Below are 71,562 nucleotides of genomic sequence, written 5' to 3'. Positions count from 1 at the left end.
AACAAGTCAGAAATGGTAGCTCAGTAGGTTAAGCTGGTGGTTAACTGACTAACAGGTCTGCACAAGGTTGTGGGTTCAAGCCCCAGTATTGGCAAGTAAAAAATTTCAATTCTCTTTTTAAATGTAATAGTTTGTTTGCTTTGTGACATTAAACTGTAAATCTATTTGTTAATTAAAGAGACCTGTTCAAAAGACTGCTTTATTTATTTGTCTTTTGTGAAAAACTTGTTTGGCCTACTTTTAATATGAGTTACATGGTGTTGAAGTAAAGAAAAAAAGCCATGTTGGTTTATTAGGCTTATTGACTGCTTGAACAAGTCAGAAATCTTAGCTCAGTAGGTTAAGCTGGTGGTTAACTGACTAACAGGTCCGCACAAGGTTGTGGGTTCAAGCCCCAGTATTGACAATTAAATATTTTATTTCTCTTTTGAAATCTAATAGTTTGTTTGCTTTTGTGACATTAAACTGTAAATCAATTTGTTTATTAAAGAGACCTGTTCAAAAGATTGCTTTTTTTCTTTCGTCTTTGTTGAAAGACTTGTTTGGCCTACTTTTAATATGAGTTTCATGGTGTTGAAGTATGGAAAAGAAGCTATGTTGGTTCATTAGGCTTATTGACTGCTTGCAAAAGTCAGAAGTGGTAGCTCAGTGGGTTAAGCTGGTGGTTAACTGACTAACAGGTATCCAGAAGGTTTTGGGTTCAAGCCCCAGTATTGGCAAGTAAAAAATTTCAATTCTCTTTTTAAATGTAATAGTTTGTTTGCTTTGTGACATTAAACTGTAAATCTATTTGTTAATTAAAGAGACCTGTTCAAAAAATTGCTTTATTTATTTGTCTTTTGTGAAAAACTTGTTTGGCCTACTTTTAATATGAGTTACATGGTGTTGAAGTAAAGAAAAAAAGCCATGTTGGTTTATTAGGCTTATTGACTGCTTGAACAAGTCAGAAATGGTAGCTCAGTAGGTTAAGCTGGTGGTTAACTGACTAACAGGTCCGCACAAGGTTGTGGGTTCAAGCCCCAGTATTGGCAATTAAACATTTTATTTCTCTTTTGAAATCTAATAGTTTGTTTGCTTTTGTGACATTAAACTGTAAATCAATTTGTTTATTAAAGAGACCTGTTCAAAAGATTGCTTTTTTTCTTTCGTCTTTGTTGAAAGACTTGTTTGGCCTACTTTTAAAGAGTTTCATGGTGTTGAAGTATGGAAAAGAAGCTATGTTGGTTCATTAGGCTTATTGAATGCTTGCAAAAGTCAGAAGTGGTAGCTCAGTGGGTTAAGCTGGTGGTTAACTGACTAACAGGTCCCCACAAGGTTGTGGGTTCAAGCCCCAGTATTGGCAAGTAAAAAATTTTAATTCTCTTTTTAAAAGTAATAGTTTGTTTGCTTTTGTGACATTAAACTGTAAATCTATTTGTTAATTAAAGAGACCTGTTCAAAAGATTGCTTTATTTATTTGTCTTTTGTGAAAAACGTGTTTGGCCTACTTTTAATATGAGTTACATGATGTTAAAGTATAGAAAAAAAGCAATGTTGGTTTATTAGGCTTATTGACTGATTAAACAAGTCAGAAATGGTAGCTCAGTAGGTTAAGCTGGTGGTTAACTGCCTAACAGGTCCCCACAAGGTTGTGGGTTCAAGCCCCAGTATTGGCAAGTAAAAAAATTTAATTCTCTTTTGAAATGGAATAGTTTGTTTGCTTTTGTGACATTAAACTGTAAATCAATTTGTTCAATAAAGAGACCTGTTAAAAAGATTGATTTTTTTCTTTGTCTTTGTTGAAAGACTTGTTTGGCCTACTTTTAATATGTGTTCCATGGTGTTGAAGTATGAAAAAGAAGCCATGTTGGTTCATTAGGCTTATTGACTGCTTACAAACATCAGAAATGGTAGCTCAGTGGGTTAAGCTGGTGGTTAACTGACTAACAGGTCCACACATGGTTGTGGGTTCAAGCCGCAGTATAGCCAAGATAAAAAAAAAAATTCTCTTTTTAAATGTAATAGTTTGTTTGCTTTTGTTACATTAAACTGTAAATCTATTTGTTAATTAAAGAGACCTGTTCAAAAGATTGCTTTATTTCTTTGTCTTTGTTGAAAGACTTGTTTGGCCTACTTTTAATATGAGTTACATGGTGTTGAAGTAAAGAAAAAAAGCCATGTTGGTTTATTAGGCTTATTGACTGCTTGAACAAGTCAGAAATGGTAGCTCAGTAGGTTAAGCTGGTGGTTAACTGACTAACAGGTCTGCACAAGGTTGTGGGTTCAAGCCCCAGTATTGGCAAGTAAAAAATTTCAATTCTCTTTTTAAATGTAATAGTTTGTTTGCTTTGTGACATTAAACTGTAAATCTATTTGTTAATTAAAGAGACCTGTTCAAAAGATTGCTTTATTTATTTGTCTTTTGTGAAAAACTTGTTTGGCTTACTTTTAATATGAGTTACATGGTGTTGAAGTAAAGAAAAAAAGCCATGTTGGTTTATTAGGCTTATTGACTGCTTGAACAAGTCAGAAATCTTAGCTCAGTAGGTTAAGCTGGTGGTTAACTGACTAACAGGTCCGCACAAGGTTGTGGGTTCAAGCCCCAGTATTGGCAATTAAACATTTTATTTCTCTTTTGAAATCTAATAGTTTGTTTGCTTTTGTGACATTAAACTGTAAATCTATTTGTTAATTAAAGAGACCTGTTCAAAAGATTGCTTTATTTCTTTGTCTTTGTTGAAAGACTTGTTTGGCCTACTTTTAATATGAGTTCCATGGTGTTGAAGTAAAGAAAAAAAGCCATGTTGGTTTATTAGGCTTATTGACTGCTTGAACAAGTCAGAAATGGTAGCTCAGTAGGTTAAGCTGGTGGTTAACTGACTAACAGGTCTGCACAAGGTTGTGGGTTCAAGCCCCAGTATTGGCAAGTAAAAAATTTCAATTCTCTTTTTAAATGTAATAGTTTGTTTGCTTTGTGACATTAAACTGTAAATCTATTTGTTAATTAAAGAGACCTGTTCAAAAAATTGCTTTATTTCTTTGTCTTTGTTGAAAGACTTGTTTGGCCTACTTTTAATATGAGTTACATGGTGTTGAAGTAAAGAAAAAAAGCCATGTTGGTTTATTAGGCTTATTGACTGCTTGAACAAGTCAGAAATGGTAGCTCAGTAGGTTAAGCTGGTGGTTAACTGACTAACAGGTCTGCACAAGGTTGTGGGTTCAAGCCCCAGTATTGGCAAGTAAAAAATTTCAATTCTCTTTTTAAATGTAATAGTTTGTTTGCTTTGTGACATTAAACTGTAAATCTATTTGTTAATTAAAGAGACCTGTTCAAAAGACTGCTTTATTTATTTGTCTTTTGTGAAAAACTTGTTTGGCCTACTTTTAATATGAGTTACATGGTGTTGAAGTAAAGAAAAAAAGCCATGTTGGTTTATTAGGCTTATTGACTGCTTGAACAAGTCAGAAATCTTAGCTCAGTAGGTTAAGCTGGTGGTTAACTGACTAACAGGTCCGCACAAGGTTGTGGGTTCAAGCCCCAGTATTGGCAATTAAACATTTTATTTCTCTTTTGAAATCTAATAGTTTGTTTGCTTTTGTGACATTAAACTGTAAATCAATTTGTTTATTAAAGAGACCTGTTCAAAAGATTGCTTTTTTTCTTTCGTCTTTGTTGAAAGACTTGTTTGGCCTACTTTTAATATGAGTTTCATGGTGTTGAAGTATGGAAAAGAAGCTATGTTGGTTCATTAGGCTTATTGACTGCTTGCAAAAGTCAGAAGTGGTAGCTCAGTGGGTTAAGCTGGTGGTTAACTGACTAACAGGTATCCAGAAGGTTTTGGGTTCAAGCCCCAGTATTGGCAAGTAAAAAATTTCAATTCTCTTTTTAAATGTAATAGTTTGTTTGCTTTGTGACATTAAACTGTAAATCTATTTGTTAATTAAAGAGACCTGTTCAAAAAATTGCTTTATTTATTTGTCTTTTGTGAAAAACTTGTTTGGCCTACTTTTAATATGAGTTACATGGTGTTGAAGTAAAGAAAAAAAGCCATGTTGGTTTATTAGGCTTATTGACTGCTTGAACAAGTCAGAAATGGTAGCTCAGTAGGTTAAGCTGGTGGTTAACTGACTAACAGGTCCGCACAAGGTTGTGGGTTCAAGCCCCAGTATTGGCAATTAAACATTTTATTTCTCTTTTGAAATCTAATAGTTTGTTTGCTTTTGTGACATTAAACTGTAAATCAATTTGTTTATTAAAGAGACCTGTTCAAAAGATTGCTTTTTTTCTTTCGTCTTTGTTGAAAGACTTGTTTGGCCTACTTTTAAAGAGTTTCATGGTGTTGAAGTATGGAAAAGAAGCTATGTTGGTTCATTAGGCTTATTGAATGCTTGCAAAAGTCAGAAGTGGTAGCTCAGTGGGTTAAGCTGGTGGTTAACTGACTAACAGGTCCCCACAAGGTTGTGGGTTCAAGCCCCAGTATTGGCAAGTAAAAAATTTTAATTCTCTTTTTAAAAGTAATAGTTTGTTTGCTTTTGTGACATTAAACTGTAAATCTATTTGTTAATTTAAGAGACCTGTTCAAAAGATTGCTTTATTTATTTGTCTTTTGTGAAAAACGTGTTTGGCCTACTTTTAATATGAGTTACATGATGTTAAAGTATAGAAAAAAAGCAATGTTGGTTTATTAGGCTTATTGACTGATTAAACAAGTCAGAAATGGTAGCTCAGTAGGTTAAGCTGGTGGTTAACTGCCTAACAGGTCCCCACAAGGTTGTGGGTTCAAGCCCCAGTATTGGCAAGTAAAAAAATTTAATTCTCTTTTGAAATGGAATAGTTTGTTTGCTTTTGTGACATTAAACTGTAAATCAATTTGTTCAATAAAGAGACCTGTTAAAAAGATTGATTTTTTTCTTTGTCTTTGTTGAAAGACTTGTTTGGCCTACTTTTAATATGTGTTCCATGGTGTTGAAGTATGAAAAAGAAGCCATGTTGGTTCATTAGGCTTATTGACTGCTTACAAACATCAGAAATGGTAGCTCAGTGGGTTAAGCTGGTGGTTAACTGACTAACAGGTCCACACAAGGTTGTGGGTTCAAGCCGCAGTATAGCCAAGATAAAAAAAAAAATTCTCTTTTTAAATGTAATAGTTTGTTTGCTTTTGTTACATTAAACTGTAAATCTATTTGTTAATTAAAGAGACCTGTTCAAAAGATTGCTTTATTTCTTTGTCTTTGTTGAAAGACTTGTTTGGCCTACTTTTAATATGAGTTACATGGTGTTGAAGTAAAGAAAAAAAGCCATGTTGGTTTATTAGGCTTATTGACTGCTTGAACAAGTCAGAAATGGTAGCTCAGTAGGTTAAGCTGGTGGTTAACTGACTAACAGGTCTGCACAAGGTTGTGGGTTCAAGCCCCAGTATTGGCAAGTAAAAAATTTCAATTCTCTTTTTAAATGTAATAGTTTGTTTGCTTTGTGACATTAAACTGTAAATCTATTTGTTAATTAAAGAGACCTGTTCAAAAGATTGCTTTATTTATTTGTCTTTTGTGAAAAACTTGTTTGGCTTACTTTTAATATGAGTTACATGGTGTTGAAGTAAAGAAAAAAAGCCATGTTGGTTTATTAGGCTTATTGACTGCTTGAACAAGTCAGAAATCTTAGCTCAGTAGGTTAAGCTGGTGGTTAACTGACTAACAGGTCCGCACAAGGTTGTGGGTTCAAGCCCCAGTATTGGCAATTAAACATTTTATTTCTCTTTTGAAATCTAATAGTTTGTTTGCTTTTGTGACATTAAACTGTAAATCTATTTGTTAATTAAAGAGACCTGTTCAAAAGATTGCTTTATTTCTTTGTCTTTGTTGAAAGACTTGTTTGGCCTACTTTTAATATGAGTTCCATGGTGTTGAAGTAAAGAAAAAAAGCCATGTTGGTTTATTAGGCTTATTGACTGCTTGAACAAGTCAGAAATGGTAGCTCAGTAGGTTAAGCTGGTGGTTAACTGACTAACAGGTCTGCACAAGGTTGTGGGTTCAAGCCCCAGTATTGGCAAGTAAAAAATTTCAATTCTCTTTTTAAATGTAATAGTTTGTTTGCTTTGTGACATTAAACTGTAAATCTATTTGTTAATTAAAGAGACCTGTTCAAAAAATTGCTTTATTTCTTTGTCTTTGTTGAAAGACTTGTTTGGCCTACTTTTAATATGAGTTACATGGTGTTGAAGTAAAGAAAAAAAGCCATGTTGGTTTATTAGGCTTATTGACTGCTTGAACAAGTCAGAAATGGTAGCTCAGTAGGTTAAGCTGGTGGTTAACTGACTAACAGGTCTGCACAAGGTTGTGGGTTCAAGCCCCAGTATTGGCAAGTAAAAAATTTCAATTCTCTTTTTAAATGTAATAGTTTGTTTGCTTTGTGACATTAAACTGTAAATCTATTTGTTAATTAAAGAGACCTGTTCAAAAGACTGCTTTATTTATTTGTCTTTTGTGAAAAACTTGTTTGGCCTACTTTTAATATGAGTTACATGGTGTTGAAGTAAAGAAAAAAAGCCATGTTGGTTTATTAGGCTTATTGACTGCTTGAACAAGTCAGAAATCTTAGCTCAGTAGGTTAAGCTGGTGGTTAACTGACTAACAGGTCCGCACAAGGTTGTGGGTTCAAGCCCCAGTATTGGCAATTAAACATTTTATTTCTCTTTTGAAATCTAATAGTTTGTTTGCTTTTGTGACATTAAACTGTAAATCAATTTGTTTATTAAAGAGACCTGTTCAAAAGATTGCTTTTTTTCTTTCGTCTTTGTTGAAAGACTTGTTTGGCCTACTTTTAATATGAGTTTCATGGTGTTGAAGTATGGAAAAGAAGCTATGTTGGTTCATTAGGCTTATTGACTGCTTGCAAAAGTCAGAAGTGGTAGCTCAGTGGGTTAAGCTGGTGGTTAACTGACTAACAGGTATCCAGAAGGTTTTGGGTTCAAGCCCCAGTATTGGCAAGTAAAAAATTTCAATTCTCTTTTTAAATGTAATAGTTTGTTTGCTTTGTGACATTAAACTGTAAATCTATTTGTTAATTAAAGAGACCTGTTCAAAAAATTGCTTTATTTATTTGTCTTTTGTGAAAAACTTGTTTGGCCTACTTTTAATATGAGTTACATGGTGTTGAAGTAAAGAAAAAAAGCCATGTTGGTTTATTAGGCTTATTGACTGCTTGAACAAGTCAGAAATGGTAGCTCAGTAGGTTAAGCTGGTGGTTAACTGACTAACAGGTCCGCACAAGGTTGTGGGTTCAAGCCCCAGTATTGGCAATTAAACATTTTATTTCTCTTTTGAAATCTAATAGTTTGTTTGCTTTTGTGACATTAAACTGTAAATCAATTTGTTTATTAAAGAGACCTGTTCAAAAGATTGCTTTTTTTCTTTCGTCTTTGTTGAAAGACTTGTTTGGCCTACTTTTAAAGAGTTTCATGGTGTTGAAGTATGGAAAATAAGCTATGTTGGTTCATTAGGCTTATTGAATGCTTGCAAAAGTCAGAAGTGGTAGCTCAGTGGGTTAAGCTGGTGGTTAACTGACTAACAGGTCCCCACAAGGTTGTGGGTTCAAGCCCCAGTATTGGCAAGTAAAAAATTTTAATTCTCTTTTTAAAAGTAATAGTTTGTTTGCTTTTGTGACATTAAACTGTAAATCTATTTGTTAATTAAAGAGACCTGTTCAAAAGATTGCTTTATTTATTTGTCTTTTGTGAAAAACGTGTTTGGCCTACTTTTAATATGAGTTACATGATGTTAAAGTATAGAAAAAAAGCAATGTTGGTTTATTAGGCTTATTGACTGATTAAACAAGTCAGAAATGGTAGCTCAGTAGGTTAAGCTGGTGGTTAACTGCCTAACAGGTCCCCACAAGGTTGTGGGTTCAAGCCCCAGTATTGGCAAGTAAAAAAATTTAATTCTCTTTTGAAATGGAATAGTTTGTTTGCTTTTGTGACATTAAACTGTAAATCAATTTGTTCAATAAAGAGACCTGTTAAAAAAATTGATTTTTTTCTTTGTCTTTGTTGAAAGACTTGTTTGGCCTACTTTTAATATGTGTTCCATGGTGTTGAAGTATGAAAAAGAAGCCATGTTGGTTCATTAGGCTTATTGACTGCTTACAAACATCAGAAATGGTAGCTCAGTGGGTTAAGCTGGTGGTTAACTGACTAACAGGTCCACACAAGGTTGTGGGTTCAAGCCGCAGTATAGCCAAGATAAAAAAAAAAAATTCTCTTTTTAAATGTAATAGTTTGTTTGCTTTTGTTACATTAAACTGTAAATCTATTTGTTAATTAAAGAGACCTGTTCAAAAGATTGCTTTATTTATTTGTCTTTGTTGAAAGACTTGTTTGGCCTACTTTTAATATGAGTTACATGGTGTTGAAGTAAAGAAAAAAAGCCATGTTGGTTTATTAGGCTTATTGACTGCATGAACAAGTCAGAAATGGTAGCTCAGTAGGTTAAGCTGGTGGTTAACTGACTAACAGGTCTGCACAAGGTTGTGGGTTCAAGCCCCAGTATTGGCAAGTAAAAAATTTCAATTCTCTTTTTAAATGTAATAGTTTGTTTGCTTTGTGACATTAAACTGTAAATCTATTTGTTAATTAAAGAGACCTGTTCAAAAGATTGCTTTATTTATTTGTCTTTTGTGAAAAACTTGTTTGGCTTACTTTTAATATGAGTTACATGGTGTTGAAGTAAAGAAAAAAAGCCATGTTGGTTTATTAGGCTTATTGACTGCTTGAACAAGTCAGAAATCTTAGCTCAGTAGGTTAAGCTGGTGGTTAACTGACTAACAGGTCCGCACAAGGTTGTGGGTTCAAGCCCCAGTATTGGCAATTAAACATTTTATTTCTCTTTTGAAATCTAATAGTTTGTTTGCTTTTGTGACATTAAACTGTAAATCAATTTGTTAATTAAAGAGACCTGTTCAAAAGATTGCTTTATTTCTTTGTCTTTGTTGAAAGACTTGTTTGGCCTACTTTTAATATGAGTTACATGGTGTTGAAGTAAAGAAAAAAAGCCATGTTGGTTTATTAGGCTTATTGACTGCTTGAACAAGTCAGAAATGGTAGCTCAGTAGGTTAAGCTGGTGGTTAACTGACTAACAGGTCTGCACAAGGTTGTGGGTTCAAGCCCCAGTATTGGCAAGTAAAAAATTTCAATTCTCTTTTTAAATGTAATAGTTTGTTTGCTTTGTGACATTAAACTGTAAATCTATTTGTTAATTAAAGAGACCTGTTCAAAAGATTGCTTTATTTATTTGTCTTTTGTGAAAAACTTGTTTGGCCTACTTTTAATATGAGTTACATGGTGTTGAAGTAAAGAAAAAAAGCCATGTTGGTTTATTAGGCTTATTGACTGCTTGAACAAGTCAGAAATCTTAGCTCAGTAGGTTAAGCTGGTGGTTAACTGACTAACAGGTCCGCACAAGGTTGTGGGTTCAAGCCCCAGTATTGGCAATTAAACATGTTATTTCTCTTTTGAAATCTAATAGTTTGTTTGCTTTTGTGACATTAAACTGTAAATCAATTTGTTTATTAAAGAGACCTGTTCAAAAGATTGCTTTTTTTCTTTCGTCTTTGTTGAAAGACTTGTTTGGCCTACTTTTAATATGAGTTTCATGGTGTTGAAGTATGGAAAAGAAGCTATGTTGGTTCATTAGGCTTATTGACTGCTTGCAAAAGTCAGAAGTGGTAGCTCAGTGGGTTAAGCTGGTGGTTAACTGACTAACAGGTATCCAGAAGGTTTTGGGTTCAAGCCCCAGTATTGGCAAGTAAAAAATTTCAATTCTCTTTTTAAATGTAATAGTTTGTTTGCTTTGTGACATTAAACTGTAAATCTATTTGTTAATTAAAGAGACCTGTTCAAAAAATTGCTTTATTTATTTGTCTTTTGTGAAAAACTTGTTTGGCCTACTTTTAATATGAGTTACATGGTGTTGAAGTAAAGAAAAAAAGCCATGTTGGTTTATTAGGCTTATTGACTGCTTGAACAAGTCAGAAATGTTAGCTCAGTAGGTTAAGCTGGTGGTTAACTGACTAACAGGTCCGCACAAGGTTGTGGGTTCAAGCCCCAGTATTGGCAATTAAACATTTTATTTCTCTTTTGAAATCTAATAGTTTGTTTGCTTTTGTGACATTAAACTGTAAATCAATTTGTTTATTAAAGAGACCTTTTCAAAAGATTGCTTTTTTTCTTTCGTCTTTGTTGAAAGACTTGTTTGGCCTACTTTTAAAGAGTTTCATGGTGTTGAAGTATGGAAAAGAAGCTATGTTGGTTCATTAGGCTTATTGAATGCTTGCAAAAGTCAGAAGTGGTAGCTCAGTGGGTTAAGCTGGTGGTTAACTGACTAACAGGTCCCCACAAGGTTGTGGGTTCAAGCCCCAGTATTGGCAAGTAAAAAATTTTAATTCTCTTTTTAAATGTAATAGTTTGTTTGCTTTTGTGACATTAAACTGTAAATCTATTTGTTAATTTAAGAGACCTGTTCAAAAGATTGCTTTATTTATTTGTCTTTTGTAAAAAACGTGTTTGGCCTACTTTTAATATGAGTTACATGATGTTAAAGTATAGAAAAAAAGCAATGTTGGTTTATTAGGCTTATTGACTGATTAAACAAGTCAGAAATGGTAGCTCAGTAGGTTAAGCTGGTGGTTAACTGCCTAACAGGTCCCCACAAGGTTGTGGGTTCAAGCCCCAGTATTGGCAAGTAAAAAATTTTAATTCTCTTTTGAAATGGAATAGTTTGTTTGCCTTTGTGACATTAAACTGTAAATCAATTTGTTCAATAAAGAGACCTGTTAAAAAGATTGATTTTTTTCTTTGTCTTTGTTGAAAGACTTGTTTGGCCTACTTTTAATATGTGTTCCATGGTGTTGAAGTATGAAAAAGAAGCCATGTTGGTTCAATAGGCTTATTGACTGCTTTCAAAGGTCAGAAATGGTAGCTCAGTGGGTTAAGCTGGTGGTTAACTGACTAACAGGTCAACACAAGGTTGTGGGTTCAAGCCACAGTATAGCCAAGATAAAAAAAAAAATTCTCTTTTTAAATGTAATAGTTTGTTTGCTTTTGTTACATTAAACTGTAAATCTATTTGTTAATTAAAGAGACCTGTTCAAAAGATTGCTTTTTTTCTTTCGTCTTTGTTGAAAGACTTGTTTGGCCTACTTTTAATATGAGTTACATGGTGTTGAAGTAAAGAAAAAAAGCCATGTTGGTTTATTAGGCTTATTGACTGCTTGAACAAGTCAGAAATGGTAGCTCAGTAGGTTAAGCTGGTGGTTAACTGACTAACAGGTCTGCACAAGGTTGTGGGTTCAAGCCCCAGTATTGGCAAGTAAAAAATTTCAATTCTCTTTTTAAATGTAATAGTTTGTTTGCTTTGTGACATTAAACTGTAAATCTATTTGTTAATTAAAGAGACCTGTTCAAAAAATTGCTTTATTTCTTTGTCTTTGTTGAAAGACTTGTTTGGCCTACTTTTAATATGAGTTACATGGTGTTGAAGTAAAGAAAAAAAGCCATGTTGGTTTATTAGGCTTATTGACTGCTTGAACAAGTCAGAAATGGTAGCTCAGTAGGTTAAGCTGGTGGTTAACTGACTAACAGGTCTGCACAAGGTTGTGGGTTCAAGCCCCAGTATTGGCAAGTAAAAAATTTCAATTCTCTTTTTAAATGTAATAGTTTGTTTGCTTTGTGACATTAAACTGTAAATCTATTTGTTAATTAAAGAGACCTGTTCAAAAGACTGCTTTATTTATTTGTCTTTTGTGAAAAACTTGTTTGGCCTACTTTTAATATGAGTTACATGGTGTTGAAGTAAAGAAAAAAAGCCATGTTGGTTTATTAGGCTTATTGACTGCTTGAACAAGTCAGAAATCTTAGCTCAGTAGGTTAAGCTGGTGGTTAACTGACTAACAGGTCCGCACAAGGTTGTGGGTTCAAGCCCCAGTATTGGCAATTAAACATTTTATTTCTCTTTTGAAATCTAATAGTTTGTTTGCTTTTGTGACATTAAACTGTAAATCAATTTGTTAATTAAAGAGACCTGTTCAAAAGATTGCTTTATTTCTTTGTCTTTGTTGAAAGACTTGTTTTGCCTACTTTTAATATGAGTTACATGGTGTTGAAGTAAAGAAAAAAAGCCATGTTGGTTTATTAGGCTTATTGACTGCTTGAACAAGTCAGAAATGGTAGCTCAGTAGGTTAAGCTGGTGGTTAACTGACTAACAGGTCTGCACAAGGTTGTGGGTTCAAGCCCCAGTATTGGCAAGTAAAAAATTTCAATTCTCTTTTTAAATGTAATAGTTTGTTTGCTTTGTGACATTAAACTGTAAATCTATTTGTTAATTAAAGAGACCTGTTCAAAAGATTGCTTTATTTATTTGTCTTTTGTGAAAAACTTGTTTGGCCTACTTTTAATATGAGTTACATGGTGTTGAAGTAAAGAAAAAAAGCCATGTTGGTTTATTAGGCTTATTGACTGCTTGAACAAGTCAGAAATCTTAGCTCAGTAGGTTAAGCTGGTGGTTAACTGACTAACAGGTCCGCACAAGGTTGTGGGTTCAAGCCCCAGTATTGGCAATTAAACATTTTATTTCTCTTTTGAAATCTAATAGTTTGTTTGCTTTTGTGACATTAAACTGTAAATCAATTTGTTTATTAAAGAGACCTGTTCAAAAGATTGCTTTTTTTCTTTCGTCTTTGTTGAAAGACTTGTTTGGCCTACTTTTAATATGAGTTTCATGGTGTTGAAGTATGGAAAAGAAGCTATGTTGGTTCATTAGGCTTATTGACTGCTTGCAAAAGTCAGAAGTGGTAGCTCAGTGGGTTAAGCTGGTGGTTAACTGACTAACAGGTCCCCACAAGGTTGTGGGTTCAAGCCCCAGTATTGGCAAGTAAAAAATTTTAATTCTCTTTTTAAATGTAATAGTTTGTTTGCTTTTGTGACATTAAACTGTAAATCTATTTGTTAATTTAAGAGACCTGTTCAAAAGATTGCTTTATTTATTTGTCTTTTGTGAAAAACGTGTTTGGCCTACTTTTAATATGAGTTACATGATGTTAAAGTATAGAAAAAAAGCAATGTTGGTTTATTAGGCTTATTGACTGATTAAACAAGTCAGAAATGGTAGCTCAGTAGGTTAAGCTGGTGGTTAACTGCCTAACAGGTCCCCACAAGGTTGTGGGTTCAAGCCCCAGTATTGGCAAGTAAAAAATTTTAATTCTCTTTTGAAATGGAATAGTTTGTTTGCTTTTGTGACATTAAACTGTAAATCAATTTGTTCAATAAAGAGACCTGTTAAAAAGATTGATTTTTTTCTTTGTCTTTGTTGAAAGACTTGTTTGGCCTACTTTTAATATGTGTTCCATGGTGTTGAAGTATGAAAAAGAAGCCATGTTGGTTCATTAGGCTTATTGACTGCTTACAAACGTCAGAAATGGTAGCTCAGTGGGTTAAGCTGGTGGTTAACTGACTAACAGGTCAACACAAGGTTGTGGGTTCAAGCCACAGTATAGCCAAGATAAAAAAAAAAATTCTCTTTTTAAATGTAATAGTTTGTTTGCTTTTGTTACATTAAACTGTAAATCTATTTGTTAATTAAAGAGACCTGTTCAAAAGATTGCTTTATTTCTTTGTCTTTGTTGAAAGACTTGTTTGGCCTACTTTTAATATGAGTTACATGGTGTTGAAGTAAAGAAAAAAAGCCATGTTGGTTTATTAGGCTTATTGACTGCTTGAACAAGTCAGAAATGGTAGCTCAGTAGGTTAAGCTGGTGGTTAACTGACTAACAGGTCTGCACAAGGTTGTGGGTTCAAGCCCCAGTATTGGCAAGTAAAAAATTTCAATTCTCTTTTTAAATGTAATAGTTTGTTTGCTTTGTGACATTAAACTGTAAATCTATTTGTTAATTAAAGAGACCTGTTCAAAAGATTGCTTTATTTATTTGTCTTTTGTGAAAAACTTGTTTGGCCTACTTTTAATATGAGTTACATGGTGTTGAAGTAAAGAAAAAAAGCCATGTTGGTTTATTAGGCTTATTGACTGCTTGAACAAGTCAGAAATCTTAGCTCAGTAGGTTAAGCTGGTGGTTAACTGACTAACAGGTCCGCACAAGGTTGTGGGTTCAAGCCCCAGTATTGGCAATTAAACATTTTATTTCTCTTTTGAAATCTAATAGTTTGTTTGCTTTTGTGACATTAAACTGTAAATCAATTTGTTTATTAAAGAGACCTGTTCAAAAGATTGCTTTTTTTCTTTCGTCTTTGTTGAAAGACTTGTTTGGCCTACTTTTAATATGAGTTTCATGGTGTTGAAGTATGGAAAAGAAGCTATGTTGGTTCATTAGGCTTATTGACTGCTTGCAAAAGTCAGAAGTGGTAGCTCAGTGGGTTAATCTGGTGGTTAACTGACTAACAGGTATCCAGAAGGTTTTGGGTTCAAGCCCCAGTATTGGCAAGTAAAAAATTTTAATTCTCTTTTTAAAAGTAATAGTTTGTTTGCTTTTGTGACATTAAACTGTAAATCTATTTGTTAATTAAAGAGACCTGTTCAAAAGATTGCTTTATTTATTTGTCTTTTGTGAAAAACGTGTTTGGCCTACTTTTAATATGAGTTACATGATGTTAAAGTATAGAAAAAAAGCAATGTTGGTTTATTAGGCTTATTGACTGATTAAACAAGTCAGAAATGGTAGCTCAGTAGGTTAAGCTGGTGGTTAACTGCCTAACAGGTCCCCACAAGGTTGTGGGTTCAAGCCCCAGTATTGGCAAGTAAAAAAATTTAATTCTCTTTTGAAATGGAATAGTTTGTTTGCTTTTGTGACATTAAACTGTAAATCAATTTGTTCAATAAAGAGACCTGTTAAAAAGATTGATTTTTTTCTTTGTCTTTGTTGAAAGACTTGTTTGGCCTACTTTTAATATGTGTTCCATGGTGTTGAAGTATGAAAAAGAAGCCATGTTGGTTCATTAGGCTTATTGACTGCTTACAAACGTCAGAAATGGTAGCTCAGTGGGTTAAGCTGGTGGTTAACTGACTAACAGGTCCACACAAGGTTGTGGGTTCAAGCCGCAGTATAGCCAAGATAAAAAAAAATAATTCTCTTTTTAAATGTAATAGTTTGTTTGCTTTTGTTACATTAAACTGTAAATCTATTTGTTAATTAAAGAGACCTGTTCAAAAGATTGCTTTATTTCTTTGTCTTTGTTGAAAGACTTGTTTGGCCTACTTTTAATATGAGTTACATGGTGTTGAAGTAAAGAAAAAAAGCCATGTTGGTTTATTAGGCTTATTGACTGCTTGAACAAGTCAGAAATGGTAGCTCAGTAGGTTAAGCTGGTGGTTAACTGACTAACAGGTCTGCACAAGGTTGTGGGTTCAAGCCCCAGTATTGGCAAGTAAGAAATTTCAATTCTCTTTTTAAATGTAATAGTTTGTTTGCTTTGTGACATTAAACTGTAAATCTATTTGTTAATTAAAGAGACCTGTTCAAAAAATTGCTTTATTTCTTTGTCTTTGTTGAAAGACTTGTTTGGCCTACTTTTAATATGAGTTACATGGTGTTGAAGTAAAGAAAAAAAGCCATGTTGGTTTATTAGGCTTATTGACTGCTTGAACAAGTCAGAAATGGTAGCTCAGTAGGTTAAGCTGGTGGTTAACTGACTAACAGGTCCGCACAAGGTTGTGGGTTCAAGCCCCAGTATCGGCAATTAAACATTTTATTTCTCTTTTGAAATCTAATAGTTTGTTTGCTTTTGTGACATTAAACTGTAAATCAATTTGTTTATTAAAGAGACCTGTTCAAAAGATTGCTTTTTTTCTTTCGTCTTTGTTGAAAGACTTGTTTGGCCTACTTTTAAAGAGTTTCATGGTGTTGAAGTATGGAAAAGAAGCTATGTTGGTTCATTAGGCTTATTGAATGCTTGCAAAAGTCAGAAGTGGTAGCTCAGTGGGTTAAGCTGGTGGTTAACTGACTAACAGGTCCCCACAAGGTTGTGGGTTCAAGCCCCAGTATTGGCAAGTAAAAAATTTTAATTCTCTTTTTAAAAGTAATAGTTTGTTTGCTTTTGTGACATTAAACTGTAAATCTATTTGTTAATTAAAGAGACCTGTTCAAAAGATTGCTTTATTTATTTGTCTTTTGTGAAAAACGTGTTTGGCCTACTTTTAATATGAGTTACATGATGTTAAAGTATAGAAAAAAAGCAATGTTGGTTTATTAGGCTTATTGACTGATTAAACACGTCAGAAATGGTAGCTCAGTAGGTTAAGCTGGTGGTTAACTGCCTAACAGGTCCCCACAAGGATGTGGGTTCAAGCCCCAGTATTGGCAAGTAAAAAAATTTAATTCTCTTTTGAAATGGAATAGTTTGTTTGCTTTTGTGACATTAAACTGTAAATCAATTTGTTCAATAAAGAGACCTGTTAAAAAGATTGATTTTTTTCTTTGTCTTTGTTGAAAGACTTGTTTGGCCTACTTTTAATATGTGTTCCATGGTGTTGAAGTATGAAAAAGAAGCCATGTTGGTTCATTAGGCTTATTGACTGCTTACAAACGTCAGAAATGGTAGCTCAGTGGGTTAAGCTGGTGGTTAACTGACTAACAGGTCCACACAAGGTTGTGGGTTCAAGCCGCAGTATAGCCAAGATAAAAAAAAAAAATTCTCTTTTTAAATGTAATAGTTTGTTTGCTTTTGTTACATTAAACTGTAAATCTATTTGTTAATTAAAGAGACCTGTTCAAAAGATTGCTTTATTTCTTTGTCTTTGTTGAAAGACTTGTTTGGCCTACTTTTAATATGAGTTACATGGTGTTGAAGTAAAGAAAAAAAGCCATGTTGGTTTATTAGGCTTATTGACTGCTTGAACAAGTCAGAAATGGTAGCTCAGTAGGTTAAGCTGGTGGTTAACTGACTAACAGGTCTGCACAAGGTTGTGGGTTCAAGCCCCAGTATTGGCAAGTAAAAAATTTCAATTCTCTTTTTGAATGTAATAGTTTGTTTGCTTTGTGACATTAAACTGTAAATCTATTTGTTAATTAAAGAGACCTGTTCAAAAGATTGCTTTATTTATTTGTCTTTTGTGAAAAACTTGTTTGGCTTACTTTTAATATGAGTTACATGGTGTTGAAGTAAAGAAAAAAAGCCATGTTGGTTTATTAGGCTTATTGACTGCTTGAACAAGTCAGAAATCTTAGCTCAGTAGGTTAAGCTGGTGGTTAACTGACTAACAGGTCCGCACAAGGTTGTGGGTTCAAGCCCCAGTATTGGCAATTAAACATTTTATTTCTCTTTTGAAATCTAATAGTTTGTTTGCTTTTGTGACATTAAACTGTAAATCAATTTGTTAATTAAAGAGACCTGTTCAAAAGATTGCTTTATTTCTTTGTCTTTGTTGAAAGACTTGTTTGGCCTACTTTTAATATGAGTTACATGATGTTAAAGTATAGAAAAAAAGCAATGTTGGTTTATTAGGCTTATTGACTGCTTGAACAAGTCAGAAATGGTAGCTCAGTAGGTTAAGCTGGTGGTTAACTGACTAACAGGTCTGCACAAGGTTGTGGGTTCAAGCCCCAGTATTGGCAAGTAAAAAATTTCAATTCTCTTTTTAAATGTAATAGTTTGTTTGCTTTGTGACATTAAACTGTAAATCTATTTGTTAATTAAAGAGACCTGTTCAAAAGATTGCTTTATTTATTTGTCTTTTGTGAAAAACTTGTTTGGCCTACTTTTAATATGAGTTACATGGTGTTGAAGTAAAGAAAAAAAGCCATGTTGGTTTATTAGGCTTATTGACTGCTTGAACAAGTCAGAAATCTTAGCTCAGTAGGTTAAGCTGGTGGTTAACTGACTAACAGGTCCGCACAAGGTTGTGGGTTCAAGCCCCAGTATTGGCAATTAAACATTTTATTTCTCTTTTGAAATCTAATAGTTTGTTTGCTTTTGTGACATTAAACTGTAAATCAATTTGTTTATTAAAGAGACCTGTTCAAAAGATTGCTTTTTTTCTTTCGTCTTTGTTGAAAGACTTGTTTGGCCTACTTTTAATATGAGTTTCATGGTGTTGAAGTATGGAAAAGAAGCTATGTTGGTTCATTAGGCTTATTGACTGCTTGCAAAAGTCAGAAGTGGTAGCTCAGTGGGTTAAGCTGGTGGTTAACTGACTAACAGGTATCCAGAAGGTTTTGGGTTCAAGCCCCAGTATTGGCAAGTAAAAAATTTCAATTCTCTTTTTAAATGTAATAGTTTGTTTGCTTTGTGACATTAAACTGTAAATCTATTTGTTAATTAAAGAGACCTGTTCAAAAAATTGCTTTATTTATTTGTCTTTTGTGAAAAACTTGTTTGGCCTACTTTTAATATGAGTTACATGGTGTTGAAGTAAAGAAAAAAAGCCATGTTGGTTTATTAGGCTTATTGACTGCTTGAACAAGTCAGAAATGTTAGCTCAGTAGGTTAAGCTGGTGGTTAACTGACTAACAGGTCCGCACAAGGTTGTGGGTTCAAGCCCCAGTATTGGCAATTAAACATTTTATTTCTCTTTTGAAATCTAATAGTTTGTTTGCTTTTGTGACATTAAACTGTAAATCAATTTGTTTATTAAAGAGACCTGTTCAAAAGATTGCTTTTTTTCTTTCGTCTTTGTTGAAAGACTTGTTTGGCCTACTTTTAAAGAGTTTCATGGTGTTGAAGTATGGAAAAGAAGCTATGTTGGTTCATTAGGCTTATTGAATGCTTGCAAAAGTCAGAAGTGGTAGCTCAGTGGGTTAAGCTGGTGGTTAACTGACTAACAGGTCCCCACAAGGTTGTGGGTTCAAGCCCCAGTATTGGCAAGTAAAAAATTTTAATTCTCTTTTTAAATGTAATAGTTTGTTTGCTTTTGTGACATTAAACTGTAAATCTATTTGTTAATTTAAGAGACCTGTTCAAAAGATTGCTTTATTTATTTGTCTTTTGTAAAAAACGTGTTTGGCCTACTTTTAATATGAGTTACATGATGTTAAAGTATAGAAAAAAAGCAATGTTGGTTTATTAGGCTTATTGACTGATTAAACAAGTCAGAAATGGTAGCTCAGTAGGTTAAGCTGGTGGTTAACTGCCTAACAGGTCCCCACAAGGTTGTGGGTTCAAGCCCCAGTATTGGCAAGTAAAAAATTTTAATTCTCTTTTGAAATGGAATAGTTTGTTTGCTTTTGTGACATTAAACTGTAAATCAATTTGTTCAATAAAGAGACCTGTTAAAAAGATTGATTTTTTTCTTTGTCTTTGTTGAAAGACTTGTTTGGCCTACTTTTAATATGTGTTCCATGGTGTTGAAGTATGAAAAAGAAGCCATGTTGGTTCATTAGGCTTATTGACTGCTTACAAACGTCAGAAATGGTAGCTCAGTGGGTTAAGCTGGTGGTTAACTGACTAACAGGTCAACACAAGGTTGTGGGTTCAAGCCACAGTATAGCCAAGATAAAAAAAAAAATTCTCTTTTTAAATGTAATAGTTTGTTTGCTTTTGTTACATTAAACTGTAAATCTATTTGTTAATTAAAGAGACCTGTTCAAAAGATTGCTTTTTTTCTTTCGTCTTTGTTGAAAGACTTGTTTGGCCTACTTTTAATATGAGTTACATGGTGTTGAAGTAAAGAAAAAAAGCCATGTTGGTTTATTAGGCTTATTGACTGCTTGAACAAGTCAGAAATGGTAGCTCAGTAGGTTAAGCTGGTGGTTAACTGACAAACAGGTCTGCACAAGGTTGTGGGTTCAAGCCCCAGTATTGGCAAGTAAAAAATGTCAATTCTCTTTTTAAATGTAATAGTTTGTTTGCTTTGTGACATTAAACTGTAAATATATTTGTTAATTAAAGAGACCTGTTCAAAAGATTGCTTTATTTATTTGTCTTTTGTGAAAAACTTGTTTGGCTTACTTTTAATATGAGTTACATGGTGTTGAAGTAAAGAAAAAAAGCCATGTTGGTTTATTAGGCTTATTGACTGCTTGAACAAGTCAGAAATGTTAGCTCAGTAGGTTAAGCTGGTGGTTAACTGACTAACAGGTCCGCACAAGGTTGTGGGTTCAAGCCCCAGTATTGGCAATTAAACATTTTATTTCTCTTTTGAAATCTAATAGTTTGTTTGCTTTTGTGACATTAAACTGTAAATCAATTTGTTTATTAAAGAGACCTGTTCAAAAGATTGCTTTTTTTCTTTCGTCTTTGTTGAAAGACTTGTTTGGCCTACTTTTAAAGAGTTTCATGGTGTTGAAGTATGGAAAAGAAGCTATGTTGGTTCATTAGGCTTATTGAATGCTTGCAAAAGTCAGAAGTGGTAGCTCAGTGGGTTAAGCTGGTGGTTAACTGACTAACAGGTCCCCACAAGGTTGTGGGTTCAAGCCCCAGTATTGGCAAGTAAAAAATTTTAATTCTCTTTTTAAATGTAATAGTTTGTTTGCTTTTGTGACATTAAACTGTAAATCTATTTGTTAATTTAAGAGACCTGTTCAAAAGATTGCTTTATTTATTTGTCTTTTGTGAAAAACGTGTTTGGCCTACTTTTAATATGAGTTACATGATGTTAAAGTATAGAAAAAAAGCAATGTTGGTTTATTAGGCTTATTGACTGATTAAACAAGTCAGAAATGGTAGCTCAGTAGGTTAAGCTGGTGGTTAACTGCCTAACAGGTCCCCACAAGGTTGTGGGTTCAAGCCCCAGTATTGGCAAGTAAAAAATTTTAATTCTCTTTTGAAATGGAATAGTTTGTTTGCTTTTGTGACATTAAACTGTAAATCAATTTGTTCAATAAAGAGACCTGTTAAAAAGATTGATTTTTTTCTTTGTCTTTGTTGAAAGACTTGTTTGGCCTACTTTTAATATGTGTTCCATGGTGTTGAAGTATGAAAAAGAAGCCATGTTGGTTCATTAGGCTTATTGACTGCTTACAAACGTCAGAAATGGTAGCTCAGTGGGTTAAGCTGGTGGTTAACTGACTAACAGGTCAACACAAGGTTGTGGGTTCAAGCCACAGTATAGCCAAGATAAAAAAAAAAATTCTCTTTTTAAATGTAATAGTTTGTTTGCTTTTGTTACATTAAACTGTAAATCTATTTGTTAATTAAAGAGACCTGTTCAAAAGATTGCTTTATTTCTTTGTCTTTGTTGAAAGACTTGTTTGGCCTACTTTTAATATGAGTTACATGGTGTTGAAGTAAAGAAAAAAAGCCATGTTGGTTTATTAGGCTTATTGACTGCTTGAACAAGTCAGAAATGGTAGCTCAGTAGGTTAAGCTGGTGGTTAACTGACTAACAGGTCTGCACAAGGTTGTGGGTTCAAGCCCCAGTATTGGCAAGTAAAAAATTTCAATTCTCTTTTTAAATGTAATAGTTTGTTTGCTTTGTGACATTAAACTGTAAATCTATTTGTTAATTAAAGAGACCTGTTCAAAAGATTGCTTTATTTATTTGTCTTTTGTGAAAAACTTGTTTGGCCTACTTTTAATATGAGTTACATGGTGTTGAAGTAAAGAAAAAAAGCCATGTTGGTTTATTAGGCTTATTGACTGCTTGAACAAGTCAGAAATCTTAGCTCAGTAGGTTAAGCTGGTGGTTAACTGACTAACAGGTCCGCACAAGGTTGTGGGTTCAAGCCCCAGTATTGGCAATTAAACATTTTATTTCTCTTTTGAAATCTAATAGTTTGTTTGCTTTTGTGACATTAAACTGTAAATCAATTTGTTTATTAAAGAGACCTGTTCAAAAGATTGCTTTTTTTCTTTCGTCTTTGTTGAAAGACTTGTTTGGCCTACTTTTAATATGAGTTTCATGGTGTTGAAGTATGGAAAAGAAGCTATGTTGGTTCATTAGGCTTATTGACTGCTTGCAAAAGTCAGAAGTGGTAGCTCAGTGGGTTAATCTGGTGGTTAACTGACTAACAGGTATCCAGAAGGTTTTGGGTTCAAGCCCCAGTATTGGCAAGTAAAAAATTTTAATTCTCTTTTTAAAAGTAATAGTTTGTTTGCTTTTGTGACATTAAACTGTAAATCTATTTGTTAATTAAAGAGACCTGTTCAAAAGATTGCTTTATTTATTTGTCTTTTGTGAAAAACGTGTTTGGCCTACTTTTAATATGAGTTACATGATGTTAAAGTATAGAAAAAAAGCAATGTTGGTTTATTAGGCTTATTGACTGATTAAACAAGTCAGAAATGGTAGCTCAGTAGGTTAAGCTGGTGGTTAACTGCCTAACAGGTCCCCACAAGGTTGTGGGTTCAAGCCCCAGTATTGGCAAGTAAAAAAATTTAATTCTCTTTTGAAATGGAATAGTTTGTTTGCTTTTGTGACATTAAACTGTAAATCAATTTGTTCAATAAAGAGACCTGTTAAAAAGATTGATTTTTTTCTTTGTCTTTGTTGAAAGACTTGTTTGGCCTACTTTTAATATGTGTTCCATGGTGTTGAAGTATGAAAAAGAAGCCATGTTGGTTCATTAGGCTTATTGACTGCTTACAAACGTCAGAAATGGTAGCTCAGTGGGTTAAGCTGGTGGTTAACTGACTAACAGGTCCACACAAGGTTGTGGGTTCAAGCCGCAGTATAGCCAAGATAAAAAAAAATAATTCTCTTTTTAAATGTAATAGTTTGTTTGCTTTTGTTACATTAAACTGTAAATCTATTTGTTAATTAAAGAGACCTGTTCAAAAGATTGCTTTATTTCTTTGTCTTTGTTGAAAGACTTGTTTGGCCTACTTTTAATATGAGTTACATGGTGTTGAAGTAAAGAAAAAAAGCCATGTTGGTTTATTAGGCTTATTGACTGCTTGAACAAGTCAGAAATGGTAGCTCAGTAGGTTAAGCTGGTGGTTAACTGACTAACAGGTCTGCACAAGGTTGTGGGTTCAAGCCCAAGTATTGGCAAGTAAAAAATTTCAATTCTCTTTTTAAATGTAATAGTTTGTTTGCTTTGTGACATTAAACTGTAAATCTATTTGTTAATTAAAGAGACCTGTTCAAAAGATTGCTTTATTTATTTGTCTTTTGTGAAAAACTTGTTTGGCTTACTTTTAATATGAGTTACATGGTGTTGAAGTAAAGAAAAAAAGCCATGTTGGTTTATTAGGCTTATTGACTGCTTGAACAAGTCAGAAATCTTAGCTCAGTAGGTTAAGCTGGTGGTTAACTGACTAACAGGTCCGCACAAGGTTGTGGGTTCAAGCCCCAGTATTGGCAATTAAACATTTTATTTCTCTTTTGAAATCTAATAGTTTGTTTGCTTTTGTGACATTAAACTGTAAATCAATTTGTTAATTAAAGAGACCTGTTCAAAAGATTGCTTTATTTCTTTGTCTTTGTTGAAAGACTTGTTTGGCCTACTTTTAATATGAGTTACATGGTGTTGAAGTAAAGAAAAAAAGCCATGTTGGTTTATTAGGCTTATTGACTGCTTGAACAAGTCAGAAATGGTAGCTCAGTAGGTTAAGCTGGTGGTTACCTGACTAACATGTCTGCACAAGGTTGTGGGTTCAAGCCCCAGTATTGGCAAGTAAAAAATTTCAATTCTCTTTTTAAATGTAATAGTTTGTTTGCTTTGTGACATTAAACTGTAAATCTATTTGTTAATTAAAGAGACCTGTTCAAAAGATTGCTTTATTTATTTGTCTTTTGTGAAAAACTTGTTTGGCCTACTTTTAATATGAGTTACATGGTGTTGAAGTAAAGAAAAAAAGCCATGTTGGTTTATTAGGCTTATTGACTGCTTGAACAAGTCAGAAATCTTAGCTCAGTAGGTTAAGCTGGTGGTTAACTGACTAACAGGTCCGCACAAGGTTGTGGGTTCAAGCCCCAGTATTGGCAATTAAACATTTTATTTCTCTTTTGAAATCTAATAGTTTGTTTGCTTTTGTGACATTAAACTGTAAATCAATTTGTTTATTAAAGAGACCTGTTCAAAAGATTGCTTTTTTTCTTTCGTCTTTGTTGAAAGACTTGTTTGGCCTACTTTTAATATGAGTTTCATGGTGTTGAAGTATGGAAAAGAAGCTATGTTGGTTCATTAGGCTTATTGACTGCTTGCAAAAGTCAGAAGTGGTAGCTCAGTGGGTTAATCTGGTGGTTAACTGACTAACAGGTATCCAGAAGGTTTTGGGTTCAAGCCCCAGTATTGGCAAGTAAAAAATTTCAATTCTCTTTTTAAATGTAATAGTTTGTTTGCTTTGTGACATTAAACTGTAAATCTATTTGTTAATTAAAGAGACCTGTTCAAAAAATTGCTTTATTTATTTGTCTTTTGTGAAAAACTTGTTTGGCCTACTTTTAATATGAGTTACATGGTGTTGAAGTAAAGAAAAAAAGCCATGTTGGTTTATTAGGCTTATTGACTGCTTGAACAAGTCAGAAATGTTAGCTCAGTAGGTTAAGCTGGTGGTTAACTGACTAACAGGTCCGCACAAGGTTGTGGGTTCAAGCCCCAGTATTGGCAATTAAACATTTTATTTCTCTTTTGAAATCTAATAGTTTGTTTGCTTTTGTGACATTAAACTGTAAATCAATTTGTTTATTAAAGAGACCTGTTCAAAAGATTGCTTTTTTTCTTTCGTCTTTGTTGAAAGACTTGTTTGGCCTACTTTTAAAGAGTTTCATGGTGTTGAAGTATGGAAAAGAAGCTATGTTGGTTCATTAGGCTTATTGAATGCTTGCAAAAGTCAGAAGTGGTAGCTCAGTGGGTTAAGCTGGTGGTTAACTGACTAACAGGTCCCCACAAGGTTGTGGGTTCAAGCCCCAGTATTGGCAAGTAAAAAATTTTAATTCTCTTTTTAAAAGTAATAGTTTGTTTGCTTTTGTGACATTAAACTGTAAATCTATTTGTTAATTAAAGAGACCTGTTCAAAAGATTGCTTTATTTATTTGTCTTTTGTGAAAAACGTGTTTGGCCTACTTTTAATATGAGTTACATGATGTTAAAGTATAGAAAAAAAGCAATGTTGGTTTATTAGGCTTATTGACTGATCAAACAAGTCAGAAATGGTAGCTCAGTAGGTTAAGCTGGTGGTTAACTGCCTAACAGGTCCCCACAAGGTTGTGGGTTCAAGCCCCAGTATTGGCAAGTAAAAAAATTTAATTCTCTTTTGAAATGGAATAGTTTGTTTGCTTTTGTGACATTAAACTGTAAATCAATTTGTTCAATAAAGAGACCTGTTAAAAAGATTGATTTTTTTCTTTGTCTTTGTTGAAAGACTTGTTTGGCCTACTTTTAATATGTGTTCCATGGTGTTGAAGTATGAAAAAGAAGCCATGTTGGTTCATTAGGCTTATTGACTGCTTACAAACGTCACAAATGGTAGCTCAGTGGGTTAAGCTGGTGGTTAACTGACTAACAGGTCCACACAAGGTTGTGGGTTCAAGCCGCAGTATAGCCAAGATAAAAAAAAAAAATTCTCTTTTTAAATGTAATAGTTTGTTTGCTTTTGTTACATTAAACTGTAAATCTATTTGTTAATTAAAGAGACCTGTTCAAAAGATTGCTTTATTTCTTTGTCTTTGTTGAAAGACTTGTTTGGCCTACTTTTAATATGAGTTACATGGTGTTGAAGTAAAGAAAAAAAGCCATGTTGGTTTATTAGGCTTATTGACTGCTTGAACAAGTCAGAAATGGTAGCTCAGTAGGTTAAGCTGGTGGTTAACTGACTAACAGGTCTGCACAAGGTTGTGGGTTCAAGCCCCAGTATTGGCAAGTAAAAAATTTCAATTCTCTTTTTAAATGTAATAGTTTGTTTGCTTTGTGACATTAAACTGTAAATCTATTTGTTAATTAAAGAGACCTGTTCAAAAGATTGCTTTATTTATTTGTCTTTTGTGAAAAACTTGTTTGGCTTACTTTTAATATGAGTTACATGGTGTTGAAGTAAAGAAAAAAAGCCATGTTGGTTTATTAGGCTTATTGACTGCTTGAACAAGTCAGAAATCTTAGCTCAGTAGGTTAAGCTGGTGGTTAACTGACTAACAGGTCCGCACAAGGTTGTGGGTTCAAGCCCCAGTATTGGCAATTAAACATTTTATTTCTCTTTTGAAATCTAATAGTTTGTTTGCTTTTGTGACATTAAACTGTAAATCAATTTGTTAATTAAAGAGACCTGTTCAAAAGATTGCTTTATTTCTTTGTCTTTGTTGAATGACTTGTTTGGCCTACTTTTAATATGAGTTACATGGTGTTGAAGTAAAGAAAAAAAGCCATGTTGGTTTATTAGGCTTATTGACTGCTTGAACAAGTCAGAAATGGTAACTCAGTAGGTTAAGCTGGTGGTTAACTGACTAACATGTCTGCACAAGGTTGTGGGTTCAAGCCCCAGTATTGGCAAGTAAAAATTTCAATTCTCTTTTTAAATGTAATAGTTTGTTTGCTTTGTGACATTAAACTGTAAATCTATTTGTTAATTAAAGAGACCTGTTCAAAAGATTGCTTTATTTATTTGTCTTTTGTGAAAAACTTGTTTGGCCTACTTTTAATATGAGTTACATGGTGTTGAAGTAAAGAAAAAAAGCCATGTTGGTTTATTAGGCTTATTGACTGCTTGAACAAGTCAGAAATCTTAGCTCAGTAGGTTAAGCTGGTGGTTAACTGACTAACAGGTCCGCACAAGGTTGTGGGTTCAAGCCCCAGTATTGGCAATTAAACATTTTATTTCTCTTTTGAAATCTAATAGTTTGTTTGCTTTTGTGACATTAAACTGTAAATCAATTTGTTTATTAAAGAGACCTGTTCAAAAGATTGCTTTTTTTCTTTCGTCTTTGTTGAAAGACTTGTTTGGCCTACTTTTAATATGAGTTTCATGGTGTTGAAGTATGGAAAAGAAGCTATGTTGGTTCATTAGGCTTATTGACTGCTTGCAAAAGTCAGAAGTGGTAGCTCAGTGGGTTAATCTGGTGGTTAACTGACTAACAGGTATCCAGAAGGTTTTGGGTTCAAGCCCCAGTATTGGCAAGTAAAAAATTTCAATTCTCTTTTTAAATGTAATAGTTTGTTTGCTTTGTGACATTAAACTGTAAATCTATTTGTTAATTAAAGAGACCTGTTCAAAAAATTGCTTTATTTATTTGTCTTTTGTGAAAAACTTGTTTGGCCTACTTTCAATATGAGTTACATGGTGTTGAAGTAAAGAAAAAAAGCCATGTTGGTTTATTAGGCTTATTGACTGCTTGAACAAGTCAGAAATGGTAGCTCAGTAGGTTAAGCTGGTGGTTAACTGACTAACAGGTCCGCACAAGGTTGTGGGTTCAAGCCCCAGTATTGGCAATTAAACATTTTATTTCTCTTTTGAAATCTAATAGTTTGTTTGCTTTTGTGACATTAAACTGTAAATCAATTTGTTAATTAAAGAGACCTGTTCAAAAGATTGCTTTATTTCTTTGTCTTTGTTGAAAGACTTGTTTGGCCTACTTTTAATATGAGTTACATGATGTTAAAGTATAGAAAAAAAGCAATGTTGGTTTATTAGGCTTATTGACTGCTTGAACAAGTCAGAAATGGTAGCTCAGTAGGTTAAGCTGGTGGTTAACTGACTAACAGGTCTGCACAAGGTTGTGGGTTCAAGCCCCAGTATTGGCAAGTAAAAAATTTCAATTCTCTTTTTAAATGTAATAGTTTGTTTGCTTTGTGACATTAAACTGTAAATCTATTTGTTAATTAAAGAGACCTGTTCAAAAGATTGCTTTATTTATTTGTCTTTTGTGAAAAACTTGTTTGGCCTACTTTTAATATGAGTTACATGGTGTTGAAGTAAAGAAAAAAAGCCATGTTGGTTTATTAGGCTTATTGACTGCTTGAACAAGTCAGAAATCTTAGCTCAGTAGGTTAAGCTGGTGGTTAACTGACTAACAGGTCCGCACAAGGTTGTGGGTTCAAGCCCCAGTATTGGCAATTAAACATTTTATTTCTCTTTTGAAATCTAATAGTTTGTTTGCTTTTGTGACATTAAACTGTAAATCAATTTGTTTATTAAAGAGACCTGTTCAAAAGATTGCTTTTTTTCTTTCGTCTTTGTTGAAAGACTTGTTTGGCCTACTTTTAATATGAGTTTCATGGTGTTGAAGTATGGAAAAGAAGCTATGTTGGTTCATTAGGCTTATTGACTGCTTGCAAAAGTCAGAAGTGGTAGCTCAGTGGGTTAAGCTGGTGGTTAACTGACTAACAGGTATCCAGAAGGTTTTGGGTTCAAGCCCCAGTATTGGCAAGTAAAAAATTTCAATTCTCTTTTTAAATGTAATAGTTTGTTTGCTTTGTGACATTAAACTGTAAATCTATTTGTTAATTAAAGAGACCTGTTCAAAAAATTGCTTTATTTATTTGTCTTTTGTGAAAAACTTGTTTGGCCTACTTTTAATATGAGTTACATGGTGTTGAAGTAAAGAAAAAAAGCCATGTTGGTTTATTAGGCTTATTGACTGCTTGAACAAGTCAGAAATGTTAGCTCAGTAGGTTAAGCTGGTGGTTAACTGACTAACAGGTCCGCACAAGGTTGTGGGTTCAAGCCCCAGTATTGGCAATTAAACATTTTATTTCTCTTTTGAAATCTAATAGTTTGTTTGCTTTTGTGACATTAAACTGTAAATCAATTTGTTTATTAAAGAGACCTGTTCAAAAGATTGCTTTTTTTCTTTCGTCTTTGTTGAAAGACTTGTTTGGCCTACTTTTAAAGAGTTTCATGGTGTTGAAGTATGGAAAAGAAGCTATGTTGGTTCATTAGGCTTATTGAATGCTTGCAAAAGTCAGAAGTGGTAGCTCAGTGGGTTAAGCTGGTGGTTAACTGACTAACAGGTCCCCACAAGGTTGTGGGTTCAAGCCCCAGTATTGGCAAGTAAAAAATTTTAATTCTCTTTTTAAATGTAATAGTTTGTTTGCTTTTGTGACATTAAACTGTAAATCTATTTGTTAATTTAAGAGACCTGTTCAAAAGATTGCTTTATTTATTTGTCTTTTGTAAAAAACGTGTTTGGCCTACTTTTAATATGAGTTACATGATGTTAAAGTATAGAAAAAAAGCAATGTTGGTTTATTAGGCTTATTGACTGATTAAACAAGTCAGAAATGGTAGCTCAGTAGGTTAAGCTGGTGGTTAACTGCCTAACAGGTCCCCACAAGGTTGTGGGTTCAAGCCCCAGTATTGGCAAGTAAAAAATTTTAATTCTCTTTTGAAATGGAATAGTTTGTTTGCTTTTGTGACATTAAACTGTAAATCAATTTGTTCAATAAAGAGACCTGTTAAAAAGATTGATTTTTTTCTTTGTCTTTGTTGAAAGACTTGTTTGGCCTACTTTTAATATGTGTTCCATGGTGTTGAAGTATGAAAAAGAAGCCATGTTGGTTCATTAGGCTTATTGACTGCTTACAAACGTCAGAAATGGTAGCTCAGTGGGTTAAGCTGGTGGTTAACTGACTAACAGGTCAACACAAGGTTGTGGGTTCAAGCCACAGTATAGCCAAGATAAAAAAAAAAATTCTCTTTTTAAATGTAATAGTTTGTTTGCTTTTGTTACATTAAACTGTAAATCTATTTGTTAATTAAAGAGACCTGTTCAAAAGATTGCTTTTTTTCTTTCGTCTTTGTTGAAAGACTTGTTTGGCCTACTTTTAATATGAGTTACATGGTGTTGAAGTAAAGAAAAAAAGCCATGTTGGTTTATTAGGCTTATTGACTGCTTGAACAAGTCAGAAATGGTAGCTCAGTAGGTTAAGCTGGTGGTTAACTGACAAACAGGTCTGCACAAGGTTGTGGGTTCAAGCCCCAGTATTGGCAAGTAAAAAATGTCAATTCTCTTTTTAAATGTAATAGTTTGTTTGCTTTGTGACATTAAACTGTAAATATATTTGTTAATTAAAGAGACCTGTTCAAAAGATTGCTTTATTTATTTGTCTTTTGTGAAAAACTTGTTTGGCTTACTTTTAATATGAGTTACATGGTGTTGAAGTAAAGAAAAAAAGCCATGTTGGTTTATTAGGCTTATTGACTGCTTGAACAAGTCAGAAATGTTAGCTCAGTAGGTTAAGCTGGTGGTTAACTGACTAACAGGTCCGCACAAGGTTGTGGGTTCAAGCCCCAGTATTGGCAATTAAACATTTTATTTCTCTTTTGAAATCTAATAGTTTGTTTGCTTTTGTGACATTAAACTGTAAATCAATTTGTTTATTAAAGAGACCTGTTCAAAAGATTGCTTTTTTTCTTTCGTCTTTGTTGAAAGACTTGTTTGGCCTACTTTTAAAGAGTTTCATGGTGTTGAAGTATGGAAAAGAAGCTATGTTGGTTCATTAGGCTTATTGAATGCTTGCAAAAGTCAGAAGTGGTAGCTCAGTGGGTTAAGCTGGTGGTTAACTGACTAACAGGTCCCCACAAGGTTGTGGGTTCAAGCCCCAGTATTGGCAAGTAAAAAATTTTAATTCTCTTTTTAAATGTAATAGTTTGTTTGCTTTTGTGACATTAAACTGTAAATCTATTTGTTAATTTAAGAGACCTGTTCAAAAGATTGCTTTATTTATTTGTCTTTTGTGAAAAACGTGTTTGGCCTACTTTTAATATGAGTTACATGATGTTAAAGTATAGAAAAAAAGCAATGTTGGTTTATTAGGCTTATTGACTGATTAAACAAGTCAGAAATGGTAGCTCAGTAGGTTAAGCTGGTGGTTAACTGCCTAACAGGTCCCCACAAGGTTGTGGGTTCAAGCCCCAGTATTGGCAAGTAAAAAATTTTAATTCTCTTTTGAAATGGAATAGTTTGTTTGCTTTTGTGACATTAAACTGTAAATCAATTTGTTCAATAAAGAGACCTGTTAAAAAGATTGATTTTTTTCTTTGTCTTTGTTGAAAGACTTGTTTGGCCTACTTTTAATATGTGTTCCATGGTGTTGAAGTATGAAAAAGAAGCCATGTTGGTTCATTAGGCTTATTGACTGCTTACAAACGTCAGAAATGGTAGCTCAGTGGGTTAAGCTGGTGGTTAACTGACTAACAGGTCAACACAAGGTTGTGGGTTCAAGCCACAGTATAGCCAAGATAAAAAAAAAAATTCTCTTTTTAAATGTAATAGTTTGTTTGCTTTTGTTACATTAAACTGTAAATCTATTTGTTAATTAAAGAGACCTGTTCAAAAGATTGCTTTATTTCTTTGTCTTTGTTGAAAGACTTGTTTGGCCTACTTTTAATATGAGTTACATGGTGTTGAAGTAAAGAAAAAAAGCCATGTTGGTTTATTAGGCTTATTGACTGCTTGAACAAGTCAGAAATGGTAGCTCAGTAGGTTAAGCTGGTGGTTAACTGACTAACAGGTCTGCACAAGGTTGTGGGTTCAAGCCCCAGTATTGGCAAGTAAAAAATTTCAATTCTCTTTTTAAATGTAATAGTTTGTTTGCTTTGTGACATTAAACTGTAAATCTATTTGTTAATTAAAGAGACCTGTTCAAAAGATTGCTTTATTTATTTGTCTTTTGTGAAAAACTTGTTTGGCCTACTTTTAATATGAGTTACATGGTGTTGAAGTAAAGAAAAAAAGCCATGTTGGTTTATTAGGCTTATTGACTGCTTGAACAAGTCAGAAATCTTAGCTCAGTAGGTTAAGCTGGTGGTTAACTGACTAACAGGTCCGCACAAGGTTGTGGGTTCAAGCCCCAGTATTGGCAATTAAACATTTTATTTCTCTTTTGAAATCTAATAGTTTGTTTGCTTTTGTGACATTAAACTGTAAATCAATTTGTTTATTAAAGAGACCTGTTCAAAAGATTGCTTTTTTTCTTTCGTCTTTGTTGAAAGACTTGTTTGGCCTACTTTTAATATGAGTTTCATGGTGTTGAAGTATGGAAAAGAAGCTATGTTGGTTCATTAGGCTTATTGACTGCTTGCAAAAGTCAGAAGTGGTAGCTCAGTGGGTTAATCTGGTGGTTAACTGACTAACAGGTATCCAGAAGGTTTTGGGTTCAAGCCCCAGTATTGGCAAGTAAAAAATTTTAATTCTCTTTTTAAAAGTAATAGTTTGTTTGCTTTTGTGACATTAAACTGTAAATCTATTTGTTAATTAAAGAGACCTGTTCAAAAGATTGCTTTATTTATTTGTCTTTTGTGAAAAACGTGTTTGGCCTACTTTTAATATGAGTTACATGATGTTAAAGTATAGAAAAAAAGCAATGTTGGTTTATTAGGCTTATTGACTGCTTGAACAAGTCAGAAATGGTAGCTCAGTAGGTTAAGCTGGTGGTTAACTGCCTAACAGGTCCCCACAAGGTTGTGGGTTCAAGCCCCAGTATTGGCAAGTAAAAAAATTTAATTCTCTTTTGAAATGGAATAGTTTGTTTGCTTTTGTGACATTAAACTGTAAATCAATTTGTTCAATAAAGAGACCTGTTAAAAAGATTGATTTTTTTCTTTGTCTTTGTTGAAAGACTTGTTTGGCCTACTTTTAATATGTGTTCCATGGTGTTGAAGTATGAAAAAGAAGCCATGTTGGTTCATTAGGCTTATTGACTGCTTACAAACGTCAGAAATGGTAGCTCAGTGGGTTAAGCTGGTGGTTAACTGACTAACAGGTCCACACAAGGTTGTGGGTTCAAGCCGCAGTATAGCCAAGATAAAAAAAAATAATTCTCTTTTTAAATGTAATAGTTTGTTTGCTTTTGTTACATTAAACTGTAAATCTATTTGTTAATTAAAGAGACCTGTTCAAAAGATTGCTTTATTTCTTTGTCTTTGTTGAAAGACTTGTTTGGCCTACTTTTAATATGAGTTACATGGTGTTGAAGTAAAGAAAAAAAGCCATGTTGGTTTATTAGGCTTATTGACTGCTTGAACAAGTCAGAAATGGTAGCTCAGTAGGTTAAGCTGGTGGTTAACTGACTAACAGGTCTGCACAAGGTTGTGGGTTCAAGCCCAAGTATTGGCAAGTAAAAAATTTCAATTCTCTTTTTAAATGTAATAGTTTGTTTGCTTTGTGACATTAAACTGTAAATCTATTTGTTAATTAAAGAGACCTGTTCAAAAGATTGCTTTATTTATTTGTCTTTTGTGAAAAACTTGTTTGGCTTACTTTTAATATGAGTTACATGGTGTTGAAGTAAAGAAAAAAAGCCATGTTGGTTTATTAGGCTTATTGACTGCTTGAACAAGTCAGAAATCTTAGCTCAGTAGGTTAAGCTGGTGGTTAACTGACTAACAGGTCCGCACAAGGTTGTGGGTTCAAGCCCCAGTATTGGCAATTAAACATTTTATTTCTCTTTTGAAATCTAATAGTTTGTTTGCTTTTGTGACATTAAACTGTAAATCAATTTGTTAATTAAAGAGACCTGTTCAAAAGATTGCTTTATTTCTTTGTCTTTGTTGAAAGACTTGTTTGGCCTACTTTTAATATGAGTTACATGGTGTTGAAGTAAAGAAAAAAAGCCATGTTGGTTTATTAGGCTTATTGACTGCTTGAACAAGTCAGAAATGGTAGCTCAGTAGGTTAAGCTGGTGGTTACCTGACTAACATGTCTGCACAAGGTTGTGGGTTCAAGCCCCAGTATTGGCAAGTAAAAAACTTCAATTCTCTTTTTAAATGTAATAGTTTGTTTGCTTTGTGACATTAAACTGTAAATCTATTTGTTAATTAAAGAGACCTGTTCAAAAGATTGCTTTATTTATTTGTCTTTTGTGAAAAACTTGTTTGGCCTACTTTTAATATGAGTTACATGGTGTTGAAGTAAAGAAAAAAAGCCATGTTGGTTTATTAGGCTTATTGACTGCTTGAACAAGTCAGAAATCTTAGCTCAGTAGGTTAAGCTGGTGGTTAACTGACTAACAGGTCCGCACAAGGTTGTGGGTTCAAGCCCCAGTATTGGCAATTAAACATTTTATTTCTCTTTTGAAATCTAATAGTTTGTTTGCTTTTGTGACATTAAACTGTAAATCAATTTGTTTATTAAAGAGACCTGTTCAAAAGATTGCTTTTTTTCTTTCGTCTTTGTTGAAAGACTTGTTTGGCCTACTTTTAATATGAGTTTCATGGTGTTGAAGTATGGAAAAGAAGCTATGTTGGTTCATTAGGCTTATTGACTGCTTGCAAAAGTCAGAAGTGGTAGCTCAGTGGGTTAATCTGGTGGTTAACTGACTAACAGGTATCCAGAAGGTTTTGGGTTCAAGCCCCAGTATTGGCAAGTAAAAAATTTCAATTCTCTTTTTAAATGTAATAGTTTGTTTGCTTTGTGACATTAAACTGTAAATCTATTTGTTAATTAAAGAGACCTGTTCAAAAAATTGCTTTATTTATTTGTCTTTTGTGAAAAACTTGTTTGGCCTACTTTTAATATGAGTTACATGGTGTTGAAGTAAAGAAAAAAAGCCATGTTGGTTTATTAGGCTTATTGACTGCTTGAACAAGTCAGAAATGTTAGCTCAGTAGGTTAAGCTGGTGGTTAACTGACTAACAGGTCCGCACAAGGTTGTGGGTTCAAGCCCCAGTATTGGCAATTAAACATTTTATTTCTCTTTTGAAATCTAATAGTTTGTTTGCTTTTGTGACATTAAACTGTAAATCAATTTGTTTATTAAAGAGACCTGTTCAAAAGATTGCTTTTTTTCTTTCGTCTTTGTTGAAAGACTTGTTTGGCCTACTTTTAAAGAGTTTCATGGTGTTGAAGTATGGAAAAGAAGCTATGTTGGTTCATTAGGCTTATTGAATGCTTGCAAAAGTCAGAAGTGGTAGCTCAGTGGGTTAAGCTGGTGGTTAACTGACTAACAGGTCCCCACAAGGTTGTGGGTTCAAGCCCCAGTATTGGCAAGTAAAAAATTTTAATTCTCTTTTTAAAAGTAATAGTTTGTTTGCTTTTGTGACATTAAACTGTAAATCTATTTGTTAATTAAAGAGACCTGTTCAAAAGATTGCTTTATTTATTTGTCTTTTGTGAAAAACGTGTTTGGCCTACTTTTAATATGAGTTACATGATGTTAAAGTATAGAAAAAAAGCAATGTTGGTTTATTAGGCTTATTGACTGATCAAACAAGTCAGAAATGGTAGCTCAGTAGGTTAAGCTGGTGGTTAACTGCCTAACAGGTCCCCACAAGGTTGTGGGTTCAAGCCCCAGTATTGGCAAGTAAAAAAATTTAATTCTCTTTTGAAATGGAATAGTTTGTTTGCTTTTGTGACATTAAACTGTAAATCAATTTGTTCAATAAAGAGACCTGTTAAAAAGATTGATTTTTTTCTTTGTCTTTGTTGAAAGACTTGTTTGGCCTACTTTTAATATGTGTTCCATGGTGTTGAAGTATGAAAAAGAAGCCATGTTGGTTCATTAGGCTTATTGACTGCTTACAAACGTCACAAATGGTAGCTCAGTGGGTTAAGCTGGTGGTTAACTGACTAACAGGTCCACACAAGGTTGTGGGTTCAAGCCGCAGTATAGCCAAGATAAAAAAAAAAAATTCTCTTTTTAAATGTAATAGTTTGTTTGCTTTTGTTACATTAAACTGTAAATCTATTTGTTAATTAAAGAGACCTGTTCAAAAGATTGCTTTATTTCTTTGTCTTTGTTGAAAGACTTGTTTGGCCTACTTTTAATATGAGTTACATGGTGTTGAAGTAAAGAAAAAAAGCCATGTTGGTTTATTAGGCTTATTGACTGCTTGAACAAGTCAGAAATGGTAGCTCAGTAGGTTAAGCTGGTGGTTAACTGACTAACAGGTCTGCACAAGGTTGTGGGTTCAAGCCCCAGTATTGGCAAGTAAAAAATTTCAATTCTCTTTTTAAATGTAATAGTTTGTTTGCTTTGTGACATTAAACTGTAAATCTATTTGTTAATTAAAGAGACCTGTTCAAAAGATTGCTTTATTTATTTGTCTTTTGTGAAAAACTTGTTTGGCTTACTTTTAATATGAGTTACATGGTGTTGAAGTAAAGAAAAAAAGCCATGTTGGTTTATTAGGCTTATTGACTGCTTGAACAAGTCAGAAATCTTAGCTCAGTAGGTTAAGCTGGTGGTTAACTGACTAACAGGTCCGCACAAGGTTGTGGGTTCAAGCCCCAGTATTGGCAATTAAACATTTTATTTCTCTTTTGAAATCTAATAGTTTGTTTGCTTTTGTGACATTAAACTGTAAATCAATTTGTTAATTAAAGAGACCTGTTCAAAAGATTGCTTTATTTCTTTGTCTTTGTTGAATGACTTGTTTGGCCTACTTTTAATATGAGTTACATGGTGTTGAAGTAAAGAAAAAAAGCCATGTTGGTTTATTAGGCTTATTGACTGCTTGAACAAGTCAGAAATGGTAACTCAGTAGGTTAAGCTGGTGGTTAACTGACTAACATGTCTGCACAAGGTTGTGGGTTCAAGCCCCAGTATTGGCAAGTAAAAATTTCAATTCTCTTTTTAAATGTAATAGTTTGTTTGCTTTGTGACATTAAACTGTAAATCTATTTGTTAATTAAAGAGACCTGTTCAAAAGATTGCTTTATTTATTTGTCTTTTGTGAAAAACCTGTTTGGCCTACTTTTAATATGAGTTACATGGTGTTGAAGTAAAGAAAAAAAGCCATGTTGGTTTATTAGGCTTATTGACTGCTTGAACAAGTCAGAAATCTTAGCTCAGTAGGTTAAGCTGGTGGTTAACTGACTAACAGGTCCGCACAAGGTTGTGGGTTCAAGCCCCAGTATTGGCAATTAAACATTTTATTTCTCTTTTGAAATCTAATAGTTTGTTTGCTTTTGTGACATTAAACTGTAAATCAATTTGTTTATTAAAGAGACCTGTTCAAAAGATTGCTTTTTTTCTTTCGTCTTTGTTGAAAGACTTGTTTGGCCTACTTTTAATATGAGTTTCATGGTGTTGAAGTATGGAAAAGAAGCTATGTTGGTTCATTAGGCTTATTGACTGCTTGCAAAAGTCAGAAGTGGTAGCTCAGTGGGTTAATCTGGTGGTTAACTGACTAACAGGTATCCAGAAGGTTTTGGGTTCAAGCCCCAGTATTGGCAAGTAAAAAATTTTAATTCTCTTTTTAAAAGTAATAGTTTGTTTGCTTTTGTGACATTAAACTGTAAATCTATTTGTTAATTAAAGAGACCTGTTCAAAAGATTGCTTTATTTATTTGTCTTTTGTGAAAAACCTGTTTGGCCTACTTTTAATATGAGTTACATGGTGTTGAAGTAAAGAAAAAAAGCCATGTTGGTTTATTAGGCTTATTGACTGCTTGAACAAGTCAGAAATCTTAGCTCAGTAGGTTAAGCTGGTGGTTAACTGACTAACAGGTCCGCACAAGGTTGTGGGTTCAAGCCCCAGTATTGGCAATTAAACATTTTATTTCTCTTTTGAAATCTAATAGTTTGTTTGCTTTTGTGACATTAAACTGTAAATCAATTTGTTTATTAAAGAGACCTGTTCAAAAGATTGCTTTTTTTCTTTCGTCTTTGTTGAAAGACTTGTTTGGCCTACTTTTAATATGAGTTTCATGGTGTTGAAGTATGGAAAAGAAGCTATGTTGGTTCATTAGGCTTATTGACTGCTTGCAAAAGTCAGAAGTGGTAGCTCAGTGGGTTAATCTGGTGGTTAACTGACTAACAGGTATCCAGAAGGTTTTGGGTTCAAGCCCCAGTATTGGCAAGTAAAAAATTTTAATTCTCTTTTTAAAAGTAATAGTTTGTTTGCTTTTGTGACATTAAACTGTAAATCTATTTGTTAATTAAAGAGACCTGTTCAAAAGATTGCTTTATTTCTTTGTCTTTGTTGAAAGACTTGTTTGGCCTACTTTTAATATGAGTTACATGGTGTTGAAGTAAAGAAAAAAAGCCATGTTGGTTTATTAGGCTTATTGACTGCTTGAACAAGTCAGAAATGGTAGCTCAGTAGGTTAAGCTGGTGGTTAACTGACTAACAGGTCTGCACAAGGTTGTGGGTTCAAGCCCAAGTATTGGCAAGTAAAAAATTTCAATTCTCTTTTTAAATGTAATAGTTTGTTTGCTTTGTGACATTAAACTGTAAATCTATTTGTTAATTAAAGAGACCTGTTCAAAAGATTGCTTTATTTATTTGTCTTTTGTGAAAAACTTGTTTGGCTTACTTTTAATATGAGTTACATGGTGTTGAAGTAAAGAAAAAAAGCCATGTTGGTTTATTAGGCTTATTGACTGCTTGAACAAGTCAGAAATCTTAGCTCAGTAGGTTAAGCTGGTGGTTAACTGACTAACAGGTCCGCACAAGGTTGTGGGTTCAAGCCCCAGTATTGGCAATTAAACATTTTATTTCTCTTTTGAAATCTAATAGTTTGTTTGCTTTTGTGACATTAAACTGTAAATCAATTTGTTAATTAAAGAGACCTGTTCAAAAGATTGCTTTATTTCTTTGTCTTTGTTGAAAGACTTGTTTGGCCTACTTTTAATATGAGTTACATGGTGTTGAAGTAAAGAAAAAAAGCCATGTTGGTTTATTAGGCTTATTGACTGCTTGAACAAGTCAGAAATGGTAGCTCAGTAGGTTAAGCTGGTGGTTACCTGACTAACATGTCTGCACAAGGTTGTGGGTTCAAGCCCCAGTATTGGCAAGTAAAAAACTTCAATTCTCTTTTTAAATGTAATAGTTTGTTTGCTTTGTGACATTAAACTGTAAATCTATTTGTTAATTAAAGAGACCTGTTCAAAAGATTGCTTTATTTATTTGTCTTTTGTGAAAAACTTGTTTGGCCTACTTTTAATATGAGTTACATGGTGTTGAAGTAAAGAAAAAAAGCCATGTTGGTTTATTAGGCTTATTGACTGCTTGAACAAGTCAGAAATCTTAGCTCAGTAGGTTAAGCTGGTGGTTAACTGACTAACAGGTCCGCACAAGGTTGTGGGTTCAAGCCCCAGTATTGGCAATTAAACATTTTATTTCTCTTTTGAAATCTAATAGTTTGTTTGCTTTTGTGACATTAAACTGTAAATCAATTTGTTTATTAAAGAGACCTGTTCAAAAGATTGCTTTTTTTCTTTCGTCTTTGTTGAAAGACTTGTTTGGCCTACTTTTAATATGAGTTTCATGGTGTTGAAGTATGGAAAAGAAGCTATGTTGGTTCATTAGGCTTATTGACTGCTTGCAAAAGTCAGAAGTGGTAGCTCAGTGGGTTAATCTGGTGGTTAACTGACTAACAGGTATCCAGAAGGTTTTGGGTTCAAGCCCCAGTATTGGCAAGTAAAAAATTTCAATTCTCTTTTTAAATGTAATAGTTTGTTTGCTTTGTGACATTAAACTGTAAATCTATTTGTTAATTAAAGAGACCTGTTCAAAAAATTGCTTTATTTATTTGTCTTTTGTGAAAAACTTGTTTGGCCTACTTTTAATATGAGTTACATGGTGTTGAAGTAAAGAAAAAAAGCCATGTTGGTTTATTAGGCTTATTGACTGCTTGAACAAGTCAGAAATGTTAGCTCAGTAGGTTAAGCTGGTGGTTAACTGACTAACAGGTCCGCACAAGGTTGTGGGTTCAAGCCGCAGTATAGCCAAGATAAAAAAAAATAATTCTCTTTTTAAATGTAATAGTTTGTTTCGTCTTTGTTGAAAGACTTGTTTGGCCTACTTTTAATATGAGTTTCATGGTGTTGAAGTATGGAAAAGAAGCTATGTTGGTTCATTAGGCTTATTGACTGCTTGCAAAAGTCAGAAGTGGTAGCTCAGTGGGTTAATCTGGTGGTTAACTGACTAACAGGTATCCAGAAGGTTTTGGGTTCAAGCCCCAGTATTGGCAAGTAAAAAATTTTAATTCTCTTTTTAAAAGTAATAGTTTGTTTGCTTTTGTGACATTAAACTGTAAATCTATTTGTTAATTAAAGAGACCTGTTCAAAAGATTGCTTTATTTATTTGTCTTTTGTGAAAAACGTGTTTGGCCTACTTTTAATATGAGTTACATGATGTCAAAGTATAGAAAAAAAGCAATGTTGGTTTATTAGGCTTATTGACTGATTAAACAAGTCAGAAATGGTAGCTCAGTAGGTTAAGCTGGTGGTTAACTGCCTAACAGGTCCCCACAAGGTTGTGGGTTCAAGCCCCAGTATTGGCAAGTAAAAAAATTTAATTCTCTTTTGAAATGGAATAGTTTGTTTGCTTTTGTGACATTAAACTGTAAATCAATTTGTTCAATAAAGAGACCTGTTAAAAAGATTGATTTTTTTCTTTGTCTTTGTTGAAAGACTTGTTTGGCCTACTTTTAATATGTGTTCCATGGTGTTGAAGTATGAAAAAGAAGCCATGTTGGTTCATTAGGCTTATTGACTGCTTTCAAACGTCAGAAATGGTAGCTCAGTGGGTTAAGCTGGTGGTTAACTGACTAACAGGTCCACACAAGGTTGTGGGTTCAAGCCGCAGTATAGCCAAGATAAAAAAAAAAAAATTCTCTTTTTAAATGTAATAGTTTGTTTGCTTTTGTTACATTAAACTGTAAATCTATTTGTTAATTAAAGAGACCTGTTCAAAAGATTGCTTTATTTCTTTGTCTTTGTTGAAAGACTTGTTTGGCCTACTTTTAATATGAGTTACATGGTGTTGAAGTAAAGAAAAAAAGCCATGTTGGTTTATTAGGCTTATTGACTGCTTGAACAAGTCAGAAATGGTAGCTCAGTAGGTTAAGCTGGTGGTTAACTGACTAACAGGTCTGCACAAGGTTGTGGGTTCAAGCCCCAGTATTGGCAAGTAAAAAATTTCAATTCTCTTTTTAAATGTAATAGTTTGTTTGCTTTGTGACATTAAACTGTAAATCTATTTGTTAATTAAAGAGACCTGTTCAAAAGATTGCTTTATTTATTTGTCTTTTGTGAAAAACTTGTTTGGCTTACTTTTAATATGAGTTACATGGTGTTGAAGTAAAGAAAAAAAGCCATGTTGGTTTATTAGGCTTATTGACTGCTTGAACAAGTCAGAAATCTTAGCTCAGTAGGTTAAGCTGGTGGTTAACTGACTAACAGGTCCGCACAAGGTTGTGGGTTCAAGCCCCAGTATTGGCAATTAAACATTTTATTTCTCTTTTGAAATCTAATAGTTTGTTTGCTTTTGTGACATTAAACTGTAAATCAATTTGTTAATTAAAGAGACCTGTTCAAAAGATTGCTTTATTTCTTTGTCTTTGTTGAAAGACTTGTTTGGCCTACTTTTAATATGAGTTACATGGTGTTGAAGTAAAGAAAAAAAGCCATGTTGGTTTATTAGGCTTATTGACTGCTTGAACAAGTCAGAAATGGTAGCTCAGTAGGTTAAGCTGGTGGTTAACTGACTAACAGGTCTGCACAAGGTTGTGGGTTCAAGCCCCAGTATTGGCAAGTAAAAAATTTCAATTCTCTTTTTAAATGTAATAGTTTGTTTGCTTTGTGACATTAAACTGTAAATCTATTTGTTAATTAAAGAGACCTGTTCAAAAGATTGCTTTATTTATTTGTCTTTTGTGAAAAACTTGTTTGGCCTACTTTTAATATGAGTTACATGGTGTTGAAGTAAAGAAAAAAAGCCATGTTGGTTTATTAGGCTTATTGACTGCTTGAACAAGTCAGAAATCTTAGCTCAGTAGGTTAAGCTGGTGGTTAACTGACTAACAGGTCCGCACAAGGTTGTGGGTTCAAGCCCCAGTATTGGCAATTAAACATTTTATTTCTCTTTTGAAATCTAATAGTTTGTTTGCTTTTGTGACATTAAACTGTAAATCAATTTGTTTATTAAAGAGACCTGTTCAAAAGATTGCTTTTTTTCTTTCGTCTTTGTTGAAAGACTTGTTTGGCCTACTTTTAATATGAGTTTCATGGTGTTGAAGTATGGAAAAGAAGCTATGTTGGTTCATTAGGCTTATTGACTGCTTGCAAAAGTCAGAAGTGGTAGCTCAGTGGGTTAAGCTGGTGGTTAACTGACTAACAGGTATCCAGAAGGTTTTGGGTTCAAGCCCCAGTATTGGCAAGTAAAAAATTTCAATTCTCTTTTTAAATGTAATAGTTTGTTTGCTTTGTGACATTAAACTGTAAATCTATTTGTTAATTAAAGAGACCTGTTCAAAAAATTGCTTTATTTATTTGTCTTTTGTGAAAAACTTGTTTGGCCTACTTTTAATATGAGTTACATGGTGTTGAAGTAAAGAAAAAAAGCCATGTTGGTTTATTAGGCTTATTGACTGCTTGAACAAGTCAGAAATGTTAGCTCAGTAGGTTAAGCTGGTGGTTAACTGACTAACAGGTCCGCACAAGGTTGTGGGTTCAAGCCCCAGTATTGGCAATTAAACATTTTATTTCTCTTTTGAAATCTAATAGTTTGTTTGCTTTTGTGACATTAAACTGTAAATCAATTTGTTTATTAAAGAGACCTGTTCAAAAGATTGCTTTTTTTCTTTCGTCTTTGTTGAAAGACTTGTTTGGCCTACTTTTAAAGAGTTTCATGGTGTTGAAGTATGGAAAAGAAGCTATGTTGGTTCATTAGGCTTATTGAATGCTTGCAAAAGTCAGAAGTGGTAGCTCAGTGGGTTAAGCTGGTGGTTAACTGACTAACAGGTCCCCACAAGGTTGTGGGTTCAAGCCCCAGTATTGGCAAGTAAAAAATTTTAATTCTCTTTTTAAAAGTAATAGTTTGTTTGCTTTTGTGACATTAAACTGTAAATCTATTTGTTAATTAAAGAGACCTGTTCAAAAGATTGCTTTATTTATTTGTCTTTTGTGAAAAACGTGTTTGGCCTACTTTTAATATGAGTTACATGATGTTAAAGTATAGAAAAAAAGCAATGTTGGTTTATTAGGCTTATTGACTGATTAAACAAGTCAGAAATGGTAGCTCAGTAGGTTAAGCTGGTGGTTAACTGCCTAACAGGTCCCCACAAGGTTGTGGGTTCAAGCCCCAGTATTGGCAAGTAAAAAATTTTAATTCTCTTTTGAAATGGAATAGTTTGTTTGCTTTTGTGACATTAAACTGTAAATCAATTTGTTCAATAAAGAGACCTGTTAAAAAGATTGATTTTTTTCTTTGTCTTTGTTGAAAGACTTGTTTGGCCTACTTTTAATATGTGTTCCATGGTGTTGAAGTATGAAAAAGAAGCCATGTTGGTTCATTAGGCTTATTGACTGCTTACAAACGTCAGAAATGGTAGCTCAGTGGGTTAAGCTGGTGGTTAACTGACTAACAGGTCAACACAAGGTTGTGGGTTCAAGCCACAGTATAGCCAAGATAAAAAAAAAAATTCTCTTTTTAAATGTAATAGTTTGTTTGCTTTTGTTACATTAAACTGTAAATCTATTTGTTAATTAAAGAGACCTGTTCAAAAGATTGCTTTATTTCTTTGTCTTTGTTGAAAGACTTGTTTGGCCTACTTTTAATATGAGTTACATGGTGTTGAAGTAAAGAAAAAAAGCCATGTTGGTTTATTAGGCTTATTGACTGCTTGAACAAGTCAGAAATGGTAGCTCAGTAGGTTAAGCTGGTGGTTAACTGACTAACAGGTCTGCACAAGGTTGTGGGTTCAAGCCCCAGTAATGGCAAGTAAAAAATTTCAATTCTCTTTTTAAATGTAATAGTTTGTTTGCTTTGTGACATTAAACTGTAAATCTATTTGTTAATTAAAGAGACCTGTTCAAAAGACTGCTTTATTTATTTGTCTTTTGTGAAAAACTTGTTTGGCCTACTTTTAATATGAGTTACATGGTGTTGAAGTAAAGAAAAAAAGCCATGTTGGTTTATTAGGCTTATTGACTGCTTGAACAAGTCAGAAATCTTAGCTCAGTAGGTTAAGCTGGTGGTTAACTGACTAACAGGTCCGCACAAGGTTGTGGGTTCAAGCCCCAGTATTGGCAATTAAACATTTTATTTCTCTTTTGAAATCTAATAGTTTGTTTGCTTTTGTGACATTAAACTGTAAATCAATTTGTTTATTAAAGAGACCTGTTCAAAAGATTGCTTTTTTTCTTTCGTCTTTGTTGAAAGACTTGTTTGGCCTACTTTTAATATGAGTTTCATGGTGTTGAAGTATGGAAAAGAAGCTATGTTGGTTCATTAGGCTTATTGACTGCTTGCAAAAGTCAGAAGTGGTAGCTCAGTGGGTTAAGCTGGTGGTTAACTGACTAACAGGTATCCAGAAGGTTTTGGGTTCAAGCCCCAGTATTGGCAAGTAAAAAATTTCAATTCTCTTTTTAAATGTAATAGTTTGTTTGCTTTGTGACATTAAACTGTAAATCTATTTGTTAATTAAAGAGACCTGTTCAAAAAATTGCTTTATTTATTTGTCTTTTGTGAAAAACTTGTTTGGCCTACTTTTAATATGAGTTACATGGTGTTGAAGTAAAGAAAAAAAGCCATGTTGGTTTATTAGGCTTATTGACTGCTTGAACAAGTCAGAAATCTTAGCTCAGTAGGTTAAGCTGGTGGTTAACTGACTAACAGGTCCGCACAAGGTTGTGGGTTCAAGCCCCAGTATTGGCAATTAACCATTTTATTTCTCTTTTGAAATCTAATAGTTTGTTTGCTTTTGTGACATTAAACTGTAAATCAATTTGTTTATAAAAGAGACCTGTTCAAAAGATTGCTTTTTTTCTTTCGTCTTTGTTGAAAGACTTGTTTGGCCTACTTTTAATATGAGTTTCATGGTGTTGAAGTATGGAAAAGAAGCTATGTTGGTTCATTAGGCTTATTGACTGCTTGCAAAAGTCAGAAGTGGTAGCTCAGTGGGTTAAGCTGGTGGTTAACTGACTAACAGGTATCCAGAAGGTTTTGGGTTCAAGCCCCAGTATTGGCAAGTAAAAAATTTCAATTCTCTTTTTAAATGTAATAGTTTGTTTGCTTTGTGACATTAAACTGTAAATCTATTTGTTAATTAAAGAGACCTGTTCAAAAGATTGCTTTATTTCTTTGTCTTTGTTGAAAGACTTGTTTGGCCTACTTTTAATATGAGTTACATGGTGTTGAAGTAAAGAAAAAAAGCCATGTTGGTTTATTAGGCTTATTGACTGCTTGAACAAGTCAGAAATGGTAGCTCAGTAGGTTAAGCTGGTGGTTAACTGACTAACAGGTCCGCACAAGGTTGTGGGTTCAAGCCCCAGTATTGGCAATTAAACATTTTATTTCTCTTTTGAAATCTAATAGTTTGTTTGCTTTTGTGACATTAAACTGTAAATCAATTTGTTTATTAAAGAGACCTGTTCAAAAGATTGCTTTTTTTCTTTCGTCTTTGTTGAAAGACTTGTTTGGCCTACTTTTAAAGAGTTTCATGGTGTTGAAGTATGGAAAAGAAGCTATGTTGGTTCATTAGGCTTATTGAATGCTTGCAAAAGTCAGAAGTGGTAGCTCAGTGGGTTAAGCTGGTGGTTAACTGACTAACAGGTCCCCACAAGGTTGTGGGTTCAAGCCCCAGTATTGGCAAGTAAAAAATTTTAATTCTCTTTTTAAAAGTAATAGTTTGTTTGCTTTTGTGACATTAAACTGTAAATCTATTTGTTAATTAAAGAGACCTGTTCAAAAGATTGCTTTATTTATTTGTCTTTTGTGAAAAACGTGTTTGGCCTACTTTTAATATGAGTTACATGATGTTAAAGTATAGAAAAAAAGCAATGTTGGTTTATTAGGCTTATTGACTGATTAAACAAGTCAGAAATGGTAGCTCAGTAGGTTAAGCTGGTGGTTAACTGCCTAACAGGTCCCCACAAGGTTGTGGGTTCAAGCCCCAGTATTGGCAAGTAAAAAAATTTAATTCTCTTTTGAAATGGAATAGTTTGTTTGCTTTTGTGACATTAAACTGTAAATCAATTTGTTCAATAAAGAGACCTGTTAAAAAGATTGATTTTTTTCTTTGTCTTTGTTGAAAGACTTGTTTGGCCTACTTTTAATATGTGTTCCATGGTGTTGAAAAATGAAAAAGAAGCCATGTTGGTTCATTAGGCTTATTGACTGCTTACAAACGTCAGAAATGGTAGCTCAGTGGGTTAAGCTGGTGGTTAACTGACTAACAGGTCCACACAAGGTTGTGGGTTCAAGCCGCAGTATAGCCAAGATAAAAAAAAAAAATTCTCTTTTTAAATGTAATAGTTTGTTTGCTTTTGTTACATTAAACTGTAAATCTATTTGTTAATTAAAGAGACCTGTTCAAAAGATTGCTTTATTTCTTTGTCTTTGTTGAAAGACTTGTTTGGCCTACTTTTAATATGAGTTACATGGTGTTGAAGTAAAGAAAAAAAGCCATGTTGGTTTATTAGGCTTATTGACTGCTTGAACAAGTCAGAAATGGTAGCTCAGTAGGTTAAGCTGGTGGTTAACTGACTAACAGGTCTGCACAAGGTTGTGGGTTCAAGCCCCAGTATTGGCAAGTAAAAAATTTCAATTCTCTTTTTAAATGTAATAGTTTGTTTGCTTTGTGACATTAAACTGTAAATCTATTTGTTTATTAAAGAGACCTGTTCAAAAGATTGCTTTATTTATTTGTCTTTTGTGAAAAACTTGTTTGGCTTACTTTTAATATGAGTTACATGGTGTTGAAGTAAAGAAAAAAAGCCATGTTGGTTTATTAGGCTTATTGACTGCTTGAACAAGTCAGAAATCTTAGCTCAGTAGGTTAAGCTGGTGGTTAACTGACTAACAGGTCCGCACAAGGTTGTGGGTTCAAGCCCCAGTATTGGCAATTAAACATTTTATTTCTCTTTTGAAATCTAATAGTTTGTTTGCTTTTGTGACATTAAACTGTAAATCAATTTGTTTATTAAAGAGACCTGTTCAAAAGATTGCTTTTTTTCTTTCGTCTTTGTTGAAAGACTTGTTTGGCCTACTTTTAAAGAGTTTCATGGTGTTGAAGTATGGAAAAGAAGCTATGTTGGTTCATTAGGCTTATTGAATGCTTGCAAAAGTCAGAAGTGGTAGCTCAGTGGGTTAAGCTGGTGGTTAACTGACTAACAGGTCCCCACAAGGTTGTGGGTTCAAGCCCCAGTATTGGCAAGTAAAAAATTTTAATTCTCTTTTTAAAAGTAATAGTTTGTTTGCTTTTGTGACATTAAACTGTAAATCTATTTGTTAATTAAAGAGACCTGTTCAAAAGATTGCTTTATTTATTTGTCTTTTGTGAAAAACGTGTTTGGCCTACTTTTAATATGAGTTACATGATGTTAAAGTATAGAAAAAAAGCAATGTTGGTTTATTAGGCTTATTGACTGATTAAACAAGTCAGAAATGGTAGCTCAGTAGGTTAAGCTGGTGGTTAACTGCCTAACAGGTCCCCACAAGTTTGTGGGTTCAAGCCCCAGTATTGGCAAGTAAAAAAATTTAATTCTCTTTTGAAATGGAATAGTTTGTTTGCTTTTGTGACATTAAACTGTAAATCAATTTGTTCAATAAAGAGACCTGTTAAAAAGATTGATTTTTTTCTTTGTCTTTGTTGAAAGACTTGTTTGGCCTACTTTTAATATGTGTTCCATGGTGTTGAAGTATGAAAAAGAAGCCATGTTGGTTCATTAGGCTTATTGACTGCTTTCAAACGTCAGAAATGGTAGCTCAGTGGGTTAAGCTGGTGGTTAACTGACTAACAGGTCCACACAAGGTTGTGGGTTCAAGCCGCAGTATAGCCAAGATAAAAAAAAAAAAATTCTCTTTTTAAATGTAATAGTTTGTTTGCTTTTGTTACATTAAACTGTAAATCTATTTGTTAATTAAAGAGACCTGTTCAAAAGATTGCTTTATTTCTTTGTCTTTGTTGAAAGACTTGTTTGGCCTACTTTTAATATGAGTTACATGGTGTTGAAGTAAAGAAAAAAAGCCATGTTGGTTTATTAGGCTTATTGACTGCTTGAACAAGTCAGAAATGGTAGCTCAGTAGGTTAAGCTGGTGGTTAACTGACTAACAGGTCTGCACAAGGTTGTGGGTTCAAGCCCCAGTATTGGCAAGTAAAAAATTTCAATTCTCTTTTTAAATGTAATAGTTTGTTTGCTTTGTGACATTAAACTGTAAATCTATTTGTTAATTAAAGAGACCTGTTCAAAAGATTGCTTTATTTATTTGTCTTTTGTGAAAAACTTGTTTGGCTTACTTTTAATATGAGTTACATGGTGTTGAAGTAAAGAAAAAAAGCCATGTTGGTTTATTAGGCTTATTGACTGCTTGAACAAGTCAGAAATCTTAGCTCAGTAGGTTAAGCTGGTGGTTAACTGACTAACAGGTCCGCACAAGGTTGTGGGTTCAAGCCCCAGTATTGGCAATTAAACATTTTATTTCTCTTTTGAAATCTAATAGTTTGTTTGCTTTTGTGACATTAAACTGTAAATCAATTTGTTAATTAAAGAGACCTGTTCAAAAGATTGCTTTATTTCTTTGTCTTTGTTGAAAGACTTGTTTGGCCTACTTTTAATATGAGTTACATGGTGTTGAAGTAAAGAAAAAAAGCCATGTTGGTTTATTAGGCTTATTGACTGCTTGAACAAGTCAGAAATGGTAGCTCAGTAGGTTAAGCTGGTGGTTAACTGACTAACATGTCTGCACAAGGTTGTGGGTTCAAGCCCCAGTATTGGCAAGTAAAAAATTTCAATTCTCTTTTTAAATGTAATAGTTTGTTTGCTTTGTGACATTAAACTGTAAATCTATTTGTTAATTAAAGAGACCTGTTCAAAAGATTGCTTTATTTATTTGTCTTTTGTGAAAAACTTGTTTGGCCTACTTTTAATATGAGTTACATGGTGTTGAAGTAAAGAAAAAAAGCCATGTTGGTTTATTAGGCTTATTGACTGCTTGAACAAGTCAGAAATCTTAGCTCAGTAGGTTAAGCTGGTGGTTAACTGACTAACAGGTCCGCACAAGGTTGTGGGTTCAAGCCCCAGTATTGGCAATTAAACATTTTATTTCTCTTTTGAAATCTAATAGTTTGTTTGCTTTTGTGACATTAAACTGTAAATCAATTTGTTTATTAAAGAGACCTGTTCAAAAGATTGCTTTTTTTCTTTCGTCTTTGTTGAAAGACTTGTTTGGCCTACTTTTAATATGAGTTTCATGGTGTTGAAGTATGGAAAAGAAGCTATGTTGGTTCATTAGGCTTATTGACTGCTTGCAAAAGTCAGAAGTGGTAGCTCAGTGGGTTAATCTGGTGGTTAACTGACTAACAGGTATCCAGAAGGTTTTGGGTTCAAGCCCCAGTATTGGCAAGTAAAAAATTTCAATTCTCTTTTTAAATGTAATAGTTTGTTTGCTTTGTGACATTAAACTGTAAATCTATTTGTTAATTAAAGAGACCTGTTCAAAAAATTGCTTTATTTATTTGTCTTTTGTGAAAAACTTGTTTGGCCTACTTTTAATATGAGTTACATGGTGTTGAAGTAAAGAAAAAAAGCCATGTTGGTTTATTAGGCTTATTGACTGCTTGAACAAGTCAGAAATGTTAGCTCAGTAGGTTAAGCTGGTGGTTAACTGACTAACAGGTCCGCACAAGGTTATGGGTTCAAGCCCCAGTATTGGCAATTAAACATTTTATTTCTCTTTTGAAATCTAATAGTTTGTTTGCTTTTGTGACATTAAACTGTAAATCAATTTGTTTATTAAAGAGACCTGTTCAAAAGATTGCTTTTTTTCTTTCGTCTTTGTTGAAAGACTTGTTTGGCCTACTTTTAAAGAGTTTCATGGTGTTGAAGTATGGAAAAGAAGCTATGTTGGTTCATTAGGCTTATTGAATGCTTGCAAAAGTCAGAAGTGGTAGCTCAGTGGGTTAAGCTGGTGGTTAACTGACTAACAGGTCCCCACAAGGTTGTGGGTTCAAGCCCCAGTATTGGCAAGTAAAAAATTTTAATTCTCTTTTTAAAAGTAATAGTTTGTTTGCTTTTGTGACATTAAACTGTAAATCTATTTGTTAATTAAAGAGACCTGTTCAAAAGATTGCTTTATTTATTTGTCTTTTGTGAAAAACGTGTTTGGCCTACTTTTAATATGAGTTACATGATGTTAAAGTATAGAAAAAAAGCAATGTTGGTTTATTAGGCTTATTGACTGATTAAACAAGTCAGAAATGGTAGCTCAGTAGGTTAAGCTGGTGGTTAACTGCCTAACAGGTCCCCACAAGGTTGTGGGTTCAAGCCCCAGTATTGGCAAGTAAAAAATTTTAATTCTCTTTTGAAATGGAATAGTTTGTTTGCTTTTGTGACATTAAACTGTAAATCAATTTGTTCAATAAAGAGACCTGTTAAAAAGATTGATTTTTTTCTTTGTCTTTGTTGAAAGACTTGTTTGGCCTACTTTTAATATGTGTTCCATGGTGTTGAAGTATGAAAAAGAAGCCATGTTGGTTCATTAGGCTTATTGACTGCTTACAAACGTCAGAAATGGTAGCTCAGTGGGTTAAGCTGGTGGTTAACTGACTAACAGGTCAACACAAGGTTGTGGGTTCAAGCCACAGTATAGCCAAGATAAAAAAAAAAATTCTCTTTTTAAATGTAATAGTTTGTTTGCTTTTGTTACATTAAACTGTAAATCTATTTGTTAATTAAAGAGACCTGTTCAAAAGATTGCTTTATTTCTTTGTCTTTGTTGAAAGACTTGTTTGGCCTACTTTTAATATGAGTTACATGGTGTTGAAGTAAAGAAAAAAAGCCATGTTGGTTTATTAGGCTTATTGACTGCTTGAACAAGTCAGAAATGGTAGCTCAGTAGGTTAAGCTGGTGGTTAACTGACTAACAGGTCTGCACAAGGTTGTGGGTTCAAGCCCCAGTATTGGCAAGTAAAAAATTTCAATTCTCTTTTTAAATGTAATAGTTTGTTTGCTTTGTGACATTAAACTGTAAATCTATTTGTTAATTAAAGAGACCTGTTCAAAAAATTGCTTTATTTCTTTGTCTTTGTTGAAAGACTTGTTTGGCCTACTTTTAATATGAGTTACATGGTGTTGAAGTAAAGAAAAAAAGCCATGTTGGTTTATTAGGCTTATTGACTGCTTGAACAAGTCAGAAATGGTAGCTCAGTAGGTTAAGCTGGTGGTTAACTGACTAACAGGTCTGCACAAGGTTGTGGGTTCAAGCCCCAGTATTGGCAAGTAAAAAATTTCAATTCTCTTTTTAAATGTAATAGTTTGTTTGCTTTGTGACATTAAACTGTAAATCTATTTGTTAATTAAAGAGACCTGTTCAAAAGACTGCTTTATTTATTTGTCTTTTGTGAAAAACTTGTTTGGCCTACTTTTAATATGAGTTACATGGTGTTGAAGTAAAGAAAAAAAGCCATGTTGGTTTATTAGGCTTATTGACTGCTTGAACAAGTCAGAAATCTTAGCTCAGTAGGTTAAGCTGGTGGTTAACTGACTAACAGGTCTGCACAAGGTTGTGGGTTCAAGCCCCAGTATTGGCAATTAAACATTTTATTTCTCTTTTGAAATCTAATAGTTTGTTTGCTTTTGTGACATTAAATTGTAAATCAATTTGTTTATTAAAGAGACCTGTTCAAAAGATTGCTTTTTTTCTTTCGTCTTTGTTGAAAGACTTGTTTGGCCTACTTTTAAAGAGTTTCATGGTGTTGAAGTATGGAAAAGAAGCTATGTTGGTTCATTAGGCTTATTGAATGCTTGCAAAAGTCAGAAGTGGTAGCTCAGTGGGTTAAGCTGGTGGTTAACTGACTAACAGGTCCCCACAAGGTTTTGGGTTCAAGCCCCAGTATTGGCAAGTAAAAAATTTTAATTCTCTTTTTAAAAGTAATAGTTTGTTTGCTTTTGTGACATTAAACTGTAAATCTATTTGTTAATTAAAGAGACCTGTTCAAAAGATTGCTTTATTTATTTGTCTTTTGTGAAAAACGTGTTTGGCCTACTTTTAATATGAGTTACATGATGTTAAAGTATAGAAAAAAAGCAATGTTGGTTTATTAGGCTTATTGACTGATTAAACAAGTCAGAAATGGTAGCTCAGTAGGTTAAGCTGGTGGTTAACTGCCTAACAGGTCCCCACAAGGTTGTGGGTTCAAGCCCCAGTATTGGCAAGTAAAAAAATTTAATTCTCTTTTGAAATGGAATAGTTTGTTTGCTTTTGTGACATTAAACTGTAAATCAATTTGTTCAATAAAGAGACCTGTTAAAAAGATTGATTTTTTTCTTTGTCTTTGTTGAAAGACTTGTTTGGCCTACTTTTAATATGTGTTCCATGGTGTTGAAGTATGAAAAAGAAGCCATGTTGGTTCATTAGGCTTATTGACTGCTTACAAACGTCAGAAATGGTAGCTCAGTGGGTTAAGCTGGTGGTTAACTGACTAACAGGTCCACACAAGGTTGTGGGTTCAAGCCGCAGTATAGCCAAGATAAAAAAAAAAAATTCTCTTTTTAAATGTAATAGTTTGTTTGCTTTTGTTACATTAAACTGTAAATCTATTTGTTAATTAAAGAGACCTGTTCAAAAGATTGCTTTATTTCTTTGTCTTTGTTGAAAGACTTGTTTGGCCTACTTTTAATATGAGTTACATGGTGTTGAAGTAAAGAAAAAAAGCCATGTTGGTTTATTAGGCTTATTGACTGCTTGAACAAGTCAGAAATGGTAGCTCAGTAGGTTAAGCTGGTGGTTAACTGACTAACAGGTCTGCACAAGGTTGTGGGTTCAAGCCCCAGTATTGGCAAGTAAAAAATTTCAATTCTCTTTTTAAATGTAATAGTTTGTTTGCTTTGTGACATTAAACTGTAAATCTATTTGTTAATTAAAGAGACCTGTTCAAAAGATTGCTTTATTTATTTGTCTTTTGTGAAAAACTTGTTTGGCTTACTTTTAATATGAGTTACATGGTGTTGAAGTAAAGAAAAAAAGCCATGTTGGTTTATTAGGCTTATTGACTGCTTGAACAAGTCAGAAATCTTAGCTCAGTAGGTTAAGCTGGTGGTTAACTGACTAACAGGTCCGCACAAGGTTGTGGGTTCAAGCCCCAGTATTGGCAATTAAACATTTTATTTCTCTTTTGAAATCTAATAGTTTGTTTGCTTTTGTGACATTAAACTGTAAATCAATTTGTTTATTAAAGAGACCTGTTCAAAAGATTGCTTTTTTTCTTTCGTCTTTGTTGAAAGACTTGTTTGGCCTACTTTTAAAGAGTTTCATGGTGTTGAAGTATGGAAAAGAAGCTATGTTGGTTCATTAGGCTTATTGAATGCTTGCAAAAGTCAGAAGTGGTAGCTCAGTGGGTTAAGCTGGTGGTTAACTGACTAACAGGTCCCCACAAGGTTGTGGGTTCAAGCCCCAGTATTGGCAAGTAAAAAATTTTAATTCTCTTTTTAAAAGTAATAGTTTGTTTGCTTTTGTGACATTAAACTGTAAATCTATTTGTTAATTAAAGAGACCTGTTCAAAAGATTGCTTTATTTATTTGTCTTTTGTGAAAAACGTGTTTGGCCTACTTTTAATATGAGTTACATGATGTTAAAGTATAGAAAAAAAGCAATGTTGGTTTATTAGGCTTATTGACTGATTAAACAAGTCAGAAATGGTAGCTCAGTAGGTTAAGCTGGTGGTTAACTGCCTAACAGGTCCCCACAAGGTTGTGGGTTCAAGCCCCAGTATTGGCAAGTAAAAAAATTTAATTCTCTTTTGAAATGGAATAGTTTGTTTGCTTTTGTGACATTAAACTGTAAATCAATTTGTTCAATAAAGAGACCTGTTAAAAAGATTGATTTTTTTCTTTGTCTTTGTTGAAAGACTTGTTTGGCCTACTTTTAATATGTGTTCCATGGTGTTGAAGTATGAAAAAGAAGCCATGTTGGTTCATTAGGCTTATTGACTGCTTTCAAACGTCAGAAATGGTAGCTCAGTGGGTTAAGCTGGTGGTTAACTGACTAACAGGTCCACACAAGGTTGTGGGTTCAAGCCGCAGTATAGCCAAGATAAAAAAAAAAAAATTCTCTTTTTAAATGTAATAGTTTGTTTGCTTTTGTTACATTAAACTGTAAATCTATTTGTTAATTAAAGAGACCTGTTCAAAAGATTGCTTTATTTCTTTGTCTTTGTTGAAAGACTTGTTTGGCCTACTTTTAATATGAGTTACATGGTGTTGAAGTAAAGAAAAAAAGCCATGTTGGTTTATTAGGCTTATTGACTGCTTGAATAAGTCAGAAATGGTAGCTCAGTAGGTTAAGCTGGTGGTTAACTGACTAACAGGTCTGCACAAGGTTGTGGGTTCAAGCCCCAGTATTGGCAAGTAAAAAATTTCAATTCTCTTTTTAAATGTAATAGTTTGTTTGCTTTGTGACATTAAACTGTAAATCTATTTGTTAATTAAAGAGACCTGTTCAAAAGATTGCTTTATTTATTTGTCTTTTGTGAAAAACTTGTTTGGCTTACTTTTAATATGAGTTACATGGTGTTGAAGTAAAGAAAAAAAGCCATGTTGGTTTATTAGGCTTATTGACTGCTTGAACAAGTCAGAAATCTTAGCTCAGTAGGTTAAGCTGGTGGTTAACTGACTAACAGGTCCGCACAAGGTTGTGGGTTCAAGCCCCAGTATTGGCAATTAAACATTTTATTTCTCTTTTGAAATCTAATAGTTTGTTTGCTTTTGTGACATTAAACTGTAAATCAATTTGTTAATTAAAGAGACCTGTTCAAAAGATTGCTTTATTTCTTTGTCTTTGTTGAAAGACTTGTTTGGCCTACTTTTAATATGAGTTACATGGTGTTGAAGTAAAGAAAAAAAGCCATGTTGGTTTATTAGGCTTATTGACTGCTTGAACAAGTCAGAAATGGTAGCTCAGTAGGTTAAGCTGGTGGTTAACTGACTAACAGGTCTGCACAAGGTTGTGGGTTCAAGCCCCAGTATTGGCAAGTAAAAAATTTCAATTCTCTTTTTAAATGTAATAGTTTGTTTGCTTTGTGACATTAAACTGTAAATCTATTTGTTAATTAAAGAGACCTGTTCAAAAGATTGCTTTATTTATTTGTCTTTTGTGAAAAACTTGTTTGGCCTACTTTTAATATGAGTTACATGGTGTTGAAGTAAAGAAAAAAAGCCATGTTGGTTTATTAGGCTTATTGACTGCTTGAACAAGTCAGAAATCTTAGCTCAGTAGGTTAAGCTGGTGGTTAACTGACTAACAGGTCCGCACAAGGTTGTGGGTTCAAGCCCCAGTATTGGCAATTAAACATTTTATTTCTCTTTTGAAATCTAATAGTTTGTTTGCTTTTGTGACATTAAACTGTAAATCAATTTGTTTATTAAAGAGACCTGTTCAAAAGATTGCTTTTTTTCTTTCGTCTTTGTTGAAAGACTTGTTTGGCCTACTTTTAATATGAGTTTCATGGTGTTGAAGTATGGAAAAGAAGCTATGTTGGTTCATTAGGCTTATTGACTGCTTGCAAAAGTCAGAAGTGGTAGCTCAGTGGGTTAAGCTGGTGGTTAACTGACTAACAGGTATCCAGAAGGTTTTGGGTTCAAGCCCCAGTATTGGCAAGTAAAAAATTTCAATTCTCTTTTTAAATGTAATAGTTTGTTTGCTTTGTGACATTAAACTGTAAATCTATTTGTTAATTAAAGAGACCTGTTCAAAAAATTGCTTTATTTATTTGTCTTTTGTGAAAAACTTGTTTGGCCTACTTTTAATATGAGTTACATGGTGTTGAAGTAAAGAAAAAAAGCCATGTTGGTTTATTAGGCTTATTGACTGCTTGAACAAGTCAGAAATGTTAGCTCAGTAGGTTAAGCTGGTGGTTAACTGACTAACAGGTCCGCACAAGGTTGTGGGTTCAAGCCCCAGTATTGGCAATTAAACATTTTATTTCTCTTTTGAAATCTAATAGTTTGTTTGCTTTTGTGACATTAAACTGTAAATCAATTTGTTTATTAAAGAGACCTGTTCAAAAGATTGCTTTTTTTCTTTCGTCTTTGTTGAAAGACTTGTTTGGCCTACTTTTAAAGAGTTTCATGGTGTTGAAGTATGGAAAAGAAGCTATGTTGGTTCATTAGGCTTATTGAATGCTTGCAAAAGTCAGAAGTGGTAGCTCAGTGGGTTAAGCTGGTGGTTAACTGACTAACAGGTCCCCACAAGGTTGTGGGTTCAAGCCCCAGTATTGGCAAGTAAAAAATTTTAATTCTCTTTTTAAAAGTAATAGTTTGTTTGCTTTTGTGACATTAAACTGTAAATCTATTTGTTAATTAAAGAGACCTGTTCAAAAGATTGCTTTATTTATTTGTCTTTTGTGAAAAACGTGTTTGGCCTACTTTTAATATGAGTTACATGATGTTAAAGTATAGAAAAAAAGCAATGTTGGTTTATTAGGCTTATTGACTGATTAAACAAGTCAGAAATGGTAGCTCAGTAGGTTAAGCTGGTGGTTAACTGCCTAACAGGTCCCCACAAGGTTGTGGGTTCAAGCCCCAGTATTGGCAAGTAAAAAATTTTAATTCTCTTTTGAAATGGAATAGTTTGTTTGCTTTTGTGACATTAAACTGTAAATCAATTTGTTCAATAAAGAGACCTGTTAAAAAGATTGATTTTTTTCTTTGTCTTTGTTGAAAGACTTGTTTGGCCTACTTTTAATATGTGTTCCATGGTGTTGAAGTATGAAAAAGAAGCCATGTTGGTTCATTAGGCTTATTGACTGCTTACAAACGTCAGAAATGGTAGCTCAGTGGGTTAAGCTGGTGGTTAACTGACTAACAGGTCAACACAAGGTTGTGGGTTCAAGCCACAGTATAGCCAAGATAAAAAAAAAAATTCTCTTTTTAAATGTAATAGTTTGTTTGCTTTTGTTACATTAAACTGTAAATCTATTTGTTAATTAAAGAGACCTGTTCAAAAGATTGCTTTATTTCTTTGTCTTTGTTGAAAGACTTGTTTGGCCTACTTTTAATATGAGTTACATGGTGTTGAAGTAAAGAAAAAAAGCCATGTTGGTTTATTAGGCTTATTGACTGCTTGAACAAGTCAGAAATGGTAGCTCAGTAGGTTAAGCTGGTGGTTAACTGACTAACAGGTCTGCACAAGGTTGTGGGTTCAAGCCCCAGTAATGGCAAGTAAAAAATTTCAATTCTCTTTTTAAATGTAATAGTTTGTTTGCTTTGTGACATTAAACTGTAAATCTATTTGTTAATTAAAGAGACCTGTTCAAAAGACTGCTTTATTTATTTGTCTTTTGTGAAAAACTTGTTTGGCCTACTTTTAATATGAGTTACATGGTGTTGAAGTAAAGAAAAAAAGCCATGTTGGTTTATTAGGCTTATTAACTGCTTGAACAAGTCAGAAATCTTAGCTCAGTAGGTTAAGCTGGTGGTTAACTGACTAACAGGTCCGCACAAGGTTGTGGGTTCAAGCCCCAGTATTGGCAATTAAACATTTTATTTCTCTTTTGAAATCTAATAGTTTGTTTGCTTTTGTGACATTAAACTGTAAATCAATTTGTTTATTAAAGAGACCTGTTCAAAAGATTGCTTTTTTTCTTTCGTCTTTGTTGAAAGACTTGTTTGGCCTACTTTTAATATGAGTTTCATGGTGTTGAAGTATGGAAAAGAAGCTATGTTGGTTCATTAGGCTTATTGACTGCTTGCAAAAGTCAGAAGTGGTAGCTCAGTGGGTTAAGCTGGTGGTTAACTGACTAACAGGTATCCAGAAGGTTTTGGGTTCAAGCCCCAGTATTGGCAAGTAAAAAATTTCAATTCTCTTTTTAAATGTAATAGTTTGTTTGCTTTGTGACATTAAACTGTAAATCTATTTGTTAATTAAAGAGACCTGTTCAAAAAATTGCTTTATTTATTTGTCTTTTGTGAAAAACTTGTTTGGCCTACTTTTAATATGAGTTACATGGTGTTGAAGTAAAGAAAAAAAGCCATGTTGGTTTATTAGGCTTATTGACTGCTTGAACAAGTCAGAAATCTTAGCTCAGTAGGTTAAGCTGGTGGTTAACTGACTAACAGGTCCGCACAAGGTTGTGGGTTCAAGCCCCAGTATTGGCAATTAACCATTTTATTTCTCTTTTGAAATCTAATAGTTTGTTTGCTTTTGTGACATTAAACTGTAAATCAATTTGTTTATAAAAGAGACCTGTTCAAAAGATTGCTTTTTTTCTTTCGTCTTTGTTGAAAGACTTGTTTGGCCTACTTTTAATATGAGTTTCATGGTGTTGAAGTATGGAAAAGAAGCTATGTTGGTTCATTAGGCTTATTGACTGCTTGCAAAAGTCAGAAGTGGTAGCTCAGTGGGTTAAGCTGGTGGTTAACTGACTAACAGGTATCCAGAAGGTTTTGGGTTCAAGCCCCAGTATTGGCAAGTAAAAAATTTCAATTCTCTTTTTAAATGTAATAGTTTGTTTGCTTTGTGACATTAAACTGTAAATCTATTTGTTAATTAAAGAGACCTGTTCAAAAGATTGCTTTATTTCTTTGTCTTTGTTGAAAGACTTGTTTGGCCTACTTTTAATATGAGTTACATGGTGTTGAAGTAAAGAAAAAAAGCCATGTTGGTTTATTAGGCTTATTGACTGCTTGAACAAGTCAGAAATGGTAGCTCAGTAGGTTAAGCTGGTGGTTAACTGACTAACAGGTCCGCACAAGGTTGTGGGTTCAAGCCCCAGTATTGGCAATTAAACATTTTATTTCTCTTTTGAAATCTAATAGTTTGTTTGCTTTTGTGACATTAAACTGTAAATCAATTTGTTTATTAAAGAGACCTGTTCAAAAGATTGCTTTTTTTCTTTCGTCTTTGTTGAAAGACTTGTTTGGCCTACTTTTAAAGAGTTTCATGGTGTTGAAGTATGGAAAAGAAGCTATGTTGGTTCATTAGGCTTATTGAATGCTTGCAAAAGTCAGAAGTGGTAGCTCAGTGGGTTAAGCTGGTGGTTAACTGACTAACAGGTCCCCACAAGGTTGTGGGTTCAAGCCCCAGTATTGGCAAGTAAAAAAATTTAATTCTCTTTTTAAAAGTAATAGTTTGTTTGCTTTTGTGACATTAAACTGTAAATCTATTTGTTAATTAAAGAGACCTGTTCAAAAGATTGCTTTATTTATTTGTCTTTTGTGAAAAACGTGTTTGGCCTACTTTTAATATGAGTTACATGATGTTAAAGTATAGAAAAAAAGCAATGTTGGTTTATTAGGCTTATTGACTGATTAAACAAGTCAGAAATGGTAGCTCAGTAGGTTAAGCTGGTGGTTAACTGCCTAACAGGTCCCCACAAGGTTGTGGGTTCAAGCCCCAGTATTGGCAAGTAAAAAAATTTAATTCTCTTTTGAAATGGAATAGTTTGTTTGCTTTTGTGACATTAAACTGTAAATCAATTTGTTCAATAAAGAGACCTGTTAAAAAGATTGATTTTTTTCTTTGTCTTTGTTGAAAGACTTGTTTGGCCTACTTTTAATATGTGTTCCATGGTGTTGAAGTATGAAAAAGAAGCCATGTTGGTTCATTAGGCTTATTGACTGCTTACAAACGTCAGAAATGGTAGCTCAGTGGGTTAAGCTGGTGGTTAACTGACTAACAGGTCCACACAAGGTTGTGGGTTCAAGCCGCAGTATAGCCAAGATAAAAAAAAAAAATTCTCTTTTTAAATGTAATAGTTTGTTTGCTTTTGTTACATTAAACTGTAAATCTATTTGTTAATTAAAGAGACCTGTTCAAAAGATTGCTTTATTTCTTTGTCTTTGTTGAAAGACTTGTTTGGCCTACTTTTAATATGAGTTACATGGTGTTGAAGTAAAGAAAAAAAGCCATGTTGGTTTATTAGGCTTATTGACTGCTTGAACAAGTCAGAAATGGTAGCTCAGTAGGTTAAGCTGGTGGTTAACTGACTAACAGGTCTGCACAAGGTTGTGGGTTCAAGCCCCAGTATTGGCAAGTAAAAAATTTCAATTCTCTTTTTAAATGTAATAGTTTGTTTGCTTTGTGACATTAAACTGTAAATCTATTTGTTAATTAAAGAGACCTGTTCAAAAGATTGCTTTATTTATTTGTCTTTTGTGAAAAACTTGTTTGGCTTACTTTTAATATGAGTTACATGGTGTTGAAGTAAAGAAAAAAAGCCATGTTGGTTTATTAGGCTTATTGACTGCTTGAACAAGTCAGAAATCTTAGCTCAGTAGGTTAAGCTGGTGGTTAACTGACTAACAGGTCCGCACAAGGTTGTGGGTTCAAGCCCCAGTATTGGCAATTAAACATTTTATTTCTCTTTTGAAATCTAATAGTTTGTTTGCTTTTGTGACATTAAACTGTAAATCAATTTGTTAATTAAAGAGACCTGTTCAAAAGATTGCTTTATTTCTTTGTCTTTGTTGAAAGACTTGTTTGGCCTACTTTTAATATGAGTTACATGGTGTTGAAGTAAAGAAAAAAAGCCATGTTGGTTTATTAGGCTTATTGACTGCTTGAACAAGTCAGAAATGGTAGCTCAGTAGGTTAAGCTGGTGGTTAACTGACTAACAGGTCTGCACAAGGTTGTGGGTTCAAGCCCCAGTATTGGCAAGTAAAAAATTTCAATTCTCTTTTTAAATGTAATAGTTTGTTTGCTTTGTGACATTAAACTGTAAATCTATTTGTTAATTAAAGAGACCTGTTCAAAAGATTGCTTTATTTATTTGTCTTTTGTGAAAAACTTGTTTGGCCTACTTTTAATATGAGTTACATGGTGTTGAAGTAAAGAAAAAAAGCCATGTTGGTTTATTAGGCTTATTGACTGCTTGAACAAGTCAGAAATCTTAGCTCAGTAGGTTAAGCTGGTGGTTAACTGACTAACAGGTCCGCACAAGGTTGTGGGTTCAAGCCCCAGTATTGGCAATTAAACATTTTATTTCTCTTTTGAAATCTAATAGTTTGTTTGCTTTTGTGACATTAAACTGTAAATCAATTTGTTTATTAAAGAGACCTGTTCAAAAGATTGCTTTTTTTCTTTCGTCTTTGTTGAAAGACTTGTTTGGCCTACTTTTAAAGAGTTTCATGGTGTTGAAGTATGGAAAAGAAGCTATGTTGGTTCATTAGGCTTATTGAATGCTTGCAAAAGTCAGAAGTGGTAGCTCAGTGGGTTAAGCTGGTGGTTAACTGACTAACAGGTCCCCACAAGGTTGTGGGTTCAAGCCCCAGTATTGGCAAGTAAAAAATTTTAATTCTCTTTTTAAAAGTAATAGTTTGTTTGCTTTTGTGACATTAAACTGTAAATCTATTTGTTAATTAAAGAGACCTGTTCAAAAGATTGCTTTATTTATTTGTCTTTTGTGAAAAACGTGTTTGGCCTACTTTTAATATGAGTTACATGATGTTAAAGTATAGAAAAAAAGCAATGTTGGTTTATTAGGCTTATTGACTGATTAAACAAGTCAGAAATGGTAGCTCAGTAGGTTAAGCTGGTGGTTAACTGCCTAACAGGTCCCCACAAGGTTGTGGGTTCAAGCCCCAGTATTGGCAAGTAAAAAAATTTAATTCTCTTTTGAAATGGAATAGTTTGTTTGCTTTTGTGACATTAAACTGTAAATCAATTTGTTCAATAAAGAGACCTGTTAAAAAGATTGATTTTTTTCTTTGTCTTTGTTGAAAGACTTGTTTGGCCTACTTTTAATATGTGTTCCATGGTGTTGAAGTATGAAAAAGAAGCCATGTTGGTTCATTAGGCTTATTGACTGCTTACAAACGTCAGAAATGGTAGCTCAGTGGGTTAAGCTGGTGGTTAACTGACTAACAGGTCCACACAAGGTTGTGGGTTCAAGCCGCAGTATAGCCAAGATAAAAAAAAAAAATTCTCTTTTTAAATGTAATAGTTTGTTTGCTTTTGTTACATTAAACTGTAAATCTATTTGTTAATTAAAGAGACCTGTTCAAAAGATTGCTTTATTTCTTTGTCTTTGTTGAAAGACTTGTTTGGCCTACTTTTAATATGAGTTACATGGTGTTGAAGTAAAGAAAAAAAGCCATGTTGGTTTATTAGGCTTATTGACTGCTTGAACAAGTCAGAAATGGTAGCTCAGTAGGTTAAGCTGGTGGTTAACTGACTAACAGGTCTGCACAAGGTTGTGGGTTCAACCCCCAGTATTGGCAAGTAAAAAATATCAATTCTCTTTTTAAATGTAATAGTTTGTTTGCTTTGTGACATTAAACTGTAAATCTATTTGTTAATTAAAGAGACCTGTTCAAAAGATTGCTTTATTTATTTGTCTTTTGTGAAAAACTTGTTTGGCTTACTTTTAATATGAGTTACATGGTGTTGAAGTAAAGAAAAAAAGCCATGTTGGTTTATTAGGCTTATTGACTGCTCGAACAAGTCAGAAATCTTAGCTCAGTAGGTTAAGCTGGTGGTTAACTGACTAACAGGTCCGCACAAGGTTGTGGGTTCAAGCCCCAGTATTGGCAATTAAACATTTTATTTCTCTTTTGAAATCTAATAGTTTGTTTGCTTTTGTGACATTAAACTGTAAATCAATTTGTTAATTAAAGAGACCTGTTCAAAAGATTGCTTTATTTCTTTGTCTTTGTTGAAAGACTTGTTTGGCCTACTTTTAATATGAGTTACATGGTGTTGAAGTAAAGAAAAAAAGCCATGTTGGTTTATTAGGCTTATTGACTGCTTGAACAAATCAGAAATGGTAGCTCAGTAGGTTAAGCTGGTGGTTAACTGACTAACAGGTCTGCACAAGGTTGTGTGTTCAAGCCCCAGTATTGGCAAGTAAAAAATTTCAATTCTCTTTTTAAATGTAATAGTTTGTTTGCTTTGTGACATTAAACTGTAAATCTATTTGTTGATTAAAGAGACCTGTTCAAAAGATTGCTTTATTTATTTGTCTTTTGTGAAAAACTTGTTTGGCCTACTTTTAATATGAGTTACATGGTGTTGAAGTAAAGAAAAAAAGCCATGTTGGTTTATTAGGCTTATTGACTGCTTGAACAAGTCAGAAATCTTAGCTCAGTAGGTTAAGCTGGTGGTTAACTGACTAACAGGTCCGCACAAGGTTGTGGGTTCAAGCCCCAGTATTGGCAATTAAACATTTTATTTCTCTTTTGAAATCTAATAGTTTGTTTGCTTTTGTGACATTAAACTGTAAATCAATTTGTTTATTAAAGAGACCTGTTCAAAAGATTGCTTTTTTTCTTTCGTCTTTGTTGAAAGACTTGTTTGGCCTACTTTTAATATGAGTTTCATGGTGTTGAAGTATGGAAAAGAAGCTATGTTGGTTCATTAGGCTTATTGACTGCTTGCAAAAGTCAGAAGTGGTAGCTCAGTGGGTTAAGCTGGTGGTTAACTGACTAACAGGTATCCAGAAGGTTTTGGGTTCAAGCCCCAGTATTGGCAAGTAAAAAATTTCAATTCTCTTTTTAAATGTAATAGTTTGTTTGCTTTGTGACATTAAACTGTAAATCTATTTGTTAATTAAAGAGACCTGTTCAAAAAATTGCTTTATTTATTTGTCTTTTGTGAAAAACTTGTTTGGCCTACTTTTAATATGAGTTACATGGTGTTGAAGTAAAGAAAAAAAGCCATGTTGGTTTATTAGGCTTATTGACTGCTTGAACAAGTCAGAAATGTTAGCTCAGTAGGTTAAGCTGGTGGTTAACTGACTAACAGGTCCGCACAAGGTTGTGGGTTCAAGCCCCAGTATTGGCAATTAAACATTTTATTTCTCTTTTGAAATCTAATATTTTGTTTGCTTTTGTGACATTAAACTGTAAATCAATTTGTTTATTAAAGAGACCTGTTCAAAAGATTGCTTTTTTTCTTTCGTCTTTGTTGAAAGACTTGTTTGGCCTACTTTTAAAGAGTTTCATGGTGTTGAAGTATGGAAAAGAAGCTATGTTGGTTCATTAGGCTTATTGAATGCTTGCAAAAGTCAGAAGTGGTAGCTCAGTGGGTTAAGCTGGTGGTTAACTGACTAACAGGTCCCCACAAGGTTGTGGGTTCAAGCCCCAGTATTGGCAAGTAAAAAATTTTAATTCTCTTTTTAAAAGTAATAGTTTGTTTGCTTTTGTGACATTAAACTGTAAATCTATTTGTTAATTAAAGAGACCTGTTCAAAAGATTGCTTTATTTATTTGTCTTTTGTGAAAAACGTGTTTGGCCTACTTTTAATATGAGTTACATGATGTTAAAGTATAGAAAAAAAGCAATGTTGGTTTATTAGGCTTATTGACTCTTTAAACAAGTCAGAAATGGTAGCTCAGTAGGTTAAGCTGGTGGTTAACTGCCTAACAGGTCCCCACAAGGTTGTGGGTTCAAGCCCCAGTATTGGCAAGTAAAAAAATTTAATTCTCTTTTGAAATGGAATAGTTTGTTTGCTTTTGTGACATTAAACTGTAAATCAATTTGTTCAATAAAGAGACCTGTTAAAAAGATTGATTTTTTTCTTTGTCTTTGTTGAAAGACTTGTTTGGCCTACTTTTAATATGTGTTCCATGGTGTTGAAGTATGAAAAAGAAGCCATGTTGGTTCATTAGGCTTATTGACTGCTTACAAACGTCAGAAATGGTAGCTCAGTGGGTTAAGCTGGTGGTTAACTGAATAACAGGTCCACACAAGGTTGTGGGTTCAAGCCGCAGTATAGCCAAGATAAAAAAAAAAAATTCTCTTTTTAAATGTAATAGTTTGTTTGCTTTTGTTACATTAAACTGTAAATCTATTTGTTAATTAAAGAGACCTGTTCAAAAGATTGCTTTATTTCTTTGTCTTTGTTGAAAGACTTGTTTGGCCTACTTTTAATATGAGTTACATGGTGTTGAAGTAAAGAAAAAAAGCCATGTTGGTTTATTAGGCTTATTGACTGCTTGAACAAGTCAGAAATGGTAGCTCAGTAGGTTAAGCTGGTGGTTAACTGACTAACAGGTCTGCACAAGGTTGTGGGTTCAAGCCCCAGTATTGGCAAGTAAAAAATTTCAATTCTCTTTTTAAATGTAATAGTTTGTTTGCTTTGTGACATTAAACTGTAAATCTATTTGTTAATTAAAGAGACCTGTTCAAAAGATTGCTTTATTTATTTGTCTTTTGTGAAAAACTTGTTTGGCTTACTTTTAATATGAGTTACATGGTGTTGAAGTAAAGAAAAAAAGCCATGTTGGTTTATTAGGCTTATTGACTGCTTGAACAAGTCAGAAATCTTAGCTCAGTAGGTTAAGCTGGTGGTTAACTGACTAACAGGTCCGCACAAGGTTGTGGGTTCAAGCCCCAGTATTGGCAATTAAACATTTTATTTCTCTTTTGAAATCTAATAGTTTGTTTGCTTTTGTGACATTAAACTGTAAATCAATTTGTTAATTAAAGAGACCTGTTCAAAAGATTGCTTTATTTCTTTGTCTTTGTTGAAAGACTTGTTTGGCCTACTTTTAATATGAGTTACATGGTGTTGAAGTAAAGAAAAAAAGCCATGTTGGTTTATTAGGCTTATTGACTGCTTGAACAAGTCAGAAATGGTAGCTCAGTAGGTTAAGCTGGTGGTTAACTGACTAACAGGTCTGCACAAGGTTGAGTGTTCAAGCCCCAGTATTGGCAAGTAAAAAATTTCAATTCTCTTTTTAAATGTAATAGTTTGTTTGCTTTGTGACATTAAACTGTAAATCTATTTGTTGATTAAAGAGACCTGTTCAAAAGATTGCTTTATTTATTTGTCTTTTGTGAAAAACTTGTTTGGCCTACTTTTAATATGAGTTACATGGTGTTGAAGTAAAGAAAAAAAGCCATGTTGGTTTATTAGGCTTATTGACTGCTTGAACAAGTCAGAAATCTTAGCTCAGTAGGTTAAGCTGGTGGTTAACTGACTAACAGGTCCGCACAAGGTTGTGGGTTCAAGCCCCAATATTGGCAATTAAACATTTTATTTCTCTTTTGAAATCTAATAGTTTGTTTGCTTTTGTGACATTAAACTGTAAATCAATTTGTTTATTAAAGAGACCTGTTCAAAAGATTGCTTTTTTTCTTTCGTCTTTGTTGAAAGACTTGTTTGGCCTACTTTTAATATGAGTTTCATGGTGTTGAAGTATGGAAAAGAAGCTATGTTGGTTCATTAGGCTTATTGACTGCTTGCAAAAGTCAGAAGTGGTAGCTCAGTGGGTTAAGCTGGTGGTTAACTGACTAACAGGTATCCAGAAGGTTTTGGGTTCAAGCCCCAGTATTGGCAAGTAAAAAATTTCAATTCTCTTTTTAAATGTAATAGTTTGTTTGCTTTGTGACATTAAACTGTAAATCTATTTGTTAATTAAAGAGACCTGTTCAAAAAATTGCTTTATTTATTTGTCTTTTGTGAAAAACTTGTTTGGCCTACTTTTAATATGAGTTACATGGTGTTGAAGTAAAGAAAAAAAGCCATGTTGGTTTATTAGGCTTATTGACTGCTTGAACAAGTCAGAAATGTTAGCTCAGTAGGTTAAGCTGGTGGTTAACTGACTAACAGGTCCGCACAAGGTTGTGGGTTCAAGCCCCAGTATTGGCAATTAAACATTTTATTTCTCTTTTGAAATCTAATAGTTTGTTTGCTTTTGTGACATTAAACTGTAAATCAATTTGTTTATTAAAGAGACCTGTTCAAAAGATTGCTTTTTTTCTTTCGTCTTTGTTGAAAGACTTGTTTGGCCTACTTTTAAAGAGTTTCATGGTGTTGAAGTATGGAAAAGAAGCTATGTTGGTTCATTAGGCTTATTGAATGCTTGCAAAAGTCAGAAGTGGTAGCTCAGTGGGTTAAGCTGGTGGTTAACTGACTAACAGGTCCCCACAAGGTTGTGGGTTCAAGCCCCAGTATTGGCAAGTAAAAAATTTTAATTCTCTTTTTAAATGTAATAGTTTGTTTTCTTTTGTGACATTAAACTGTAAATCTATTTGTTAATTAAAGAGACCTGTTCAAAAGATTGCTTTATTTATTTGTCTTTTGTAAAAAACGTGTTTGGCCTACTTTTAATATGAGTTACATGATGTTAAAGTATAGAAAAAAAGCAATGTTGGTTTATTAGGCTTATTGACTGATTAAACAAGTCAGAAATGGTAGTTCAGTAGGTTAAGCTGGTGGTTAACTGCCTAACAGGTCCCCACAAGGTTGTGGGTTCAAGCCCCAGTATTGGCAAGTAAAAAATTTTAATTCTCTTTTGAAATGGAATAGTTTGTTTGCTTTTGTGACATTAAACTGTAAATCAATTTGTTCAATAAAGAGACCTGTTAAAAAGATTGATTTTTTTCTTTGTCTTTGTTGAAAGACTTGTTTGGCCTACTTTTAATATGTGTTCCATGGTGTTGAAGTATGAAAAAGAAGCCATGTTGGTTCATTAGGCTTATTGACTGCTTACAAACGTCAGAAATGGTAGCTCAGTGGGTTAAGCTGGTGGTTAACTGACTAACAGATCAACACAAGGTTGTGGGTTCAAGCCACAGTATAGCCAAGATAAAAAAAAAAATTCTCTTTTTAAATGTAATAGTTTGTTTGCTTTTGTTACATTAAACTGTAAATCTATTTGTTAATTAAAGAGACCTGTTCAAAAGATTGCTTTATTTCTTTGTCTTTGTTGAAAGACTTGTTTGGCCTACTTTTAATATGAGTTACATGGTGTTGAAGTAAAGAAAAAAAGCCATGTTGGTTTATTAGGCTTATTGACTGCTTGAACAAGTCAGAAATGGTAGCTCAGTATGTTAAGCTGGTGGTTAACTGACTAACAGGTCTGCACAAGGTTGTGGGTTCAAGCCCCAGTATTGGCAAGTAAAAAATTTCAATTCTCTTTTTAAATGTAATAGTTTGTTTGCTTTGTGACATTAAACTGTAAATCTATTTGTTAATTAAAGAGACCTGTTCAAAAAATTGCTTTATTTATTTGTCTTTTGTGAAAAACTTGTTTGGCCTACTTTTAATATGAGTTACATGGTGTTGAAGTAAAGAAAAAAAGCCATGTTGGTTTATTAGGCTTATTGACTGCTTGAACAAGTCAGAAATGTTAGCTCAGTAGGTTAAGCTGGTGGTTAACTGACTAACAGGTCCGCACAAGGTTGTGGGTTCAAGCCCCAGTATTGGCAATTAAACATTTTATTTCTCTTTTGAAATCTAATAGTTTGTTTGCTTTTGTGACATTAAACTGTAAATCAATTTGTTTATTAAAGAGACCTGTTCAAAAGATTGCTTTTTTTCTTTCGTCTTTGTTGAAAGACTTGTTTGGCCTACTTTTAAAGAGTTTCATGGTGTTGAAGTATGGAAAAGAAGCTATGTTGGTTCATTAGGCTTATTGAACGCTTGCAAAAGTCAGAAGTGGTAGCTCAGTGGGTTAAGCTGGTGGTTAACTGACTAACAGGTCCCCACAAGGTTGTGGGTTCAAGCCCCAGTATTGGCAAGTAAAAAATTTTAATTCTCTTTTTAAAAGTAATAGTTTGTTTGCTTTTGTGACATTAAACTGTAAATCTATTTGTTAATTAAAGAGACCTGTTCAAAAGATTGCTTTATTTATTTGTCTTTTGTGAAAAACGTGTTTGGCCTACTTTTAATATGAGTTACATGATGTTAAAGTATAGAAAAAAAGCAATGTTGGTTTATTAGGCTTATTGACTGATTAAACAAGTCAGAAATGGTAGCTCAGTAGGTTAAGCTGGTGGTTAACTGCCTAACAGGTCCCCACAAGGTTGTGGGTTCAAGCCCCATTATTGGCAAGTAAAATATTTTAATTCTCTTTTGAAATGGAATAGTTTGTTTGCTTTTGTGACATTAAACTGTAAATCAATTTGTATATTAAAGAGAACTGTTCAAAAGATTGCTTTTTTTCTTTGTCTTTGTTGAAAGACTTGTTTGGCCTGCTTTTAATATGAGTTTCATGGTGTTGAAGTATGAAAAAGAAGCTATGTTGGTTCATTAGGCTTATTGAATGCTTGCAAAAGTCAGAAGTGGTAGCTCAGTGGGTTAAGCTGGTGGTTAACTGACTAACAGGTCCCCACAAGGTTGTGGGTTCAAGCCCTAGTATTGGCAAGTAAAACATTTTAATTCTCTTTTTAAATGTAATAGTTTGTTTGCTTTTGTGACATTAAACTGTAAATCAATTTGTATATTAAAGAGACCTGTTAAAAAGATTGCTTTTTTTCTTTGTCTTTGTTGAAAGACTTGTTTGGCCTACTTTTAATATGTGTTCCATGGTGTTGAAGTATGAAAAAGAAGCCATGTTGGTTCATTAGGCTTATTGACTGCTTACAAAAGTCAGAAAGGGTAGCTCAGTGGGTTAAGCTGGTGGTTAACTGACTAACAGGTCCACACAAGGTTGTGGGTTCAAGCCGCAGTATAGCCAAGATAAAAAAAAAAATTCTCTTTTTAAATGTAATAGTTTGTTTGCTTTTGTGACATTAAACTGTAAATCTATTTGTTAATTAAAGAGACCTGTTCAAAAGATTGCTTTATTTCTTTGTCTTTGTTGAAAGACTTGTTTGGCCTACTTTTACTATGAGTTACATGGTGTTGAAGTAAAGAAAAAAAGCCATTTTGGTTTATTAGGCTTATTGACTGCTTGACCAAGTCAGAAATGGTAGCTCAGTAGGTTAAGCTGGTGGTTAACTGACTAACAGGTCCCCACAAGGTTGTGGGTTCAAGCCCCAGTATTGGCAAGTAAAATATTTTAATTCTCTTTTGAAATGGAATAGTTTGTTTGCTTTTGTGACATTAAACTGTAAATCAATTTGTATATTAAAGAGAACGGTTCAAAAGATTGCTTTTTTTCTTTCGTCTTTGTTGAAAGACTTGTTTGGCCTACTTTTAATATGAGTTTCATGGTGTTGAAGTATGGAAAAGAACCTATGTTGGTTCATTAGGCTTATTGACTGCTTGCAAAAGTCAGAAGTGGTAGCTCAGTGGGTTAAGCTGGTGGTTAACTGACTAACAGGTCGCCACAAGGTTTTGGGTTCAAGCCCCAGTATTGGCAAGTAAAAAATTAAAATTCTATTTTTAAATGTAATAGTTTGTTTGCTTTGTGACATTAAACTGTAAATCTATTTGTTAATTAAAGAGACCTGTTCAAAATATTGCTTTATTTATTTGTCTTTTGTGAAAAACTTGTTTGGCCTACTTTTAATATGAGTTACATGATGTTAAAGTATAGAAAAAAAGCAATGTTGGTTTATTAGGCTTATTGACTGATTAAACAAGTCAGAAATGGTAGCTCAGTAGGTTAAGCTGGTGGTTAACTGACTAACAGGTCCCCACAAGGTTGTGGGTTCAAGCCCCAGTATTGGCAAGTAAAAAAATTTAATTCTCTTTTTAAATGTAATAGTTTGTTTGCTTTTGTGACATTAAACTGTAAATCAATTTGTTCAATAAAGAGACCTGTTAAAAAGATTGCTTTTTTTCTTTATCTTTGTTGAAAGACTTGTTTGGCCTACTTTTAATATGTGTTCCATGGTGTTGAAGTATGAAAAAGAAGCCATGTTGGTTCATTAGGCTTATTGACTGCTTACAAAAGTCAGAAATGGTAGCTCAGTGGGTTAAGCTGGTGGTTAACTGACTAACAGGTCCACACAAAGTTGTGGGTTCAAGCCGCAGTATAGCCAAGATAAAAAAAAAAAATTCTCTTTTGAAATCTAATAGTTTGTTTGCTTTTGTGACATTAAACTGTAAATCAATTTGTTAATTAAAGAGACCTGTTCAAAAGATTGCTTTATTTCTTTGTCTTTGTTGAAAGACTTGTTTGGCCTACTTTTAATATGAGTTACATGGTGTTGAAGTAAAGAAAAAAAGCCATGTTGGTTTATTAGGCTTATTGACTGCTTGAACAAGTCAGAAATGGTAGCTCAGTAGGTTAAGCTGGTGGTTAACTGACTAACAGGTCTGCACAAGGTTGAGTGTTCAAGCCCCAGTATTGGCAAGTAAAAAATTTCAATTCTCTTTTTAAATGTAATAGTTTGTTTGCTTTGTGACATTAAACTGTAAATCTATTTGTTGATTAAAGAGACCTGTTCAAAAGATTGCTTTATTTATTTGTCTTTTGTGAAAAACTTGTTTGGCCTACTTTTAATATGAGTTACATGGTGTTGAAGTAAAGAAAAAAAGCCATGTTGGTTTATTAGGCTTATTGACTGCTTGAACAAGTCAGAAATCTTAGCTCAGTAGGTTAAGCTGGTGGTTAACTGACTAACAGGTCCGCACAAGGTTGTGGGTTCAAGCCCCAATATTGGCAATTAAACATTTTATTTCTCTTTTGAAATCTAATAGTTTGTTTGCTTTTGTGACATTAAACTGTAAATCAATTTGTTTATTAAAGAGACCTGTTCAAAAGATTGCTTTTTTTCTTTCGTCTTTGTTGAAAGACTTGTTTGGCCTACTTTTAATATGAGTTTCATGGTGTTGAAGTATGGAAAAGAAGCTATGTTGGTTCATTAGGCTTATTGACTGCTTGCAAAAGTCAGAAGTGGTAGCTCAGTGGGTTAAGCTGGTGGTTAACTGACTAACAGGTATCCAGAAGGTTTTGGGTTCAAGCCCCAGTATTGGCAAGTAAAAAATTTCAATTCTCTTTTTAAATGTAATAGTTTGTTTGCTTTGTGACATTAAACTGTAAATCTATTTGTTAATTAAAGAGACCTGTTCAAAAAATTGCTTTATTTATTTGTCTTTTGTGAAAAACTTGTTTGGCCTACTTTTAATATGAGTTACATGGTGTTGAAGTAAAGAAAAAAAGCCATGTTGGTTTATTAGGCTTATTGACTGCTTGAACAAGTCAGAAATGTTAGCTCAGTAGGTTAAGCTGGTGGTTAACTGACTAACAGGTCCGCACAAGGTTG

This window comes from Silurus aristotelis (assembly GCF_946808225.1).
Source record: "Silurus aristotelis genome assembly, chromosome: 1".
In the NCBI taxonomy this organism is placed as follows: domain Eukaryota; kingdom Metazoa; phylum Chordata; class Actinopteri; order Siluriformes; family Siluridae; genus Silurus; species Silurus aristotelis.
This window is presented reverse-complemented; position numbering follows the sequence as displayed.